The sequence below is a fragment of the Glycine soja genome, chromosome 14 (assembly GCF_004193775.1).
Source record: "Glycine soja cultivar W05 chromosome 14, ASM419377v2, whole genome shotgun sequence".
Lineage (NCBI taxonomy): Eukaryota > Viridiplantae > Streptophyta > Magnoliopsida > Fabales > Fabaceae > Glycine > Glycine soja.
The window spans coordinates 12,938,816-13,010,904 of record NC_041015.1 but is presented as its reverse complement, the minus strand read 5'-3'; the positions used below and the strand labels follow the sequence as shown (position 1 = coordinate 13,010,904).

Genomic DNA, 72,089 nt, shown 5'->3' with positions numbered 1-72,089 from the left:
TTATTTTTTTTTCTGAACTAACATACTGTGCAATCCATGCACATTCCATTTATCTTTCATGGTATTATAGTTCATTTAGAACAGGCCAAACTCAGATGGTAATGAGTTTAGAACAAACTGAACAAGAAATTTCTCATTCACAGCCATTATATTCCCAAGATCTTAAGTCTTGCTGCAATGTTTGTCATCTCAATGACATGTTCATACATAGTATGTGAACCATCAAACTTCATGGTGGTCAATGTACTCATTAATGTCCCAGCAACAGACTTATCAGCTGTTTGAGAGCACTCTCCCACTAATCACATAAACTTTTTAGCACTTTCGATTTTAGGGAGAGTTGTCTTAATACTGTTTGCAACAGTCATTCTCATCAACATTAGGCTGAGTCTGTTAGATCTTTCTCAAGTTTTATAATGGACTTTCTCTTCATTGCTATTAGCATCAATAAAAGTAACAAACTTCTCTTCCAACATAGCAAGATCATGATCCAAAACACTAAGGTGAAATTGGACTTGCTCATTTCAGTCAGAGAAGTTAAGCCCATTAAAATTGGCTCAGATGATACATAAGAATCCAATGAATTCAAAACATGTATTACATAATAAAGTTCACATAAGTGTTTTGAGACATAAAATACATGTCATACATATGATTCATTCAGATAACAGTCAATGTATATTGATGTTCTCCTTTGGGTGATACATCAACACACAACATACAAACATAATGATGCTAATAAAATTTTAACATTATTTGGCAATTAAATATGCACCAATTAGTAGTATCTATTTCCTTTGGGCATATAAATAAAACTAATGATACACACAAATCGCCTACAATTATATTCATTAATTATAAGAACAACTAATCAACCTTTGGGCGATCCATAAATGCCTTATAACAATGAATTTCAATTACCCATAAATCAATAACCATATAATTTAGCATCCATTATTCTATGAGTAATCAAAATAATCATTAATTTTGGAATTAAATAACCTTACAAATTTGGCCACTTTGGTGACTAACAAATTCAACATACATTTAATTCCAACCAAGTATAATTGAAATAATCATTAATTTGGAATTAAATAACCTTACAAATTTGGCCACTTTGGTGACTAACAAATTCAACATACATTTAACAATTCATAGCCATTCTATTAATTTCATTCCAGACCATAAAAAAATATTTGCATTTATTTGTGTTTTTACATTCCAACACGTTCAAGCAAATATGTAGCATATACATATATTTACTGCTACCAATAATTGCAAAACATTCACATTAATTTAATTACAGAACATAAATTTTCAATCCTTTAATCACATTCAACAATAATTTTTCGGAGAAAAAAAGAACCAAGTGGGATTGGAAATAGCAAACATAAGGTTGCAAATAGCAATTTCCAAAATTTCTTATAGGAACAAACATACCTGCGCAGCGCGCAGCTTTTCAAAATTCCTTCACTTACTAACCTACGTGTAGCAGCCATAGCTTTTCCATGAATTGGAATTGCAACTCACGACTTTCTTTTTCCATTATAAATAGATAGTGGCAGCCACAATGGTTTTCTCCAAATTTACATAATATTTATACTTTCTCCAAAAATTGGTATTCAACAATAATAAAATATTACCAATAAAAAATACATGCAGCGGAAAATAAAATTCCTAAATTTCATAATTAGGATTTATGCATAATAGGGAGAAATTAAATTATCCCTAAATTTCATAATTAGGGTTCATACATAATTGAGAGAAATTAAATTATCCCTAAATTTCATAATTAGGGTTCATGCATAATTAAGAGAAATTAAATCATTCTTGGAGAATCATAAATTTCATAACACATGCTCTGATACCACATGTAAAAATTCTTAAGGGGTTTCCTAGACTATCAATGATAGGAAACAACAGGATCTTGAAACCTATGGTTCTCACAAACAATCAATAAACAACAATAGATAATGATGTGTACCTTTCTCCATAGGAAAACTTGTACCTTTCTCCATAGGAACTTCTCTCCGGTGCACTTTGATTTCCTTGAAAGATGAAAGAAATAAGATTTCACTTCCTTTGGCCTTTCTTTTCTGCCTCTCTCCGTTAGTGATGACTATGAGTGAGAGAGAACACTTTTCTGGTCAGGAAGGGGACCTCATTTCATGTTAGTGGGTATTAAGCCCCTTTTATAACCACTACTCTCATCAAGTAGCAGTCAACCCTAGAAACTTTTCCTATTAAGCCCAATTACAATTTAGTCCTTAATTGTTAATTATTTACTTATTAGTCCCTACATAAGTCACATGCCTCTCACATGAGACATAAATTGTTGAATTCATATAATTGAAGGGCTGGTAAATGTAGATGACACACCTCATAGGATACCATTAGGGTCCATTGACCATACTTTTAATCGTGTACCTTTAACAGTCGCCATTGTCAAAACTTGTACCCCCAATGATTTTGGTGAGATGAGAGTTACGCTCAAGGTAGTCAAGCTTAATTCGACCTCTAATGATTACATTGTTATTTTTGGGATATCCATTCATATGAGTTTTAATTTCAGGGTTCTATAGACACCATTGATGCCGCTTTACAACGAATAATCATACAAGATGAAGATTTTGACCAATATATAATTGTTGGTTCTATCTTAGTTTTGTGAGAGGTAAGTTTCTTAATTTTGTTAGTTTTTTACTTTCGGTGTTACAGAGTTTATTTTTTTTATTGAACTAAATTGTGTACTTTACAAGCGGTTGTGTTTTGTCCCTTTCCTCCTCCCTTCAAATGTTATTTGAATATTACACTGCACAATGTTGCCAAGTTAATGTTTTTTGCATTTTAGGTTACCAATAAATTTGGTATTCACAAATTTGCATTGTATGCTCATGTGTTGTTAATATGTGTCACAGGTGTTTCAGAAGGAGAATTGACCACATGTTAAGAACTATGTATTTTGTGCACGCAACATGTCATCAAGTATGATAAATAATGCTCCAACAATACGCTCAAGCAATAATTTTCCCGTTTATGTTTGTTTTTTATGGTCTTGATTATGTTTCTTTTAGGAATTTCATGTGCAATCTTCTTTTTATTGTTGAACAATAAAATTGTTCATTGGTAAATCTAAATGAGTTTACGAAGTGAAAAAATTAATTTTTACAATTTTTGGACTTGATTTTCAAACCTTTCTAAACCAAATCAAGTCATCATAATTGTAATGTTGAATCCATCAATGTGAAAATAATGGGAGTGAACGATTGTTTGTATCAAATAACCTCATTTGCATAAGCAAAACAATGCAAATGATGCATTGTTCTAATGAAATAACCTCATATTCATAAGCAAAAATATGCAAAAAAAGGCCACCAAGAAATTATTCAAGTGCAAAAAATGTTTTTTTTTTTGCTTTTTTAGACACCTTTTTCAAGCCTTTTAAATCGAGTCAAGATGTGAAACTTATACCATTAGATTCATTTACATGAAAACTATTGAATTTAACTATTTTTTGAACCACAAAACATCATAAATAATAAAAAAAATTCAAGTCACCCACCAATAATTATTCTTACAATTAGTTACATTATATGTTAGTATTTAAAAACAATAATAAATAATTATATTATTTAAATAGAATAATTAAATATATTACTAATTATTTTTTATTTGTAAAACTGAAAAAATTTACAAAATAAAGAATCGAAAAGAAAAAACCGGTTTGGAATTCGCATTTGGGGTTCCAAATTCTAAACGGGATGTTCAAAAGAAAAAAAAACAAGGTGTGAATTTAGGACTAGATGGCTTGAATTTACACCATGAACAATGTTGGGGATAGTTTTGTTAATTATTTGGAGGAAGGGATAGTTGAGAAGATAAAAATATTAAAAGGATTTTTTGTGTAAAAAAATCTATGCATCAACTCCATAGTCCACATAGAGCTACAAAAGGTAGAGGAAAACATAGTCAGCTCCAAATTCTCGAGGTTTGTAATCCCAAAAAAGAAAAATTTTAATCCCAAATTTACAGTTATATACTTTTTATAAAGAAATTACAAAAATATAATAGAGAATAAAAAGAAAGAGTTACCTTGGTGACGATAATGGGTCCAAAAAAATTGGGAAGTGGGTAGGTGGAATCTAGAACCCCTGAGATGGAATCGAGAAGGGAGCGAACGAGACAAATGCTGGTGGTGGTGGTGGAGAGAGAAACCCTGTTATGATAAGCTTGAGCAGTGCATAAAAGGGTGCCACAAAGCAATATGACGAACATGATCTCCGATCCCCAAATTCTCAGTTCTAGACATGACAACGGAACGGGACATAGACAAGTATGTGATTCTCCACTTTCCCAAACTCATCCCAATTCTTGTCCCCATCCATGGCGGGTATGGATTTTTTTCCCATTCATGTCCCCATTAGGAATCGGGTATACTTGCCTCATACTCCTCTCATCCAATAATTTAAAAAATTACAAAAAAAACCATAAAAATTAATTTTAATTTAAAAAAACACTAAATATATTATTTATTCAAGGAGTCAAGCTTAGACGACCAACTTGTCGTAATCAATATAAAATTCTATCACAATAAAAATTTTCTCATAAAAATCATATTCATATCACCTAAAAACTATCCCGAAACATGAGACTTGAGAGAGAAACCATAATCCCTTATGACTTATGTTTGTCTTAGAGTTTTAGTTTTAGTTTAAAAAAACAAAATAGAAAAATAGACAATGATTACTAGGTATAAAAGTTTAATAAAATTAATTATGTAATATACATAATATAAATGAAGGGTAATTTAATAATTATATTGTCGAGTATAGGGACCGGAATGAGTATGGGTACTGGGCAAGTAGGTACATATCCATACCTACCCTCATCCCCATTTTTTTTAAAAAAAATTGAGTATTACTCATACGTGTATCTGTGTGCAGTCAAAGCGAGAATTCCCGTCAAAGTCAGGGTAGTATATGCAAGAATAAGTTTGTTTGTCATGTCTACTTAGTTCAAAATTAAACCCAGATCTAAAATCAAAATCAACCACCAAAAATTGTTATTCATTTCTTCAAAGCAATTTATGGTAGTTTCTAACTCCGAGAAAATGAGTCCACTATAAAATTAACATCATATTATCATATAATGTTATTTGATTGTAAGGACAAAAAACATTAATTGAATAAAAATTTAAGTGATAATATTGTTCAAAATTTTTTTCAATGACTAAAATTGAAAACTTGAAAATTTTAGGGACTAAAATTATAGCTAATCCTAAAAAATTAAGCAAAAGTTGTTTGTCCATATTATTTTTATTTTAGAAGTTCCTTTAAAGATAAAAATTGTTTGATAAAAGTACATTTGCAAAATAAATAAATAAAACTGTAGTGAGAAGTATATCTATAAATTAAATTATGGAAAATTAAATTTATTTATATGCAATTATTTTAACGATAATAAATATATTAAAATACAAATGTTTAAAATTTTAATTTTAATAATGTATAAAATACTTTAAATAATAAAAAAGTATTTTAATGAAGATTTGAAAATATTTTATTATATTAATATTGATTGAAGAAATCTAAATATTAAGTAGTACATATAAAATATTTAAAATTTGTCGTTATGTCATCAAATTAATTTTTTTAAGTTAAAACTTGTTTAGTAAAAATTTAAATTTATATAGAAATGGTCATCTCATCTAACAGAAGAGTATATTTAGTAAAATAAAATAATATATAAAATTAATTTAATTGACCTAAAATTATTTTAATGATAAAAAATAAATAGTATTGTAAATAGATATATTTTAAACTATATATAAGACGCGCATTAACAGAGGCCTTCAACATTTGTTTGTTGCAGACTTGAAGCCACCCGAACGTGCGTGAAGCAGCATGCAAGAAAAACAAACAAAAATGCTTGATGAATTTTCATATATTAGATTCGAAGCGTGATACCCAAAATAGGCTCTGCTTAAATTGAAAATAAGTTGATCTAAGTAGTTTTTCCAAAAGCTACTTATATTTTGTTTTTGGTAATTAAGGTTTTAGTCGTCGAGGGTTTTGAATTTTTTGTCTCTAAATTTTTTTTTAAAATTTGGTCCATAAAAAATTTGTCGTTATTAAAAATAGTCGGTGCCATTAATAATTTTTGTTAAATGTTATTTACTTAAGTGGACACAAATATCATCATAAATCATAGATGAGGAGGATGAATTGTTGTTTCACGTTGCATATCTCCTCCTGAATGGTTGTTGTATATTTATAGGTGTTTAGAGCGTTAGGGTTCAATAATGATTTTTCTCGTTAACTCATTGACAAGTGCATCAATTCCCAAGTAATAAAGTATTCGGAAATTCGAGTGTCGAATCCACAAGGATTTTGTTTGTACTTAAATTGATGCAAACTTAATCTACAAGCAAGAGATAATAAATTTAAAACAAAAGATAAAGAGAGGTAAAAGATAAGATAAATATTTAAAGATAAAGATGATGATAATGCTTAAAGGTAAATTCAAAAATTAAAAATATGTTGGAGCCTAGCATGTCTAACTACCATTGATGCAATGTTAAGGTGTTTCTTTTCCAATTTTCACCCACACCTATTAAGACACTCAACCTTGATCCCTCACGATGAAGAACCTAATTTATTTATTCTCTCCCAACTCGCTTTGTAGATATAAAACAGTAAATTGCATGAAGTTTGGAGATGTATGCATAGGCAAAACAAGATTATTCTATCCCTAGATGCCCTTTCCCAATCCTTTAGAAATTAAACATTTTCCAATGCCTAATCCCTAAACAGATGCATGGATGATCAGGTCACACAATAACAATAAAGCACAGGAAAGAAACAATAAAAATTGGCATTGCATTAAATAGATAGTAATGAAAGATTACATTACAAGGACATTTGATTACTAGGCTCCCAACAATGGGGGTTTAGTCTCTCATTGCCATGAAAGGCTTTACACTCTAAGGATTGATGTGGATAGAAGAAGAAGAGGGATGAATAAAGGAAGAGAAGAGGACAATGGACATAGAAAGTGAGTTTCCCCTATTAGAGATGCTTATGTATTCATTAGATAGTTGTCTCAGTGTGTTTTTTTTTCTTAGCTTCCTACTCCTTTTATAGGTCTAAAATATCTTAAAATTCACTTGACCTCGTGCTAAGCAGGCTTAGCTAGTATGGTGGTGATCACGTACTTAGCACGGGATTCTCGCTAAGCACGCCTTTGGCTTCTTCTTGGGTCTTATTCACGCTAAGCGTGAGCGGGCCACTAAGCAAGGAAACACGCTTCTCCTCACTCGAACTGTAAGCGAGCTATCCCAATCTCCAACTTTTCTTCAAGTTTTTGCATCAATTTTCCTCCAAAGCACTTGAAATTTTCTTCTTTTGAATCCTACTGCTCAAAAATTACAATGATATTAAATTTCTTATTATTTCATTTAAAACAACAGTAAAGTGAAGAAATTCTAATCATTCTTAGTCAAAATTGACTATCAATTAAACTCAAATTGTTATCACCTTTGCATTTTAATAACATAATATTTTAATTACTTACTTAAATATAACAAAACTTATGTAGCATATATGTGACATATACATAGCACTTAATCTATCTTATTTCATGACACTTCATCACTTGATAGAGAATATAAATGATAGAGACTATCTTGAAGAACCAAAAATTTTAAAAAAAAAATAATTTATGGACCAAATTTTTAAAACCTCATAATTTGAGGACTAAAAACTTAATTAATCCTTTTTTTTTCTTTCAAAATAAGTTGCTTATGATTGTAATTTGATGCTTTCTTTTTCATTTTTATCATTGAAAATTTTTTTTTTTAGTCCTTATAAAATATGTTTGTTTTCATTTTCATCTTTAAAACACTTTAGATAATACTTTGAACAGTAAAAAAAATTAACAGTGAAAAAATATCATCTAAAATACTTTAAGGATAAAAAATAAAACAAATACATTTGTAAGGACTAAAAAAAATACAAGAACAAAAATAAAAAAAAAACATTAAATTGTAGGAATGAAAAAGATATTTAACGCTTCACAAAATCATGATTTGATTTTTTTAACACGATTTTAAGTGCCAGGTCATTAGTTTTTATGTCAAACAATAATTTTAAGTATAAGTGAAAAAGAAAATATTTCTCTATTTGACCAAACAGCATTGCTTATCAGGAGAAGGATTTCAAGTCTGGAAAGTAGCGGATCATCGTGGCTTTGTTTTATTGATTAAACCAGTGTTTTTTAAAAAGAAGTATATATTTGATGGAAATCAGGCACGCTAACGCTATTGAGATAACCATTTTCGTCACAATTTGCCTCACACCAAAGAGTTAGAAAACCTTAGAATTCCCGTTGATATTGTGAGACTAATTTGGAAAAAAATATCCTCAATAGATTAGCAATCATCTAGATCTAACTTAATATTTTTTTTTTTCCAATAATTCAAGAGTTTAGATGAGTTGAGTCCTGGGTCCTGAGGGCTTACCAATATTAGAGTAGATCTCAAAGCTCAAAGAGATTATCCACCGAGAAGATTTTCACATCAGCAACGAAAATCAAACCCATGTACTTTGTGATATGAGTTTATTATATACCAACTACACCAACATTTGTTTGTGTAATATTTTTAATTCAACCGTAGTACCACGCGTTATATACTTGTATTGTTAATATTGATAATGTAATAGTTCTCCATAGTTGGATTCTTACTCCAAAACAGTTACAAAGTAATGAATAAGAAACGAACGCGGAAGGTGGGACATGCGAGGACATGATTTCAAAATCAAAAAGAAAGAAAAAAGTCTTGTTGGTTGTTATGCTTTTGTGCGAAGTTTAGTATCATGCATGTCCAAAGCATGAGAAAGCGAATAATAATGTGGTGCTTATCCTTTACACTACTGCCACGGGTCAAAATACAACGGAGCAAGGAAAGTGTTTCGAGGGAGACACATGCTAATGTCATCTACTCCAATAATGAACTACAGGTGGATTTTCAAATTTTGTCATTGGAAGAGTTAGATAATTTTTCCTCCTTATAGTCAAATTATTTCTTTATTATTTCCCTCCAATCTGGGGGAATGAGATGAAACAGGAATTTTGTTTTGTATTATCATAATCAAGGTTTTAAATTATAATTGTTTATGTTGTGGAAGATTGTTGACAAATATAGTCGATGGGATGACAATTACAGTCGCAAATACTTTAAAAACCTTAAATTCCAGCCAAAAATCACAGTTGCAATCCTTTTTTAAATCTGTGATCATAATGTATCCGAACAATGGAATAAAGGTTTTTATTCCATTATGATCTATTTCACTTTGTTCTTTTTAGATTCATTGAATTTCATCTTAAGTCCATCAATAAAAAAATAAGCAAAGTACTCAATAGTTGGAGAGAGGAGACAACACCCAAATGAGGGGATTACTGGTTAGAGGGAGGAATGAGGACTGATCGCGATAATATCCATCAGGATCGAATTATGTTGAGTAGAAAGATGTGACCACATTGAAAAAAGATACATTTTAAAAAAAAAATTAATGGACACCCCAAACTCCTATGGGACACCTACAAAGAGAGTAAAAAAAATATAAGTATCATAGGATTTTTAATGTGATAAGAAGAAAGAAATAAAGAAAAATGAGAAGTATTAATAGGATATTTAAAATAATGAAATGTTTGCGTATCATTATTCTTTTTCTTATCAAATATAATTAAGAGATCTCAGGATAAAAATACCATCTCTGAAACTTTAGTCTTTAGCTGAGTTGAATGATATCGTGTGATCTATATATAACCTATCTCATCTAATGGAATAAGGCTTTGTCTTATTTGTATAATTAGTGGATCCTACAACTAATCATGGCAAGTCCTTATCTGATAAAAATTACATCTTTTTTTCTCTAACATGATCATATCATGTTACGAAGCTATAGAAAGACCCAAACTCATGATATAATCAAGTAGGGATAAACTGCCCCAAATTATAGTTATTGGTAAGCCATTTATGTCATGCCAATTCATCTGTGATTACTCACAATTACTGAACATAAAAAACTAATAAACACAATGAGACCAACTTAAGGAGATTACATATACACGTCCTCCTCACAGATGGAAGGAAAATTACAGCTCAAATTCTACCTAATTGAGGTGGCAGCTAACTCTATTAGCTGCATTTTTCTCTACCTATAATATTGCTTTGCATTTAATAATACATTGGCAGCAGCAACAAATCCATGCCAACTCCACTGGGTGAAAAGATACTAACCTTGCATAATAATAGAAGGTCCAAGGCCAAATTTGGATTTGAATGTCCAGAAAGCAAAGTTAACTTAATTTCAAGCTAATTTGGTCTCTGAAACACAGCATCCCCAAATTTTCTGTTTCTTTTAATATTTCATACTTTGCATTTGTATATCAATGTTGACAAGGATGCTTCTTGATCAGATTGAGAACCCTGATTAGATTCAGCTAACTACTCTTTATTTCCCTCAAACACACCATCTCTCTTTTATTTCCCGTCTTGCATTATTTTGCACTTCAGCCAATATAACACTATCCTTACATATTGAACGCATTACTATATGCTCTACATCAGCAGTAGCAGATAAATCTCAATTCAGACCAAAAAATCTAGAAATGAAGACCCTTTCTGTTCACGGAAGAAAGCAGCCACTTAAAAAGAAGAGACAATGCAACCATTTCATTTTTTTTCCATTGCCACACAATTAAAGATATACGTACAATGAAAAACTTGCTTCTCTGCCCATCTTTGGTTGGTTACATGATTCTAACAGCCTATATATTTCGGACTTTGACTTCTGCCAAAGCTTTACTTTACGGTTAAGGTTGAGGATGGAGAGGCATTAATTACAGAAGAAGATGGAGGAAGGCAATGTCTTTGGCTACTAGACAATGCAGGATTGGGTGAAGCCTCATACCTGCTCGACTGGCTTCTCATTTTCTTCTTTTCTCCTCCCTCTTGAACCCTGTCTAATGTAACTTGGCGAACCTTTGTTTCATTTAGGCTGGGTGGAAGAACACAGTTGCAAAGAAAACCTTCATATTGAGAAACAAAACTTACCATTAGAAACCACGAAATGCTTAGTAGTTGTTTTCTTTTTCTTTTTCACAAGATGCAGTACAGGAACATGAGAAATTTGCATGTGCCATTTATGACATAACAAGCATATTAAATGGGAAAATTTGCAGCGTGGTAAAACAGCCAGAGATTTAAATGTTGAAGGCATTAAGCATTAAACCTACTGGCAAAACTGTCACTTAATGCATGTGGTGAAGAATTCTATTAAATATATGATTTTCATATTTGAAGTTACTGGTCATCATCATCAACCCAAAAACAAGTATTCAGCACTTTATTTATATCCAACAGAATAAACAATTAGAACCTAAAAACAGGAAATTTAAAAACAAAGATTAATCTGAATCATAACACTCAAAGTTTAACAGTCATGGCCACATATATAACTACATATTGCTTGGTTGTGGTTGACATGCAAAAATCAACAGCAAATTCACCTAGTCCAGAACTTGTATTACTTAAATTCTGAAAGAGGATGAAGAGGGTTTGTGTCATTCTAGAATCTAGAGGTCAGGTAGCACATTGATCCCTCAAAATAATTTTTTTCAGATAGCAAAGAGTTCATTATAAAATTTCCTTTCTCACAATTGCCATAGCTTCTTGCAAATCTCATAAACATCTGAGTGAAAAATCAACTCATACAAACATGATCAAGAAAGCAACTAATCACAACAAACTCTCCGGTATCCCTTATCCCTTACCAAGTCTAGCAAGCCGATTCACCCATCGAGGAATAGACTTTCCCGTTAATCTGAAACAAAGATCTTCGCAGAAGTGGTTGCAGTTTTTCTGGATAAGGTGGTAGGTGTTCCCAGAATACTCATCAGCCAGCCTCTCCATGAACACACGAACATCCTTCGGTCCCATGTCCGTCGATCCAATGAAAATCGATTTCCTGAAGGTGAATCCAGGGCAGTGTCCCGGCTCCACTTCAAAAATCCCAGTCGTGTCGCGTTCATGTGCTCCAAATCCATATTCAACCCCATGAACTACAACAACACAGAATCAAAGTCACTAAAACAGTTCCCAACTTACCAAAACCATCCCAACAAGAAATACACCACCCCATAATACATTAGAATAAACATAATGCAACACACATCATATCATACAACAAAAATCAGTATTTTCCCCAACTCAAAATCCGGCTCAATCAGAATTTTCAATAATTACATTAAAATTGAAATTAAATTAAAATTCAAGTAACCCAACAAACTATATAGCATTAAATTGATTTTAGAAATAAAATTAGATAATTTCATTTTATTCCAGTAGAGTTCGGTACAAGATCGTTAATGGCGTCATCATCATCATATTATTATTATTATTATTATTATTATTATTATTATTATTAACATTACACGGCCCATTTTAAATTTCACTAAAAAAATTAAACTTTATACACACTAATCAATTCCAAGGATATGAATTGAAATTGGGTATGCCCAATCACCGAAATTTTGTTTAATTCCTTTTAAAAAAAAAAAAAACAAAGGTTAACGGCGTTGGTTACCTTGAACACCAGAATGGTAAACTCCGAGGCCAAGCCAATAAGCGTAACCGTTAATTGGGGTTAGGTCGTAGACGTTAAGGTAAACCGGGTTCGAACCGGGTTTTTTCTTGCGCGGAACCAGTTTACACAACATTATGGAATAGAATACGATGTTGTTGTTGTTTTCTTTTTCTTTTTTGGTTTCGCAGGTTGTGGCCTTTGGGCTATGTGTGTGTGATATGTGAGGAGGGAAATGAGGAAAATCTAGAAAGAACTCAAGGGCAAAATGGGAAGAGAGATAAGAGAATGGCCATTGAAATTTTCTCTGATTTTGTTGTTGGTGATCCTAATTTGTTCTTGCCTCTTCTTGTTTCTTCTTCTTCTTCTCATTATATGATTGCTCCTTCGCTTTCGGAACACGGAGAAGAAGAGAATCTTGCAGTGTGCTATGCCTTTCTCCCTGCCTTAGCTTTTATTCATTTTTTCTTGGTGCTGCATTATTTATTGTTTCGGGAAGGAAAGCTAATCATCACGAGTAAAGATTTTAATACTACTACAGTAGTATTTGCTTTTTACTGAAGATTTTGTTTTGAAATTTATATAAGAAATGCTTTTAAGATGAGCTTAATCATCATTCATTAATAATATAAAATAATTTTATATTTTTATTTAATTATATATCATCTTTAATATTAAAATAATTATCATCAAAATTAATAAATTATTATATATGATAAATTATAATTAAATAATATTAATATAAAATTATTTTATGTTATTATTCGTAAATAATTCATTTTTAGTTTAGAGATACATATACTACTTTCATCTTTTGGGAGATATAGATACCTCTTTCTTAACCATGAAAAATAGGCTAAGCACTCATATTTTGCTTATAATTAATTTCTAATAAAAGATTTATCTTTTCATTTTTGGTAGAAATTTCTTTCTAAAAAGTGTAATTAAAAAAAAATCTCATAGTAAAGATCATTCGTCATATTTTCTTATGAAAATTAATAATGAGTTAAATCACTATATACTGTACACTTATAATAATATAATAAAAAAGACAAATGAATTATTAATTATTTTTTACTAAAATGTTCTTGGTTATCTTATAATATTTTAGGCAATAAATTTTTTTCTCTATATCATGTTAAGTCAAAAAAATATTGGTATCTTAAGATGAATCAAAACTCTTAATTATTTTTATTAGATGCAAATAAGTATAAATATTAAAAGTTATGTTTTATGTGATATTAGACTATATTTTACAATCCTACGTCTGGATCTCAGACGAAAGTAAGCTTAAAGTCATAATCTGATACAACATTAAAGATAACATAAAATACCTTATTTAATACTTTGTGTCTGAACTTTGTTTTGCAAGAATTATCTCATAAGACATTCTTCTAGGATCTATCAAATCGCATACAGAATAAATGAAAGTCAAGTTAAGTTACCAAACAACATCAAAAGATGTGTTTTTTAGTGACATATATGATTTAATGCAAAGGAAAGGATTTTTCGCTAAACTGTCCTACATGAAAGCTATCAAGAGTAGTTTTTCGGCACGAAGAAATATGTGCTCCGACAGTTATAAACTTCATACACAAGTTTTAGTGAAGAATTATACCCATCTAGAGACAACAAATACTTAAACTAGGAGCTTACATTCAAATTCTTTTTGTAAAAAGTTCTTTGTATATTCTCGTTAAGTTTAAAAAACTCTTAAAACACCTTGAAATAGTTGAGAGAAAAGACTAAATGTTTAGATTTTATATTTATCTATAAGACGAATAAGGATTAGTCAATAAGCAAAACAAATAACAAATCTTTTTATTTGTATAGAGCTAGCGGTAACTTGATAAGACACAATACTAATTTTGTTCGAACTTGGTAAAGAGCTCGTTTTTGTAAGTGTCAAAAGTGATAGTGACAACTACTTGTAAATTTTTGAAGTTAGTGGAATTTGATTATTAGCCAAGAATTAGACATAGTCTTGTGGTAGATACAAACTAGTGTATATCCTTGCGTCTTATGCTTTCAGTTTATCTTCTATTTTAAACTGACTAAGAATTTGAATCTGATTTAGTTTGAAAGCACTTATTATGTTTACATAATCTGTTTGTATCATCAAGACTTTCTTTTGTGAGAATTTGTTATGTGTTTTACAAAATTAATTTTAGACAATAACTTTATTTTCATAAAAAAACTTTAAAAATTCTAAAATTACAATTCAATCCTCCTTCTTATAATATTTGTTTTTACATCTCTTTAACCATTCTTCACTCTTTATATATTAATAAATGAGAAAATTAATACTACTAAATAATTAATTTTTTTAAATTTTTATAAATTAGTTAAAAGATTCGTATATATAAAAATAAATATAAAAACGAATATAGTACCCACTTAAATATAATAAATAATACAGATGTTATATTAACAATTTAATCATCAATTATCATATATAATTTTTTTAACAAATATCCTAAAAAAATATTTTAAACATGATTTTTTATTAATTGATGATATAAAAATAGTGTATGCCTATTAACCTGTTTAAAATAAATTTATTTGTTATTATTTTTGTTATTTTGATAATTACTATTACGATTGGCATTCTATATCACTATATGTCAATTATATTTCTAGAAAATTCAATTGTATATAGACTTGATTTATTTTGACCCGTAAAGAAAAGGCATAAATTATTTTGTTAAAATTTAAAGTGTTGTAGTGATTGCTATTGACTCCGACACGTTAGATTTTAAATTTTAAATTTTAATCAATTGTAAATTGTTCCTTTCTCTCTCTTACACATAATTACTCTTAAATTTTACTGTAATAAATTTTGCAATTTATTATTTAATAAATAAAGAAAAAAATGTGTACATAATATATATATATATATATATATATATATATATATATATATATATATATATTAATTTTGTTAGTTCAGCAATTATATTAAAACTTCTCGTAAATATAATTTAAAAACTAATTGAAAATATATTACACTACTATATTTTAGCATTTATATATTATTGTAAAATAATATTACAAACACGTAAAACACGGCAACACACACGCAAAACACGGCCATACCACTCCTCCATACAACAATTTGCCTCTTGATAAGATGACCATTGCTTGCTCTTAGGGGCAAATTTATGAAAGAGGGTTACTTTTAAAAACTATTTATTAATCAGGGTCTATTTTTAAACTTTTTACAAGGGGGGTCTGTTCCTCCATGGATGCTGCATGATGGGTTGGCAAGATAGATGTGCCGCCATCTGCAATGGCGAGAACATTGCTGAGCTGGAAGGTTGTCGTCATTGTTACGGGCAAGACGTAGTCCACGTAGGAACCACCAGCATCAATGGCCAGAACCATGCTGACTTGGCACACCCCGCAAGCAGGTCTCGCCTATCCCATTGGCGAGACAGCTTGTGCCCAATTGCAGGGGTGCAGGAGTGCAGTGTTGCAGGGATGCAGGGAGTAGGTTCCAGGCTAGGGCTTGCATGCAGTGTTTTTAAACGTTGCTTTTTTGAACGTTAGCTGTTGAACGTTGAACATTTTTTCCTATAAAAAAAATCTTCATCAACAACTTGAACTTACATTTCAAACTTACAAAGCTTCTCCTCCCCGAAATTCTTGAGCTTCTCCTCCAATGCTATCCTTTGCTTTCTTCTCCAATTTTTGTGTGCTCTTTCTCCTTCATAATTACTGGTAAGTATTTTTTAATTAAATAATATTTATGTATTATGTTCTTAATATTATAAAAAAATTAAGTTAGTTAGTATTAATAGGTATTTTAAGATTAGGTTAGTTAGTTTTAATATGTATTCTATTGTTAATTTTTATGTATTAATATGTATTCGAAGGTTAGGTTAATTAGCATGAAAATATTATTTGGTTAGTTGGTATGAAAATATTATTTGATTATTGTATATATTCTGAGATATTATATGTGTTGTATATGTATGATATTTTAGTTAAACATATTAGCTTTAATTAGACACATGTAATATTAGTTTTTGTAATATTAGACACAAGTTAATATTAGCTTTAGGTATATATATCTAAAATCTAGGCACACGTAAATCTTGAACTTTTGTAATATTAGGCTAAATAATTTTGAGCTTTTGTAATAATATTTGGCTAAACAATTTTGAGTTTTAAATAAATGAGTTGATAAGTTATATTATTTGATTTAGTTATTTTTGGTTTGAATTTTTTTAATATATATATATATATATATATATATATATATATATATATATATATATGATAGGGTAGTTTATGTTAGTATATGGTAGGTTTTATTTTTAGTTTGTAGGTTAATATTTTTTGTTTTATGAAATTTACGTTATTAAATATATATTATGATATATTATATGTTATATATGTGTGATATTTTAGTTAGACATATTAGCTTTAGTTAGGCACACGTGTGTGTATATATATATATATATATATATATATATATATGATAGGGTAATTTACGTTAGTACATGATAGGTTTTATTTTTAGTTTGTAGGTTAATATTCTTTGTTTTAGGAAATTTACGTTATTAAATATATGATATATTGTACATTATTATTATTTTTGTATATATATATTGTTTAAATAATTTTTGGCATTTTAATATTTGTTTGTATTTTAATTTATTTGTTAGTCCATATTTTATTTAATTATTTATTTGTTAATTGTAGAATATATTTAAATTTTATTATTTGTAGAATATATTTAAATTTTATTATTTATATAATATATTTTGTTATGAAATAATAATATTTTTTTATTTATTTAAATTTGTATAATATATATTTAATAACGTTTTTATAAATGTGCGTAGTTTAATTTATATTATCTACAAATAATGTATAAATTGATTTGTAAATTTATTGTATTATATTTTATTTTGCAATAGTAATGGAATCTTCATCGTCATGTCCATCACATATTAAAATTAAGTCTGCCTCCATCGATGGTGATGTATTATGGATGCAACCTAAGCATGTTTCAGAACATGTTTGAAATGGGAAAGAAAATCGGAAATTACATATCAGACGAGCTGTCCCCACATATCAAGGGGAAGAAGAAATTCCAGAGCAAATTTTTCATTTTCTTCGACAATCTGGTTTTTACTCGATTATGAAGATGGGATACTTAAAAATAAATGTCTCATTAATTAGTGCTCTGATAGAAAGATGGAGGCCGGAAACACATACGTTTCACATGAGATGCGAAGAGTGTACTATTACTCTCCAAGACGTCTGTGTATTGTTAGGTATACGTGTGGATGGTTTACCATTAATCGGTCCAACAAATCTTGATTGGGCTGATTTATGTGAGAAATTATTGGGAGTCAGACCACAAGAAGGTGAAATTAAAGGTAGTGTGGTTAAATTAAGTTGGCTGGCTCACCATTTTGCACAAATAAATAACGATGACGTCGAAGAACAAGTACGAAGGTTTGCCCGTGCATGAATACTGAGATTCATTGGAAGTGTCTTGTTCGTTGACAAAAACAGTAACAAAGTTTCGCTAAGGCACCTTCAATTTTTACGTGACTTTCAAGACTGCGGCACATATGCATGGGGACCTGCTGTACTTGCTTTTCTATACAGAGAGATGTGCAGTGCCACCGATTATAAAACTAAATCAATCGGATGTATGTGTATCTTACTACAAATGTGGGCATGGGAACGATGTCCAACCTTGGCTCCAAAGAGGACTCCTTCCCAAGTAGACCACTGGGGCACAGGTTAGTCATTTTTAAAAGCGTCTTTCATTTCAATAGAATAAATGATTTTAGGGTATATTAAATTTTAATCTTTGTAGGTGGCTGCGACGTGGAAACCAACATATCAGCAATGATGATATGAGATTTTTTCGTCGCAAGTTAGATATTATGAAACGTGATGAGGTAAGAACATGGTATTGTATTTGTAAAATAAAAAATGATATGTTATTTTACTAAAATGTTGACAACTATGTTGTTATATGCAGCTTGTGTGGGAGCCTTACACAACAATCGTTATATCATTGTTGCCTCCCATTTGTGTACTCGGAAGTGTCGCGTGGTGCGCGGTGGTGCTCGGAATCAGGTAAATATTTGTAACACTTGTAAATAATTAAACATAATTAAAATAACTTCAAAGTAAAAAACCTAATTACAAAAATTTATACACTTAAACTTCACGTATTAATTTTTTCTCAAAAAACAATTATTACTTCAATTAAATATTTTGTGAATCATAAAAATAAAAAAATCTATTTGCTTGCTCTATTAAACTTAAACTAGACATCGATACTTCATTGTAACAAAAAAATTATTAGTCCAATTAAATAATTCTAAAAAAATTCCTTAATTTACAAAACTGGAAGACTCACCTCTAAATATTTTTAAGTCAGAAATAGCATTAACAAAAGCTTATAACCCGAAGGATCACACGTCAAATTTCTAAGCCACAAAAATCATGAACAAAGACGCTTACAAATTATTACTCATAATAATTTAAAAATAAAAATTCTAATTCCAAAATTACTACACTTAAACTTTACCTTCAATTTTTAGTCTAACAAGAAAAATTATTACTTCAACTAATACTTTTGTCAATCATAAAAATAAAAATTATTTATTTGCTTGCTCTATTAAAATTAAACTAGACATTCATACTTTATTCTAAAAAAAATTATTACTCTAATTAAATAATTTATGAAAAATTCCTCAACTTCAAAATCTGCAAGTATCACATATAAATATTCTTAAGGCTAAAATACCTTCAACAAAGGCTTATAAATGGAAGAGTTACACTTAAAAAAATTTCAGACACAAAAACCTAATTCAAATAATTACTGGTAATAATTTCCAACTACAAAATCTAATTCAAAAATTTACTACACTTAAATTTCAGCTTCAAAATTGATTCTAACCACAAAATTTATTACTTCAAAATAAACAATTTGTAAATGATAAAAATTATTAACAAATTTAACTTCAAACCGAATGAAATAATGCTTCTAAAAATTTTACTGAAGAAAAATTTGTTCCTTAAAATGAATACAAAAAATTATTACTTTCAATAAATAAATAAAACTTTGAACATGGAATGAATAAACTTCAAACAAAAATAAATTTGAAAGAATTTAACAAACTTGAAAGAATTTCTGCCTTTCTTTCTCTCTTCAAACTATTTTTTTCTCGTTTTCTTTCTCTTGCTTATGCCTTTCTTTCTCTCTTCAAACCTGTTTTTCTGGCTTTCTTTCTGGCTTTAGAATGTGGAATTTGAAGTTATACCATCCTCCTATTTAAACAAAAACTACACAAGCCATTATTAAAGCATGCCCGTGAAGCCAATTTTCTCCAAAGTCTTCTGGCCACTGTATCCATGTGAACCTTGCACAGCTGCAATGCATGTGACCCTTACACAACTGCACAACTAGCCTGCAAATGGTTCAACTCTATTCTGCATGATTCAGCCCTAGCTGCATGCATGATTCAGCCCTAGCTACATGCAAATGGCTTACGAACAATGCCCTAAGCTGTCTCGCAGGAAGCAATGGCGGCACTGCTTGTCAATGGTTCTCGCAAGATGCACTGGCGAGTTTCATGCATACGTGGGAGGCTTCTCGCCAGTGGTGCTGGCGACACACCCACGTCACCATGCATCTCGCCAGTTGTGCTGGCGGCACACGTACCATGCAGCCACATCACGAAGCTTCTCGCCATTGATAATGGCGGCACACCTATCTCGCCAACCCTGCTGGCGGCATCAACGTAAGAAGAGACCCCCTTCGTAAATACTTAGAAAAGGGATCCCTTTACGTAAATAGTTTGTAAAGGGGACCCTCTATAGTAAATTTCCCGCTCTTAGTCTTAGATTCTCCGTGTCAACATAATATGAAACTCCAGCTAACTCCGTGATTAGTGATTAGATATTATATTTTGATTTATATTGTGTCTTTTCATAATATATATTTTATTGCTTCCCATACTATTTATAAAATTATTAAATTATAAATATAATATTATAAAAGTAAAATATTCATTATTTTTATTTTATAAAAGGGAAGTCAATAAAAAATATTTAAAATTATTATATTTTTTAGAAAACCAAAGAACAATGATTATGCATGTTCTCAATATATGCATAAGCAAGTTACTTTTGCCTACAACTGTTCAACCAAAAAAAAAAAAAACGCCTGCAAGTTGAAAAAAAAAACTACAACGTACAATTTAAGATTTTTCCTTTAATCAAATTATATGAAAGAATATTCGATTAACTTAGTACTTTAATTATAATTAAAATTTTAATTGGATTTCTCAATTATTATAAAATCCACCTAAGCCCTTCAATTATTTAAAATATTTCAATTAGATCCCTCAATTATTTAAAATACTACGATCATATCCTTTTGTATAATAAAATATATAAATTTTGATTGAACTTTTTAATAATTAGAGACCCAATAAAAGATCTTAATTAAACTTTTTGATAATTTAGAGACCTAATTGAACTTTATAAAAATAATTAAAGGATTTTTTTAGCAATTAAGAGATTCAATTGAACCTTTTTAAATAATTAAATTACCTTATTAAACTTTTTAATAATTAATGAACATTGAACTTTTAATTATAATTAAGGGATAATTATATAATTAAGCCAAGAATATTGTTACAAAATTAATGAGCAAATATTATATTTTACTGTGTTATATAAGGAATAAAAATTGGTAGGAGCCTAGGAGGGTAATATACTAACTTTACCGAACTAAAAACAGTTGATAACAAGTACGGGTAACAACTTGTACTCTTTAATTAAGTAGGTCATGGTTTAAATCCTGATTTAATTCTTGAATATAAAATAAATTATATTAAAAAGAGAATATTAATGTTATGTATGCTTACGATTCCTACAAAAATTTATCACTGTTTTCACATATATATATATCAACTCCATTGACATTATAAGCACCAAAACACATTAACTGATTTTGGATTCAGTGACTTTTTCTTGTTTTGAATCCTTATATTAATCTTTTTCTTTTATTAGTCAGAAAAATAAAGGACAACACTAACTCCTAACAAAGGAAACACCATGAGAATCAGCCAAAGGCAACAGTCTGATCTTAGGTGGATATACATTCCAAGTAACCCATGGATTCCCTTATGAAGAACCTTGTCTTGTCAACCAGTCCGCGCAGTGGTTAACTTCTCTAAAAGTATGGCTAAATGAGAGTTGCCAATATTCGTGTGTGAAAGCTTTGAACATGCGATTAAGGATGGTGGCATAAGGATGCCAATGAGACTGAGGTTCATTGAAGAATCTGACTCTCAAATAACTTTCTAAAACCTTCATTCCAAGCCGTTTTCAGTCCATGATAGATAGCTAACAGCTCTGCTTTCATGTTTGTAGTGAACCTGCAACAGCTTGAAAAACCTGCTTTCATTAGATTAATCTAATTGTATAGATTTCTCCACTTATTTTAAAAAATATTTTTAATAGTTTAGTTATTAAATTTATGTGAACACCCAATTTTGTTTATCCTTTTATTTCTTAAAAAAATAATAATATTGTTAATTTCAAATAAAGCAATTCTTTCATTATTTGCTTCCTTTTTATTAATATTTCAATTTGTTCCGAATTAGTTACGTTAATTTTATCTATCTTGCCCTTTTTCCCTATATTGAATCAATTTGATTCAAATTCCAAATCCAATTTGAGTTTCATTGTTTTTAATTAAAACCAATATATCTTGTGTTTAGTTTTATTTGCTTTGTTGATTCCTTTTCGAATTTAACCAAGTCAATTTGTGCAAGATCATCTTAACTATTCACTTTTAGAACTTGATTTGATTTAATTTCAAGCACAAAACAGACTTCGAATAAAAATGATGATAAAAAGAGAGAAAGAAAGATTTTTACTCCATTGAAGCCATTTAGGCCATTGAGCTCTTTTGGAACAATCTATTTCTAAACTCTGTTCAATTCAATCAATTTCAAATAATAGTCCAATGTAAATTACATTGATCAAGATAAAAATATACATTGATAATATCTTCAAAATCCAATAAAACAGTTTCTTAAATAAAAAAACATAAATGAAAAGCTTGGTTCCCTGTTCTGAGCCATGCTCCGCCACCCTACACCCTGGTTCAGCCGCACTGTCTTCCTTGGTTCAACTGCTTGTTTGTGCTGCATGGACTCCTAGTCACAAGTGGAAGCAATGGAAGTTGCGGTCATTACCATAAGAAGACAATTTAAAACGATTACAATTGACAATAAAAAAATGTTTCCAAGCCTCTATAAATAGAAGAAGAAACCCAGCAAGAAGGAGAACAGAGGAGAGAACTCTAAAGAGACCAGATACTCATAGACCATAGAAGAAAAAACAACTGCACACCAAATTACATACCAAAGATCTGACTACATTTTCGATATCCCCATGCCACTATTTTGTCGAAAGAGTGCCTCAATAGAATTTGGTAGGACCGTAGCAAAGTCAAGTTACTTCCATGAATAAACCTCCTTCCAAATTAAATTAACCACCATACAAGAAGAGAATAAATGTTGGGTTGATTCCTCCTCAAGAAGACAAAAAAGGACAAAACGTCTCACTTCAATTCAAAATGTTTTGCTTGCACAAATTATCTTTAGTCGGTAAACGATTCCTCAAAATCTTCCAAATGAGGAATGATGTTTTATGTGGAATCTTTAGTCTCCACAACACAACAAAAATATTTGTTGAATACTGCAAGGGAGAGTCACAAGAAAGTAGCAAATATGCTGATTTGGATGTGTATCTCCCCGTGGGACAAGGTTCCCACACCCAAGAATCAGCCAAAGAGTGATGAATGATCACACTGTTCAGCAAAAGAAAGAGTTGTTGAATGAGATAGTTTTCCCATTCAAAACCTTCTCTCTACGCCAAGCGATCTCCCACAACCAGCCCTCATGACTCCACCTTCTCATATCCCTCACCATGGCCTCTTTGTTAACCGACAAGAGAAAAAGCCTAAGGAACAAAGATGTCAAGCTTTGTCTGTCTACCCAATCATCGGTCCAAAACCTTGTTTTTTCCCCCAACACCCACCTTCCACTCAACCTTTGTCAAACCATCCCTCACCACTATGACTCCCACGCACACTCTTTATAACCTTCCACCACTAGGACACCCAATAATGATCATTCTCCCTCAAAAAACCTTTCCACCCCCATATTTTGATTCTAACACTCTAGCCCACAAAGCCTCCTCATGGTGGAAAAGATCCACCTCCACTTTCCCAACAAAGCCTCATTAAAAATACTAATTTTTTTTTTACACCTAACCCACCACTCTCCTTACTCCCACAAATGACAGCCCAGCTCACCCAAGCAATTTAATGTCTCAATTTTTTTTTTTTTTTATCTAAAATAAACATGTTGAAATCATGTTGACTTGGTGAAGGAAAACATATGAGTCGTAACAGTTCAAAAATCTTAAAATAATAAAAATAAAATAACTAAAGCACATGTCACAAAATCAAGAACTACGTGGATTCTGATTCTTCACTGTACCGAGAGATATGTAGGACTAGGGAACCGCCCCTGTCGAGCCCTATAAAATAAAACATAAAATTTCACCATACGTAAATATTGAAATAAATTAATTCTCATTTTCTATTATAAATAACTCTTAACTATGTTTTAGGGTGAGATAAATATTTTAAAAGTTATTAATAAATTACTTAGTTAATTATAGGTAATCGTCTTAGGACGAACATCATAGAGTGCTTACACATTCCCTACACATAATCGACTCCTTGACCCAAATCTCCTTTTTGAATACTATTTTTCTTTTAATTGGGTTTTCCAATGTTTTCTTAATAAAAAATATTGGTGGTGACTCTACTAGTTTTTCAAAACGGGTTGCTTTGAATTTTCATCATTTCGTTGCAACCCTGGTTGCGACAATTTAGCTTTTATATTTTAAAACTATAAGAAAAATATTATTGAGTGTGTAAATTAACTAATATAAAATTATCACTTTAATTGATGGTCTCGAGTATTGTTCAATAGTTATCTATTGTGACAAAAATTTATAGTGTGTAAAGATAAATATCACAAGAAGGGGAGTGAATTATGATTTATCGTAAAAGATCAATTCTTTTAGAAAAGGCAGGGTTTTTCGTTTGTATAGACAACTTTGAAAGAAAGACAATCTTTATCACAAGAAAACTTCATACAATGAGAAAAACAAATTTTTAAAAATGTAGTTTATCTTATAACTTTTGAAACACAATTCAAACCCAATGTCAGTTAATCAAACAGAAAGGAAGAGATAAAAAAAGTAGACACAAATTTATACTAGTTTGTCTATACCACTGAAACTACCTTCAGTTTTTTATAAATCACCAAGTTTCACTAACTTTTCACGAGTGACAAGTATTATGTCACGACCACTCATGGCTCTTACACATCAAACTCTACCCCATGTTTGATCAACACCCAATATTCTTTCTTCTACCAAGCCACTACTGGCTCTAAACAAATCAAACAAGATTTGGGATGAAAGATGGCTCGGAGATTAACATACAATTGTCTTACAGACACTTAAACAATCTAAGCACTTAGTCATTTTCTTTTAGGATGTTCAAGGTGTTTTGGGAGTTTTTCTAATCTTACAAGAAAATATTCAGAAAGTCTGGTTGAAGAAGAACAATAGGAGAAATTATGCACAGAAGGTGAACTACACCGGTGTTCAAAAAATTTTGGTTTATATAAGCATTCAACTTTAGATATCCATTGTCTCATAACAGGTAGATCTTGTTTTGATCTTTGTTTGATAGAAAAAGGGTCGTTAGGTGCATTTAATGCATGTCCTTTCCTAATGCAGAGAGATCTTTCTTTAAGGCTTGCGTGTATGAGAGATTGTAGCAAACAATTAGATCTTTGTGTCAAAGCAGGTTTTGTATAAGAAAGCTTGTCTTTTGATGGTATATTAGATCTTGACTTCATTTATTCTTCATAGGATTCAACAAATCCTAGGAGAATGTTTTGCCCACAATAATAAATGAAGTATCAAAATATCATACCATATGCAGTGTCACATCATGATCTTATCTTCTTATTGTCTGAAAATCATTAGATGCAGATATTATACAGATATCAAACACAAATCACGCACCATATTTTCTTTGTGTTTGTTTGCATCTAATCAAAATAATTAAGGATCTTGATCAGTCTTTCAAACACAAATGTCTTTGGACTCAACAGAGTGTGAAATTGTCAATTTTTTTTTACAATATTAAGCTACTGACATTTTTTTACAATTTTTTTGACAATTTTATATACAAACCATTGATATCTTTCATTTGACAGAAACTTACGAGAACTTATAGGATTGCTATGAATAGTAAAATTCTCCGTTGAGACCACTAGTTAAAGTGAAATGATTTTGTATTGATTAATCTACATGCTCAATAGTATTTTTTTTATGGTTTTAAAGTATTAAAAATATAAATAACTAAATTAGTATTAAAATTAAAAATATATTTTAAAACTAGTAAGAAAATCTAGGCCATTAAATTAATCTGGTGGTCTAAAAAAAAGTAAATATCACCATGGCCAATGTCACTTAATCCTTTCGCCAAAACAATCCTATCATCAATGGTATCATAACCAAATTGGGCAAAAGGTAAAGGTTTAAGAGTTAATATGATTTGTGTGTGGAAGTCATGGTATAATATGTGTGGATTGGAGGGTGTGGTCTTGTTAAGGTCTAAAGAATGATGGCACGAGGGTGGGAGTCTCATTGGATATATTAGTGTTAGGTCGTACATCTCTGCTAATGTTTTAATTACGTTAGGATTTATGTTGGTAAGTGTAACCGAATCCCAATTGTAATACTAAACCAAAGCTCAGTCGTCTCTCAAGGGAATAGTGCAAGGATGAATATTCAACTTAAAACCTTCGGATAAAGATATTTTTGTGTTTTTATATTTTAAACTACCTAAAAATAAAACTAATTAAAACAAAAAATAAAAGATATATCTTTCTAGAGAGATTAATGTGCTGAAAATTTAATAACAGAAATTAAAAGAAAATATAAGAAGTTATATGTTGACACAAAAATAATTGTAGACGAAAACAATAAAGTTGAAATACTAAGATTGTACTCAGAATCCTCCTATTTGATGCTATTCCTCACACTTCTACATTGTTATATTGTCAATCCCCAATTCACTAATGTATTTGATCCCTAATCCCTTATGTCATAGACCCTAAATCATTTGCTTTAATTCCCAATCCCTAGGCAAACCAACACAAGCAATCAACATTATCGTTTAGGAATTAGCGAGGTTTAACCAAGATTATTCTATCCCTCGAGATAACCTTAATTAAGTATCTGATTCAGTTCGAGTTTCAACAACACTCACGAAAGTGCACGTCAATTCCTGGAATCATCTATGAGGTGCGCGGACTCACAAAGCATTAAGTATAGAAGGCGAATAATGAACTTAAACAATAAATTAATGTGAGAAAATTACATAAAATAGGGTTCAATCCTTTCCACTTCTAGTTAAGAAAGAAACTAGTCACTCATGAAATACAAGAGAGAAAAGAAGAGGATTTTTCAGTGAAGGGTGGTGTGTAGAGGTGTTTTTTCTGTTGCAGCCCATGCCTCTTTATTTATAGAATCATAGATGTGTTTAATAGAGACAAATAATCTCTTTAATTTATAAAATAATATAATCTATACAAGGAAATTATCTCTTCAACTAATATAATCTATTTTAATTGTTGTAATTATCTCTCAAGTGATTTTCTTCATTTATCTTCGAACTATATCTCTATAATTATCTATGTTTTGAATTAATTTAGTTTTTGGACACACTGTCTAGTGCACTTCTCACTTAAGGGAGATGTCTTCTGTAAAATTTTATCTTCTCCTCTGTTTGAGCTAGCTTGAGCGGCATATACCTCGCTTGAGTGAGGTTACCTTGTAAAATTGCCTTGCTCCTCTATAAAAACACAAAATCATATTAAAAAAATTCTAAAATTGTAATTCCTAACTAAAATATATCAAAAACTGAAAGCATAACGAATTTGATTCAAAGTAAAGTCGAAAGCATACTAAAGTATCAAATAAACGTCTCAAATTACATATAAAAACACGGTAAATGTGACGTTTATCAATGTCAAATGCACCCGGCAATCCATGATTGGTGGAAGGTACACCTCTTATAGGGAAGGTTCTTAGTGGAATTTAGATGTAGGAGAGATAATTTTTCACACTCTACAAAAGTGTCGTTTACCAAATGGAATTAAAGGTATATTGAGTCCAAATTAGTTCCCGAAGGATGAATGATCAATGCAGGTATGGATCCATACATTGAGAAAAGGCATTATAGAATAACGTAGAATGAGTCAGTAGGTTCCTCGTATATTCTTATTATATCAACCTCTGTGTGTTGGAGTGAGAAAAAAATCTTTACACTCTTTGTATAAGTGATACGAGGAACCAAACACCTCATTCCATTCCTGTTGTTCTTTTGTATGTATGCTCATGATGTACGAAAATGAATTTCCTAGTTATATGGAACATCCAAGTGACGTACAATCCACACAGATTATGGGTCCATGATAAGGAGGCCTTCGTAGTTAGATTACAGTACAATGTCTATCATCGGTACTATAGGAGTCTTGATATTGCCCGTAGTTTTCTTTGTACTTATTTAGTTCTCAAGTCTAACACCTCCTAGGTGGGTTCACATAAATCACGACATTTCGGCTGTAGATAAGGACATAGATGTAGATGACGCATGCAGAGGACTTCTTATATCCACCTATGTCACCACTCCCAGAGGACCCAGAGGAGATCGACGACAACAAATCTACATAATTCCAATCTTCATTACTAGTAGCTGATACTTCTAAACCTTAGTACTCACCTGTGTCAGAGGATTATGATCGCTCGCCTGGATACTAACCAATGTTAGATACCCCTCATACTCACACACGGTTTGAGCAATAGGAGACCTACATCTTCGAGGATTCATTTGGCGAGGAAGTTGGATACTTATGCAACGATGGGCTATATAGATATGCTAGAAGACAGTCTAGGCTTAGGAAATGCTCTGTTAGGATTCATATTTTGTATCTATGACTGGGAGGATAGTTAGAATTCATCTTTTGTTTGTATTGGTGAGATTGACTTATGATGACCACAATATAACTCTTTTATGGATGTATTTTCTATTATTATGTATTCGACCAATTTTAGCATGGACTACCTCGGTAGGTCATCCACCATGCACCACATTTAATAGCCCTTGAATTCTTTCAGTTGCATACTATTATCATACATATTCCTTTATATTTCTTTTCTCTCATTCCTTCACGCTTCAGCCGTTACTTTTAGGTCACCGCTGACACCTATGAGGAGGTCTACAACCCCAACCTTTCAGATGTCGATAGAAGTGAAAAGATCCTCAACTTAAGGGTGTTTCTATTCTTACTACACTCTTTGTTATTCTCACTACACACATTGTATGAAATGTGTTTTTTGCCCACTCACCAAATCCTTACACGCCCTTCTTTTCCCTTGCCGAGTGAACAAATCCTGAAAATCCATGTGATTGAGGTTTGTCAAGGGAGGGAGAAAGGAAGGTTGAGGAAGGTCACGAAAACTATCTCTGACAAAAAAAAAAAAAAGGAAAACAAGGAAGAGATGGAAAAGAAAATGAAGAAAGAAAATAGGGAGTGGCACCACCACCGAAAATTGCCTTTAGTGGTGATGAACAGTTGTTGCAACAACAAAGGGATTTCTCTAATTCCCTTTTTGTTCCCTTTTCTTTTAATTTTTTTCATTTCTATTTGGCCCTATTTGGTGGTTTCTGGCGAGATTTCAATGTCGTTGATGCAGGTGGAGGCCATTGTTGTTGTGCAAGATGGATCATGCAGCTGTTGTGGTTGTGAGAGTGGAATGAATATTGTGTATATTGCTGAACAATGGTCTCAACGAAAATGCAATTTTATTTATTGAATATACATAAAATCACCTTTTTGTTGTTGCAATATACAAGTGTAAAACATATGTAAGAAAAACACCATTATGTGTATATTGAATAAAATAAAATCATGTTTATTTTGCTTGTTTTTACACCCCTTTATTACAACAAGGAAAACATAATTCTAGGTATATTGAATAATGTTATGAATCATTGTATTTTTATGGCTTATTTAATTTAATGACATCTAAAATTAACATTAAATTTAAAATTAGTAGACAATTATAGCAACATGACAAATATATTCAACTTCGAATGAAGATGGGGTGAGTACAAAATTTACCCGACAGAGAGTAAGGGTAAGATCGAGAGTGGGGATGAAAAAAAGGATGAAGAATATATCCATCCTTGCTCGCCTCATTATCATGCTTATTCATAATTATCATTTATATATTTTTTTCCGTTTTAAATAATTATAGATTTAGATTAAATTAAAATACTTTTTAGTGTTTTAATTATTTTATTTTTTGGTTTTAATTTTATTTTCTAAATTAAAAAATACTTTGATTCATTTACATGTCTTTATCACATCAATTTATCATATAACATTATATTATTATATATAAAATAATTTATTTTATTTGTCTTTTGATATTGCTTGTAATATACTAAATTTGAACTCTATGGTTACTCATATTTTATATGGTATCATGTTTTTTATATACAATTTCATATCATATTTAATCTTACTAAAAAGTTTTTATCTTATTGTCATGTTCATCCTGACCACATAATAATATAATTTAAACTTTTGTAAACTATATACTCACCACATAAATATTGATTCCATTAGAAAATGATTCTTTTAACATCAACAACCTTAGTAAATTGAATATGTATTACATTATTTTATCGCCTATAAAATATGTGAAAGCAACAAGTCACCCTGTGGAGGCATGGATATCGTGCGTTTTTATATACATAAAAGGATGTTTTGGGTAATAAAGATTATAAAAGAGGAATGGGGGTATGTTTTCTAATTAAGGGGTAAAAGTGACAATTCCCTCTTCAAAACATCAGAACAATGTCCAAAAGGCCGAAACAAAAAAACCGAAATACTTCGCCAAAAACAGAAGACGAAACGCACGTCGTATAGCAGACTACTCACACTACACAGTTCCCTTGACGCCGTTTAGTTCATCTTAGGAATTGAAGAAGCCGAAGCTTCAAAGTTTAAAACCTTTCCGCAATTTTCCAGCTATTCCGAAATCCGAATCACAATGACTTCTTCTCTCATTCGAACGCTCCAAAGAGCTTCTGCATCGCTCATTCGAACCTCGAGACCGTTAAGCCCACACGCTGCCACCACGCGTGTCGGAGCCAGAACCTACGCAGCAGAACCAAAACCAGAACCCGCGACCAAATCGCCCTTCGATTCCAACATCATACGAATTCTCCGAAACGAAATCGAGTACCAAGAAGAATACGCTCCTCCACACCAGGTTAACACTAATCTTATTTCATTCTATTACATCTAATCCATGTTTTCATTAGAATTAAAGTTTTAATTTTTATTGGTAATGTTTGCAGCCTGAGACTAAATTCAATTCGTTTACGGTTGAAGAGCTACGTGGGGAGCAAGTGGTCACGATTAAAGGGAAATTTGGTGAATGTGAGGATATTAAAATTGAGGCTACCATGTTTGATGGGTGTGAGCATGTTCCGGCGTGTGGAGATGATAGTTCTGGGGTGAATTTGCGTCTTCACCTTAGTTTAATTGTAGATATAGCAAAAGGGGAAGAAGGTGACAGTGAGTTGGAGTTTGTGTGCTCGGCGTGGCCGGATTGTTTGAATGTTGAGAAAGTTTACATGTTAAGACGCAGCCGGATGGCGGCTAGGCCTTACGTTGGACCTGATTTCAGGTTTGGAAAATGGCATTAACTGTTTTGATTTTGTTTATTGGTTCACTGGCCAAAGTTTTTGTGTTTAGTGTGTCATGTGTCCGTTACTGAGGTTTTAAATTGCGGTCATTGTTTTGTGGTGATTCTCGACATTTCAGACAAATGGGGCGTGGTTGACGTTGCAATGTGGTCGTGGAAGCCAAGGCTTTAAATTAAATTGTGGTTGCAGTTGTGGTTTTTTTGTGATCCGTAATATTGCGGGAAATTGTAGACAAATGGGGTGGCCACAATTGTGGTTGTGATGTGGTTGGCGAGAGCAAAAAATCCTTGTCTTTGTAGCCAAAATCGTGGTCACAAACTGTTGTTTAAAAACCTTGGTGGAGGCACATAAGCCTTGATGTTGCAGCCACAGTTGCGGTTGGGAACCGTATTTTAAAACCTCTGTCTGTTATGTGACTTTGAATTAATGAGGAGAACTTGTGTGAAAGACCTAGATGCTTTGAAGTTATTTGGTTACTTGAAGTTGGTTTGCTAGTGATTCTTGTGTTTTGGTTTTTGATTTCAGGGACTTGAAGGCTAAGGTTCAGGAGACGTTTTACGAGTACTTGGATGTGAGGGGAGTGAATAATGAGCTTGCAATTTTCTTGCATGAATACATGATGAACAAGGATAGAATTGAACTTCTGCGGTGGATGGATAGTCTCAAGTCTTTTATGGAAAGATAGATTGGTATGCTTGGCATTTGACTACTAGGAATTGATGTGAACACTAAGTTTTGACATTAGCATTTGGTATGAATTAATATATTTGATTGGAATGCACCTTAAGAATGCTGTGCATTAGGAGGCAAGGGTAGGAAATAATAGAGGCTCTATTTCCTTTTGAGGTTATATGATGAATGAATGATGAACAATGATAAGTCTTTTCAAAAGTTGACAGGTAAATCTTGAAACTAAGAATTGATGTAAACACTTCCAAGTTTTGCTAATGTAGGAATTCATTGGATTTGTAATGTTTGCATCAGTTTCCTTTGTTACAATCATGTAAAATAAACTAAGATTGTACATATTTTTGGAGCTTTTAGTGGACAAAATTTAGAAAATTATCAGAAAATTTAGCAACAAGAATTAAATTGTGAATTTGTATTTTAGGTTTAGAAGTGGTTGTACTAGTGATGCTAAATACACTGTAAATTAGTGTCATAATTGAAGAGCTTTCATTTGACATGTTGTTATGAGTAAGGTAAGACCTAAGCTTAATGTCTCCTATCCTCAGGAGTGATAACCTATTTGTTTATGCCCTTGCATTTATGTTCTGTATTCATAATCTGTTTTGCATTCTTTATTGTGCTTTATTTGGTGATTGACAAGCATATAATGTGTTGTTATTGGTTATAACATATCTTTTAGGTTTTGTGCCAGTCTTTGTGCACGTGTGAGGCCTAAAATAAGCGATGCTTTTTCTAAGTTTGCTAATTTGTGGAATGAAGGATGATTTGTGATGGAAGTGGTTGCTAACTTCAGATTGGGCTGTGTCCACTTGACATTATTTAAATTCTTGGCATTTTCTGCATCTTGTAGCATCCCATTTTGGTAGGACATGTAATTGCTTGATGTATTGGTGTTAGGTTAGGTCGAAATTTTTATACATAAAACAGTGAGAACATTTATCATTAGGTGTGATTTATAGTTTGAAGCTGAATCCTGTGATATGTTGGGATATTGTTTAACATGTGTTTTCATAACTCTTCATTTTCCATATAAAGCACTGTTTGAAGGAGAGGTCAGGTAGCACTTTCCTATCATAACGTTATGTTAATAAAGAAACTAGATAGCGCTTTTTTAAGCAAGTGTCGTGCATTGGTGCCTATTTGTGTAACTTTTTTTTTTAAATGACAACAATTCAAGCAGAGCACTTTCCAAAGAAAGCATATGTAATGCTTAAACTTGGATAATGCTTTTCTAAAGCAGCTCTGTCTAGAAGACCAGTGTTTTAATTTTTCCAATAACACTTTCTTTCAGAAGCACTATCTTGAGTGCGATACCTGAATGCATTACTGGTGTAGTGATTTCCCTTTTGCCTTACATCTTGTTTAAGCTTCTGGTTATGATGGAAAGTTCATCAATTTCACCACCTTCATTTTTAAAATCATCTGGTGATTCTTTAGCTTTTAGGGCAATAGATGAGAGATGTGTGCTTTGTATGATGAAATCTCCTGAAAGCATACCCCAAGATGTTCTGTCGAGAACATCTACTTTAGAGTTTGAAAAATTTACAATGTGCTTTGTATGAGAGAGACTCCAATGTCTTCATTTTGGAAAATGCAGAGCATTTCACCGTACACACCTCTTGCCATATTGGATGGATCCCTTCTAAGCAATATAGACTAACTATTAACTAATGTTGAGTGTAACAACTAATGGTAAAACACCAATGGTCAGACTATTTGATCAACCAAGCTTCACCATAACTCGTAATTAAGCTGTTGAAGAACCAATTGTCAAGGTTCATCACTCATTGTATCCTTTCTAAATGGAAATAGGAAATTCCTAGCTAAAATTGAGATTCTTCTCACGAACCAGAATTTCAAATGTGTAGCCATTTCACTTAAAAGACCTGAAAAGCTTTGGATAGGTGTTTGACAAGGCAAAAGGGTTTGGAGCAGAGTGGTTTTGGAGAGTGGTGGTGAGAAAAGACAGCAACTCATTTGACCATGGTTTGAAATTGATGAGATTAGCCATTGTTTAAGCTTTTAATTTTTTGGCATCTTTTTATCTGTGCTTGTTATGTTGGTGGTGCTCTTCAATGACATTATGGTTCTGTGCTATCAGAACATAAATACCTGAACTTTCAAATTCTATTATATGAGAAAAACAACAAAATGTTACATAAGGAAAAATTTAGGGAAGTCAGGAGGGTCTAACTCAGTTAGTTGAGCAGGGTGCGTGAATTATTGTAAACTCCCTGATACTGTCTTTGATTCTTATGAATAAAAATAACTTTTAGGAAAGGTGAAGCAGTGACCTCATTTTGTAGTGTTTATGGTAGCAGACTAACAGTGAAATTAAAAATGCTTTTATGGCTTTCCACAACTTGAGTGGAAACAATAGTTTCAAGGGAAGAAAGAAGAGTAAGAAACTTGATCAAGAGGAAAAACCTTGACCAAGTAAGAACCTTGATTGATGATGATTCCAAAACTAGTTGTTTCTTTCTCACTTTCTCCTATGTGAAAGGTAGCAATGTCTTTGAAATCTAAACGCTATGCAAAAGTTGTTTTCTCCACTGGTAAGTCTTGGACAAACATCTATTTTGTTTAGAAGAGTGCTAGCAACACACATTCTACTAAAAGGCTTTTTAATGATCCAGAAAATAATAGATTTTTTTTTATTGGTTTTGAGTGAGTGATGATTTGATTGGTTTTATTTTACTACCAGTTGATTTTCACAGAATTTTGGATTTTACACTTATTTTACTACCGGTTTGTACCTGGCTATGATGTGTGAGCATGAATTGAGGGAGACAAAGATCATTATACATATATTTATGTTGCAAATGGAAGCATATTTTCTCACAAGCCGTTATATGGTGTACCCCCTCAAAACGATAAGATACATGCTGCTTACCAATGCGTGGCATGCATATTGATGCTTAAAAGTGTTCAGAATACTTCTGTATCAGCAAGTTTCAACTGTTAATTTGTCATACCAACCATGTACAGATTCAATTTTGAAGTACAACAATAAATGCTCCCATCCATGACTTCCTAACAATAGTAGCCTTTTAGGATTTGTTTGGGTAAGTTTATTTAGAAGAATTTTTCAGAGAAGAAAATAAGAAGAAAAATAAAATGAGTTTTTCTATAAGTTAAAATTGATATTTCATTAGCTAACATTAATTAATTTATAGAATTTTTTTTCATATAATTTCTCTAAAAGATGTAAGGACATTTACAAATTAGTTAGCTAATGGAAAATTAATTTTATCTTAGGGAGAAACTTTTTTTTTCTTATTTTATTTTGTTACAAGTGTTTCTAGATAAATTTATCCAAACATGTCAATACATTAATAATCTGAAATATTTTCTATGCTTTTCAAGAAAATGTCTTTCAATCCATAAAGAGAAAAGGGTCTTCAAACTGAAAAGAGAAAAGCTAACAAACACATTGAAGAGTGACGTAGTCATTAGTGCCTAATGGTTACCTCAAAATTATGGATCAAGTTGTTTATCACTTGGATTCTTACGTTGAAGACCCAAATGTCAACCCTATGCAACACAATCAACACAAGTCTTTATTGGAGGCCGAGGCTGATGCTTTTTGAGATAATAATGTGCATCATTTGCAAATTATATGTAATTTACTATGATGGTATTGTAGCAGTGCTTTAGAGAACTACTTTTATTAATAGCAGTCCTTTTGTTTCTATATGGTTTCATAACAATGGCTTGTTTGTAGTGCCACAGGCCCACAACTATCAATATTTAGCATACGAGGAAGTAACACACACAAGAATAATTTATGTTCTGTTCAAACAAAGAATGCCATTTCCTATGTGGTGGTTATAACTTGTAAGAGTCTATCTTGGAACACTTGACAATTGAGAGAAAAGATTTCCACTTTTAAATATATTAAAGACAACAGTCCTTGATCTATTAAGCCTTGAACGTTGTATTTCTTACTCAAGCAAGTATGGAAGGAAGAGTGGAGAGTGTGTGGCTAGTAGCTCACGGCAGTAAAAGAAAATGAAGGAGAAATTGAGTTTTTATTTTACTTGTAAATTTTGATTTTGATTTTTTTATGCATAAATATAGATTTAGATAAGCTAACATTCAACTCATAAGATTGTCGTAATGGTGTGAGATTCTACTATGTTCACATGTGGAAGAACGATTTATTTAATAAAAGAATCCGTGATTTTTATCGTGTGTAAAATTTTCTTTAAACTAATGATAATAATAAATTGTGAGTGAGATAAGTTTATGAGACATACAAGACCTACTTTCTATTAAGCTATATAACTTATCCTACATCAATTATTTTATATTTTTTTAAAATATTATTGCTTAAATTAGTCAATTTAAATGTGAAATTTTAATTAATTGTATTGGATTAATAGACATAGAAGTTATATGTTTCCATTTAAATAATTATTTTTATAATTTTTCTTTCATTTTAGAATTTTTATTTCTTTATTTTATTTTTATCTAATAATGAAAACATTTTATTATATTTCATTCCTTTTTAAAAATATGTATTATATTATCATATATCAACAATAATGTTTAGTCATTTTTAAAAAAAATTAGGATGACTTATAACGAGCTTCCTCATATACCTACAAACGAGAAAAGTTAAATTCACATTCCTGTAGAATTAGCTTCATTATACTTACCATCCTTTATAAGGGAGTGAATAAAACATTAATATCCTCTCCATGAATGCGAACGCAGCTTCTATAACAAAAAGATACTGAGTGTGCATGTCAAACTTGAAGAGAAATTAATATAAACCAATGTTATTAAAATCGGATTGGTCATCAAACTAATAAAGGCATTGGTTTAAGAATTAATGACTCAATAGGGTAAAACTGGGATCAAAAATTGGTTTTAATAAAAAATATTTTTTAATATTTTAATATAATATTATAATAATATTGAATAAAAAAAAGATAATGTATATAAATTGGTAATAATAAAAAGTAAAAATTAGTGTCATAAGTTATAATATTTTTTTAAAACCAAAACATAGTTGTTTTGAATTTTTTTTTTAATTAAGCGAAACCTATTAACCCACCGGTTGAATGGCTGTGTGTCAATTTAAGGACACACTGATTTTTAGGAAGTATTAATATCAGATATATAACCAGTTCTCAATCGAATAATATATATATATATATATATATATATATATATATATATATATATATATATATATATAACTAAAATGATATTATTATACTTTTAGTGAATCAAATTAATGTAAAAATAACATTTAATTTGCTTTAAATATAATAATGATAATAACACAATAATATTTCTTAAATTTAATACAAGATATTATTTAAGTTAAATTTAATGGTAATAACATGTTGATATTGTAAATTCTTAAAAGAGCTAATTTCGTTCTTATTTTCTTACAAGTTGTGTGTGAAAATTACTATCAACCAATCAATGTGTTTGGTTCCACATTCTTGTAGACGTGAGTAAAGGTGAAGTTATTGAGAGCAGCTTCACATTTTTTTGTAATTTAATTTGACATGGATTTTAACCGGAACGTGGGTAATGGATGAGAGTCCAAACATAATATGTAACAAAGAGAGGTAAATAATATAAAAAGTAAGTAAATTCATAAAATAAATAAACTGAGAATCTTATTCCTCAAAATAAGTACTCAAAGCTAGGAGCAAGTTGTAATGCATCATGTTTGGAAAACTCAAGTTCCATATCAATTAAAAATAAAGTTAAATTAGAATATAAATGAGGAGCAATCCTCACCTCTTGAACTAGCTATTGGAGTTGAGTTAGGCCTAAACTCACATTCTAAGATCTCATCAAGTCTCACATAGCCTATATAGTGCATCATTTTATATATTTTAGATCCTTCACACTAGATTATTCCTCACCTTATTCTCTCCCAACAACCCTAGTCGTTGCCCACCGTGTGTGGTCATCATCAGAGACAATGGACCTCCCATGCACATGATCAAGCAGTGCCTTGTGTAGTACAAAAATGATCAGTTTGATGATAGAGGAGTAAAGTATCTGTCTTTGAAAACAACCATTGAAGAAGCACATACATGGCATTACAAGCATGGAAGCAAGTGATTCTCTGTGGTTCAAAGAACGTCATGCAAAACTGAGAGGAACTGAATGTCGGCAACTACTATGTTTTTTGCACTCCAGCACCTAACAACCCTAAGATCTACACTATCGCAATACCTATTGGAGGAGCTAGGTTTACTCACTGATAACCGGTTCGTCTTCGATTTACTAGGTAATTTCTGAAACTCCCTAATGTCAGTGATTATTCTTCGCTTATGAGTTTAATGTGAAGTTTTAGAGAAAAGAGTCTTTGCGCTCCAAAATAGAAGACACACTCTTCCCATTGAAGAGCAACTTTAGGCGACCTTGTGTAGTGAATTGTGCCATAATACCCTTCAATTACCTTCTCCTTTTAACTTGGAGAGCTTGTACCTTTCTTCTTATCTTGTTCTTCAAAATTTATTGGTTGACCATTCAACAAGACCCCATGATAGGTTGGAGAGAAACTAATGTTTGAAAGAATACAAAAGTAAAATAAAATTGATACAATGTCTAAAATTATATTGCCTTCGATGGAGGCATATAGTGGTGGACAACAAAGGTTACTGGAGAGAGAGAGTTAGGTGAGAAATAATCTAGTCTAAGATAAAATGTGGCGCACCATAGATAATGGTGTAAAACTTTTATACAGTCAATTGTAATCCTATTTTCTTAACTATAAACTTATAATATAGATTTTAATATTTACACACCCTTAGTGTAAATTTTTTACGCATGCAGTCAACCAATTAAAAATAATCGTTAGTATAATTTTTTAAATAATTATTAATCATAAAAATTAAAAAAATTATCTTATATACTAACTGATAAAATAAAACTATTTTATTGATAATATGTAATATATTTTGTCAATATTATCTTGTTGAGAACAAAAAAAAATATAAATGGTACAAACGAAAAGGCATCTGTATGAATCCATGACAAAACCAAGTGTTTTCATTTAATTGGTTAGACATTAAATTAAAAAAAATGAAAGAATGTAATAACATGTGCACTTGTAAATTGAACTAAAAACACCAAAAGTTAGTTTCGTGTGTGGACAGGAGCAGATAAAATAAAGAGTATCTGGTTCATGCATCTGCACTCAATGTTTTAAGAACAGAATCGGTAATCGAATTGATATTGATATTTCTTTTGTCTCAAATTACAAGATTTTTTTTAATTAATTTATGTTTTTTTAAGAAAAAATTAATTTAATCAATCACATTAAATTAAATTTGTCAATTATTTATGTTATCATTAATAAATTACTTTTTTTTATTAGCTATTTGATTCTCATTAATATTTAGAGAAAGAATAATTAAGTAAGAGTATGTAGAAAAAAAATATTAATACATCTAAAAATTAGGAAATAATTTTATAAAACGGAATAATCAAATTTTTGAAAAGATTTTTATAATTAGAGACAAAAGGAATACTTGGTCAAATTGGAGTCTTTCTGTTTGAATTGGTTTGATCCGATATATATATATATATATATATATATATATATATATATATATATATATATATATATATATATATATATATATATATATATATATATATATATATATATAATATAAAAATAATAAAACTAAGTAATTAACATAATTTAATCATTCAATACTCTAAATTTAAAATTATTGTCATTGTAAAATACCTAATATCCCAAATAACAACTAATATTCATGTTAATACAAGTCCATAAATAAGTTTCAAACACAAACAAATATCCAATGTTTTAAAAATAATCATAAGTTTACAAAAAATAGCACAAAAAAGTTCATAATTTTTTGTAAAAAAATAGTGTCATGTGGTTTAATCAAAGATCCACATTGGTTCAACCAAAGATCTATCTCGGTTCAACTCAAGTCACACTAATTCTGACACATTTTTACTACTGCAAATAGCCTTTTTTAAGTCGGCTCTAGACGACATTTTAAGACGATTTTGAACCGTCTTAGAACGTAGTGTCGTAATATGGTACTATGCTTACAAAGACGGTTGTCGAACTGTCGTAAATAATGATATTTTCTAAGATGGTTATTGAATAACCATATAAGAATGTTCCTTTTTCAAAGGCGGTTTTTGTTGTACACATGTCTTAGTAAGTATTAGTTTTTGCGACGATTATGTCAACAACCGTCTTAAAATGTCATTCGCAACATGCAAAATCTAAGACGGTTATTCAATAATCGTCTTAGAAAGTGTAACATTCTAAATCGGTTAAATATGAACCGTCGTAGTAAGTTTGTTCCAATAATCGTCTTGGAATGACTATTTTGAGTTTGACTTTCTACAACGTGTTCTTTTATCCTTTAAAAGCTCTTGTTTTAATTACAACACACAGTTTTAACAATTATAAAATGATTTAATTATATACTAAACATAATTTAAACAATTATAAAATCATTTAATTACATAATACTCATAGGACCATTATACAATTTTTAAGGTTCATGGCATGTATATAATAAGTAATGGTTGAAACACTATACAAAACATCAACATGTACAATAAAAATCATAATTTTAATCTATGATTAATGCTAATATTTATAACTTTTTAGAATGGAAAGAATGGGATAAAAATAAGAATTTTATAACTTTATTTATGGATTTTTTATATATCATAATTTTTTGTAGAGACTAGAGAGAATACCAATCAACACCTAATATCTCAATTTAGAAGGTCACCTTAAAGTGTTCAAGTGTTCATCAGATATCACAGCATGGCTCCAAGCATAATCAACCAGACCCATCCAGTCCTCAGCATTAGATGTTTCAGGGTTACCCAACTGTACAATAATTAAAAATTAATAATAATACTTAATTTGTCCTTCATATTTTTGTAACTAATTATTTGCATCCTACTAACTTTACATGGTTGATTGATTCGTTTGAGTCACTTTTACAAACTAATTCTAGTATTATAGGTTTGTTCTAAAAATATGTACTGGCTAGCTTAGATCTATTTTGACCTTTAAACTAACTAACTACAACAGTAGTTAAGCTAAAAAAATAAAAGATCAAGTAAACCGAGTAAGTTTACTCCTATGCTACTAATTATATTTCCTTGAACTAATTTCATGGAGCAATTAAAGTAGTAATGGTTTATCTCTAGTTGACTAAAACAAAATTGAATGACTCAAAATATAAAGAAAAACTGAAAAGAAAATTAGATATTCTCTCTGAAAATAACTATTTTGTTGATAAAACTCTCTCATGAGAGTAGCCCTGCATTGATGGCTATTTTAGACATACCTGAGTTGGATGTTGCCGCATAACAATTATATCAGAGTAACCCTCAATTGTTCTGATTGTATCTGCAAGCAAACTATAATGAGAAACCTTCTTGGAAAAATATGAATATTAATATCCTCAAATTTAATAAGATGACTAAAAATATGAATATTAAATATTTTTATTATAAAATAAGATGACTAAAATTATGAATTTTAAAAAATAGAAAACCAAAATTATATTTAATTCTAAATTTTAAAAAACGAGATATTAGTTTAAAATATAATACCACATGCTTGCCTCTGAAACTGATACGTACACGTCATATATGCCTAAATATGTATTTAGAATATTAATATCCTCGAATTTAATTTGTTCAATACATTTGGAATTGGAATACATTGCTGATAACGTAAAATAATTTATACTATAAACTAATTTAAAAACATAATGTACTAATCTATTTATAAATATGTACTAATCATTTAAGAACATAATGTAAAATAATTTATATTATAAACTATTTATAAATCATATTAAATGTATTTTTAAAGTAATTATAATACAAGTTATTAATAAAATAATTTTATAATATCATTTAATTATAAATTTTAATGTATGATAAATTTATTAATCTTTGAATGAGAACTATGATTCTTTTTATACCTGGCAGAGTCATCCGAGCAAGAATCATCCTGCAAATAATTTGCCTCTGATCATTGAATGAAACTATGATAATTCCCCTTAAATAATATTACGTGGCTTTCATTGCAGCTACAAGCTCTTGGCTACAAAAAAATAATTCCAAGGGGGGCACGAGAATTAGCAATGTTTCTTGATCTCATGCATTTCTCATCTTCCACTGCAGCTACAAGCTCTTGGCTACAAAAGAATAAGCAATTGATGAAAATTGAAAATTGCTAATGATACCCATAAATGGCTAGCTTGTAACAAGTATTTGAAAGGGAGTGAGAAAAGGTGTTGCAAGTGAACATATACCTAACAGGATCTTTCAAAGCAAGTGATTGCCAACAGATTGGGCACTCTTTGCTTCTTTGTGACCTAAAGAATAAAAGAGTTGTGTGAGAAGTAGGCATCATAACTCACACTATTGTCCATATTTGCAAATAAAAAAAATGAAAGTCAAAATTGTAATGGTTCTTGAACTCACCAAATGTTGAAATTTGACCAAAATATCATAAGAAAATAATTTAATAAAATAAATAAATAAAAGTATGAAAAATTAAAAATCAAACCAAAATAATAAATTTTTAAAATAAGAAAATCAAAATTATAAAAATAAAAAATAAAATAATCAAGCTCACATATTATAAAAAAATCTTAATTATAATTTAGTCTAAACTAACTAGTGTCTACTCCCTAGCTTAAGTAATTAAAGTAGATAAAATATTATATATATATATATATATATATATATATATATATATATATATATATATATGTCCACTTTAAAATAAGTTATCATTCACTACTAGAAAAATGGCTTTTTACGACGGTTATTAAGTGCTTTTAACGATGGTTGTAAACCGTCGTTGTAACATCGTTGAAACGCAATTGCTTTTTACGACGATTTTTATAATAACTGTCTTTGAAAGTTAGAACAATTCAAAGACGGTTATTTAATAACCGTCTTTGAATGCAGCGTCTGGTTTTACATTCCAAGACGATTATTATGTAATAACCATCTTTGAATGCTCTGTCTGCTTTGACATTCAAAGACGATTATTATCTAATAACCGTCTTTGAATGTAGTGTCTGATTCGACATTCAAAGACGGTTATTACATAATAACCGTCTTTGAATGCAGTGTCTGGTTCTACATTTCAAGACAGTTATTATGTAATAACCGTCTTTGAATGCTCTGTCTACTTTGACATTCAAAGAGGGTTATTATGTAATAACCGTCTTTGAATGCAGTGTCTGATTCGACTTTCAAAGACGGTTATTAGATAATAACCGTCTTTGAATGCAGTGTCTGGTTCGAACTTCAAAGTCGGTTAGTACATTATAACCATCTTTGAATGTTACATTTGGTTCGACATTCAAATACGGTTATTACATAATAATCGTGTTTGATTGTTACATCTGGTTCGACATTCAAAGATGGTTATTATGTAATAACCGTCTTTGAATGCAATGTCTTGTTCGACATTCAAAGACGGTTATTATGTAATAACCGTTTTTTAATACAGTGTCTGGTTTGACATTTAAATACGATTTTTGGATAATTCTGAATTCCCCACATAATCACTAAAATAATCTTCCAATATGTGTTATGACCCATATTTAGAGAGATCCTCAAATCCCATGTATTCATGATTATCGATCTTGTGTACTAATCTTATTTTATTACTAACTTGAATTGTTAACGATGAAGTATATATAATGATTTGAAATTAAAAATTGAGAAAATTGTTGATTGAGAAAAGAGAGAAAGCAAGTTGCATGGTACCTGTGTAACCATAGGGGCCCATAAGCCGCGTAACCATAGGGGCCCATAAGCTGCGTAACCATAAGGACCCATAAGCCGCGTGCTTACGTGAGATATTCCATCGACGGGCCAATTACAATTGTTTGCAGCTGAAAAATGGGTGATATTTAGATTAAATAACAACAAAATTCCATAATCAGAAGTTAAAAAAAGTAATGAAAATTAAAAAAGTACCATTCCTATTTTATTAGAAAGCAAGTAATGAAAATCAAATTTCAAAAGACAACACATAACAATAAGACAAAAATAAAAAAAGTACCTACTAGTATAAGTGAACCAATAACTCCAGAATTACATTCAAGATTTGTAATTTTAATTGTAAGTAAATTGAAGATTTTTTATATGCATTTTTACTCTTATTGCAAAATTACATTCAAGATTTTTAAAAGTAATTTTTTTCAAAGATTTAATTTATTTTCCCATATTCCTTAAATATAATTTTCATTCAAATATACTACATTAGTAACAAAGCAAAATTGAAGATGTACCATGAAGCACCTCCATTTTGATTTGGGCCTTCTATAAGGATCCAAATCACTCGTTCCAATCAACATCCCACTACAACACCTACAAGATAGGAAGATGGTATTATGACAAGCAATTACTGGATTCCATGTCATAATCTCTTGGAAACTATTCCAATCCAACCTGAGCACAAAAACAATTGCAATTAATAAAAGCTCTGAGTAAAAAAAAATAGAACAACATGAAGAGATATTGATGGCTGTATGCAGTACTTTTTATTTTTATTTTTTTACACTAGATATAAATTAAATTTTAGTCACATACTTATAACAATATTCCAAAATGTTATTAGTCTCTTTTTGTCCTGATTTGCTTCACTTTAAGCTTCAAAGAAAGGTTTGGGATACATAAATAATACATCCCTACATTTGTAATCTAGGAAATTTATACAAACCAGTAATATTTTAGATTTATAGCCTTACACATAAACACAGGAACCAATTGCCTTCATAGCCATACAATCAATATACTGTTTTGTGGAACTAACAACAAAATAGGATTTGAAATGAGTATGCCAGCCAAACAACTAAGAATAGTTATATCTACTAAATGTCTAGTTACTACTTTTGGAGGTAAAATCCAAATTCAACTTTAAAAGACTAGTCTTCACTACAAAACAAAAATGAGAAAATGTTAGAATTTAATATACCTGAAAACTATATCTGCTGTGCCTGGTTGCACTGGTAAATCATTCTTTTTCAGAAGCCTCATTACTTCCACCAGCAGTTTAGTATCATTGTGGTTCTTAGCATACGCCTGCAGCAAATTGATAGAAACTTACCAATTAAAAATTGGAATAGTATCTCAGTGTGCAATTACATGACATAATTCTCTTTTAGAAAGTTATCTTTGAGCATCGGTTAGCTTCCCAACATATCTCCATATGTTCTCACCTACATAGCAAGTTTATAGAAGGAAAATAACTATTCCAGGCCAAGAGGTATGAAGAAAAGTAACCAAAATTTAGCACACAAATTCCTCTAGTGGTCACTTCATCCTATAATAAGTAATGCACGACAACATTAGAAGCAATAGCACAATAATATACTTCCTCAAATACTGAAAGCTCAAAGCAACATTAAATACAAATTGCTAGCTCTTATCAACCAAACCTTATCCACCAGTAACAGCAGTTGAAGATGAGTCTTTTGCCCTGACAGTCCTCTTGGTAACTGCAGATGCTCCCTGAAGCAGGGGAAAACAAAATAAAATAAAATGATAGCATTAGGAAATCATGATACTACATAGAACCAATGTTTTAAATCTCTGATAGCAGAGTGGAGCCGCTGGCTCAAAAAACACAATAACGAGATTGCATATAGCGGGATAGTTGCTATTTTGAAATTTTTATAGTTTATATAATGTATAATATATACATATAAATTCTCAAAAATAATAAAAATTTACTAAAAACTAATGACATTCATAATTAACAAAAAAAAGTCTAGACGTCTTACACAAAACATACAAGTAAGTTAAATTGTGAAGTACAGGATTGGAAGTCTACTGCTGAAACCCTTAAAGTATCCTATGAACCAAGTTATCATTATCATTATCATATATCTAACAGACAGAAGACTTCTGGTGCTGAGGGGGAGCGTTTAAAAGAAGCAGCTAACATCAATAAATCATTATCTACCTTGGGGTATTTACATTTTAGCTTAATACATTAAGATTTTGAATTGTCTTATTTCTGTTTTCTCATTGAGTAACTAGTATTCTCTAATCATTCTTGCAGTCATGTTATTATGATACTAGTGGATGTGACAAATGGGAAGCAGAGGCATATCCCTTATAGAGACTCTAGACTAACTTTTCTTCTTCAGGCTGATTTATGTGCTGGTTTAGTTTGACTCTTTAGTCTCAGGGTTCTTTTGTTCATCACTATTTGGCATAAAATGCAGGACTCTCTTGGCGGAAACTCGAAAACAATGATCATTGCCAATGTCAGCCCTTCTATCTGGTTTGTTTATTTATCAGGAACTATATTTCCTTTATCGAAACTTTTCAGGTTACCATAGAAGCTTGATGGAGCTTTACCCGTTTCACTTTTGCAGCTGCGCTGCTAAAACATTGAATACACTTAAATTTGCTCAGAGAGCAAAACTTATTCAAAATAATGTGAGTGTCATTCTATGATTAGTCTGAATTTCTTTCAAAGGAATGAATCTCATCAACCTATCACTATACATTCCATATATTGTTCTTGTAGGCTGTGGTGAACAAAGATTCTACTGGGGATGTAATTGCTTTACAACATCAAATTCGACTTTTGAAGGTGGTATCAGTTATTTCTTGTAGTATAAGTTTTATGTGAGTTGCTAATTTAACTAAAATGATAAATTTTTGGGCCAGGAAGAGCTTTCTATCCTCAAACGACGTCAGAATGTCTCTAGGTCTTTGTCATTTTCTTTGTCATCGATAAGAGATATAAAACAATCACTAGAACTCGAAGACTGTTGCCTAGAAAATGCAACTGACATGGTTGACCAACATGAAGATAACATGCCGGATAATGAATCCAAGGGCATCAGAATGTCCCACAAACAGGTATACATGGGTAGGCTTGGCTATGTTAATGAAGGCCAGTGTAATGACAATTTATGTATGAAGGATGAACCAATGTTTCTATTGTTTTCATGCCTTGTTGCTTCAAGATATATTGAATTAAGGACTTCTCCTTTGTAATTATTCATTTGTTTTATAAGAGATCACTGTCCTAAGTAAAATAAGAAGTTGTGATTATGCTTTTAGTTTCTATGGGAGGGTAAGCCTTAGTGGAATGGTAATGCAATGCCTTTTGATTTGTTCCAAGTTTTAGCTGTGGAAGAAAACCTCTCTTATAGCGATGCAATGTAAATTTGGCCCTCCCAATATCCCATGATGGTGAATTCTTGTGCACTGGTATGCTTGTGGCTAAACTAACATAATCTACCACTAGTCTCCTAAAAGCAACTTATATAATTGTTAGCATCTCCATGAAGTGACCATATAGTTTTTTTCCTTCAAATATTTATATATTCAAAATCATTTGTGTCTCAGTTGCATTCATTGGAGACAACTCTAGCGGGTGCTTTGAGAAGGGAACAAATGGCAGAAATTTCTATTAAGCAACTAGAAGCTGAAATTGAACAATTAAATCATTTGGTATTTCTCTTATGAGCTCTTCTTGCTATTGGAGTTTTATATGTCAACTCTCTTCACTCTTTATCCATAAATTTGCTGTCACTCAGGTTCGTCAAAGAGAGGAGGACACTAGGAGTTGCAAAATGATGCTTAGGTTTCGCGAAGATAAAATTCATAGATTGGAGTCCCAACTTACTGGTTCGATTCCTATGAACACATTTTTGCAGGAAGAGAATAAAACACTTTCTGATGAGATTCAAATACTTCAGAGCAGACTTGACTGAAATCCTGAAGTCACTCGGTTTGCTGTAGAGAATATCAGGCTTCTAGACCAACTTAGAAAGTGATATATCGTTTGTTACCAAGACAGTGACTATGAAATATTATCTCTTTTTTGCAGTTCCTTACAATTACTTGTAGAGATATCAAGATTTTTATGAAGAAGGGGAGAAAGAGATTTTATTGACTGAAGTGTCTTCTTTGAGGGATCAGGTACTTGTGTTTCTAGAATTAATACAGAAATAATTTCCCTTTAAGATTCCTTGTTTTTTAAGATTCTATGATTTACCTTCATTCTGTAGTTGCTTCAATATCATGGAAGAAACTCCATGCAGGGTAATTCAAATCATGATATTCAACCTCAGGTTAGTCTATAATTACTTGAAGCAATTTATGATTTCCATTCCATTGAACATTTCATTCCCTTTTGCCTATTAAAACAAAATGTATGCTGAAATTGTGTTTCAAAACCAGACTTACAGAGGGATATATTTGTACAAGTATGGTATGAAATTCAGTCATTGTTAGAATAGTAATCTTTAATCAACTGCTTAAATAGCCCCTTAATTGAAGCAGTAATCAACTTTCATGCTTACGTTCAAATCCAATATATTTCTAACAATTTCCATTTACTACTGGTGCAGAAAGCTCAGTGCTGCAATAAAGAAAATAACCTTGTTGATCTAGAGGTTTTATTCCTTCATAATAATTTAACCTTTTTTTTCCCATCTCAAAATAGTGATGTGTGATTGCTTCTGTTCATGGATTGCAGCTAAGAAACACCCTTGATGAGTTACAGGAATGCAGGCGCAATTTAAATTATTGCTTAGAGGAGAATGCAAAACTCAATAGGTATTATTTTTGTACTCCTTTTGAAGTCCATTTGGTTGTATGCAAGCAAATTGGAGCTCTAAATTTTGGCTATAAAAATTCTAATGTTTTTATTGCATATTTATACAGGGAAGTAGACTCTCTTCACTCAATGTTAAGCAGCACAAATAGTACAAAGGTAGTCTTGTTATTCTGGTTTAACATCTGTACATTTTGTCCTTTACTATATTGTACAAATAAATAGGAGGAGGAGCATGTGAATGTTTGTGTGGAAAGGCTTATGATGAACTCAATCATGTGAATTCTTTTGGAGATGGACCTTATTTCATACACATTATGGTCTTTATCTTCAAATTTATTGTTTCTTTACCCCTTATTATGTATGATAGTTCTGTGTCATGCGAAATAATATTTATTTTTTTCCGTTAATGTTTTCAGGTTTCTACCAAAGAACCATTTATTGAAGCTCAGGCAGTTCCAAGGATGGGGGTCAAGCATGAAACTCATCTATCACAACACACAAATGATATTTTAAATCTGCAGTTGGAATTAGATATAATAAATGTAATTCTGAAGGAAGAGAGGTCTTTCCGTGGCATATTGGAAGAGAAAAAAACATGCTTAAATCAGGATTTTATGATGGCAAAAGACAAGCTTGAGCAGACAAGCAAACAATTAGAAGATGCAAAGGACCAGCTTGGAGAGGCAAAATCTGTCATTGAAGCCTTAGAATTGCAGCAAATATTATCTATCAAAGAGATAGAAGAGATGAGGACCAAGAACAACCATTTTATGGAGCTTATGGGGAAACAAGAGCATGAAATCATGACCTTGAAGAACCAACTTGCATCTAAAGAGTTCAGAGATAATTTGCTTTCAAATAATCCAGAGTTTGAAAACAAGTCCCCCTTACAGGTAAAACTCAGAAGGATGCACGATTCTCTTGAAAAAGCGAAGCAACTGAACATGTCGTACCAAAGTGATCATGCATTCCAGATATCCAATGAGGAAGAGAGGGATGAAATCCATCGGCAGGCCGAGGCTGAAACTGTTGAGGTAATTATCAGTATGCAAGAAGAACTTGCCCAGCTCCAACATCAAGTAAATGATAGTCATTTGAAGGAAACAGAAATGAAAGAGAGTATGCTGCATCTGGAAACTGAATTGAAGGAGTTGCAGAAAAAAATGCTTACTACTATTGATGATAATAGAAGTTTAAAGGAGGAGCTTGGCCAAAAAGATATAGAACTCACATCACTGGCAGAAGAATGGGAACTGTTAACCTATGAGATTGAAGAGGTTCTTCTTTATGGATGTGAGGCAATAGTTGATGCCTCTGAAGAACTTGGGAATATAAGGAATTCATTTCCACAGAAAAGGATCTGGATTTCTGAACAAGTTGGCATGATAGTTAGAAAAATTTCTGAGAATGAATTATTAATTGATGAACTTAGAAGATGTTTGGAAGATGCAAGCAATAAAAGAAGTGATATGGAGTGTATGCTAAAGTCCTTAAGAAGTGCAGCGTTAGTCATTACTGAATCCCACCAGAAGGAGTGTGCTGAATATGAAAAAGAAATTCTCCTATTGACCTCACAATTGAGTGAAAAAACATCTACTATGGCACAATTAAAGGAGCATTTGGTAATGGCAGAAGATCATATCAGAAAAGCATCAAATTGTTCAACAGTGGCTTTTGTAGTTGTGAATAGATTGTCAGAAGTGAATCTTGGTTACCTGGATGATCTAAAGCATAAGGATATTCTGCTTAGTGAATTAGCAGAAACTAATAATAAGAAGGATGTCCTTCTCAGTGACCAATCCACTTCATTTGTTCAAGCAGAGAGACAAATAACAGAGTTGCACGAAAAATGTAATGATTTATGGCAGAAGTTGTCTGAGGAGCAAGAGCATTCTCGTGCTTTGGAACAAAAGCTTGAAGATATTGAAAAGAATGCCATTTCAAAGACAAGGGAGCAGCTAGTGACATTACAAGATGGTGTCTCTTCAATCAGATCATGCATGGCCTCTTTTGCAGACCATCCAGGAAGTCTTGATAATAGAAATTCATTGGATGCATGCACATCAGACTATGATGATATTGGTGAACAAAGGGTAAGCTAATGCTGCTTTCTGATAGGTTACTTTAGGTAATGTCACATTTATTTGATTTATGCCAGTGGTCTGTGAATTGTTTTTATTCAGTATTTGCTATTTTGACATTGTAGCATACAAGTTTGGAAACACATCAAAACAGTGATTTAGATCCGCTTTCTGTTGAAGAACATATAGTTGACCTGACTGACTTACAGTTGGTCAAAAGTGGATATGATATGAAATACCTGAAATCAAGAAAAGTTGGCAAGAATGTGCTTGAAAGAGATGCTACTATTAGGCTTTTGAGAAAAGAAATCGAATGTGCTCTTGAAAGCTTAAAAGAAGTGCAATATGAGATGGCCAGATTACATGATGAAAAAAAAGAGATGCCAGTGTCTGAAAAGAAGAGTCGGCAAAGCATAGAGTGCCTCACAAATCAGATACTTTTCCTGCAAGAAGCTATGTATCACTTTGAGGAGAAATCTAAAGTCAAGATTGATGTACTCAGTCATAAACTTAGAGGCCTGGAGAAACCTCTGAAGGAAGCCAGCTCCCATTGGTACCAAAGGAAAGAGGTACAGCGTTGAACCTCTGTTTTCATTTTTCCTCTATTCCATTCTCTAAAATAAGAAATTTTTGTTTGCTTTATGTCATTCTTAGTGTTGATTGTGCATTTACTTGTTTTTTTTTGTTGTCATTAACTTTCCCCATTCCCCATTGATGTCGATAGACACTTGTTGACTGAATAATGTTAAGACAATGCTTCTAGGAATATGGCTAGAATACTTTTGGGGGTTGAATTAGGCACGGTTCATTTATAACAATAGTGTTAAGACATGCTGATAGACACTTGTTGACTGAATAATGTTAAGACAATGCTTTTTTCTTTGCAGTCACTTGAACTTGAAGTTGGAGAGGCAAAGATCATTCAAGCTCAGAAAGCTCAAGAGGCATCTTGTATTCTTGCTAAATTTGAAGAAGCACAAGATACAATGAGAGAAGCAAATACTATGATCAATGGATTGGTGAAAACTAATGAGTCAATGAAGATAGATATAGAAAGACTAAAAGACAGGACTTTACTCAATGAGAAGGGTACATTAGTCAGCAATATTGAAAGCTTACAAATTGTTGTTGATTTGAAGCATCAGGAGATAGAGAACCTTGTTGAATCAAGTCTAGTAGAAACAAGGGATCTAATTGTTACGTTGGATGATGTCATTAAAGACGTCCAATTGACGATGGCAGAAAATTTCAAGTCTTTAGCTTGTGATTTAGAGTGCTTGAAGTCTCAATGTTTATATTCCACTAAATTGATACAGCCATGGCTTGAGAAGATATGGTCTGAGATAGTTTTTAAAGATTGTGCTATGTCTGTGCTACATCTCTGTCACATGGGTATTTAACTGGAAACAGTAACAGGGATGCATGCAGAAAATGGTTTGCTTTCACACGGCTTGTGTGAATCGAACTCTGTCATAAGTGATTTGAAGGAACATAATTATAGGACAAAGCAAGAGCTTGATATGTGCAGAATCTTGAAAGGGAAACTGCTGGCTGACATCAAGAAAAATTTTGATCGTATTAATAAGAAATAAGTTGAAGCTGGAGAAATCACCATCAAGCTAAATAATTTTGCTAAAAACATATCAGACCTACAACTTCAGGAGGAGATAATGCTGCAAAGGTCGAATGAAATGGGATCCCAACTTGCTAAACTGATGAGGGAATTGGATGTGAGTAATACAGATATTGTGACATCCCTTTTAGATCAAGAGAAACTACTGAAACAGAAAGTAGTGGCCATTGAATGTGAGGTCGAATTTTTTATGGCAGATTGGTATGCCAAAGACTTTGAATCACTTATCCATGCATCTGAATTGAAAAATATGTCATGTAATATAGCTAATATGGAGGAGCATTTTGTCAAGTACTCCATATTAATTGAGCAACTGAAGAAAGAAACAATCTTTTCCCAAGTAGAAACTGAGTTAGCAAAACAAATTTTGATGGATAAGGAAGTTGAAGTTTCCCTATTAGAAAGAGAAGTTCAGCAGGGAAAAGTGGAAAGGAAGGACCTAGTAACAAAATTAAACCGGAATGTCTTAAGGATTACAGAGATGGGTGAAGTGAACAAGGTCCTTGAACAAAATATTGAGTTTCTAAAGGATGTTACTTGTTCTAATCATGCATTGAAGGGTGAACTTGTTGAAGCTAACAAGGCAAAGAAAAGACTGCTGGATAGGATTCTTGATCTAGAAGCTGATTATGATAAAGTAATTGGTGATGTCATTGGGAAGGATGTGGCTTCTGAATTTTCTTTCCAACAGGTTTATTTTCTCGAACATCAAAACACAGAGTTAAAGAAAGTAAACTATATGTTGGAAAATTCATCTTGCAGACTTAAGAATGAGTTGAACCTAAAGGATTCGGACTTAACCAGAATGCAGAACTTACTGGAGGTTGAGTTATCCAGAAAGGATGATGTAGTAAAAGGACTGTTGTATGATCTGAGCTTACTACAGGAATCTGCATCAAACAATAAAGACCAAAAAGATGAAGTTGAAAAAATTGTGGCTACAATGGAGGCATTAGAAGTGGAGCTAGCTGTTAAATCAGGTGAACTTGCTGATGTTGCTGCAAACTGTCAATTGCTTGAAGCTCAGTTGCAGGACAAATCAGACATAATTAGAGCTCTTGAGTTGGATCTCTCAAAAGAACGTGAGGCTCTAGCATTGCAAGTCAGTGAAAATCAAGAACTTAGAACTCATATTGAAGGCACCTTGACAGCGAGAAAACTGGCTGACAATGAGCTAACAGAAAGAATGAAGATAACAAAGAGCTTAGAAGATGAAATTCTGGAAATGAACAGTGTTTTTAGCCAAATGAATGATTCATTTAAAAATCTGAGTAGTGATTTGGATGATGTCACTAATGAGAGGGATCAGCTTCAGGGTCAAGGAATTTGCCTCAAAAACAAGCTTGAAAAAGCTGAAGCACAAGCTAAAGCTAATGAAGCAATTGTTCAAGAAGCTCAGAAGGTAATGCTTTTATCTATTAAAAATGTATCATGTTTTCCTTCCATGACATTATTATTGAATAATCCATGACTCAACATGAAGAACTTTGTTATGTAGTATCTTCAACATAAGACACAAGGAGTTGTATCTTCAAGACTTCAACAATTCTAACTTGTCAATATATATATATATATATATATATATATATATATATATATATATATATATATATATATATATATATATATATATATATATATATATATATATATATATATATATATATATTTATTTATTTATTTATTTATTTATTTATTTATTTTAATGTCAAGTAACATAGAAAGCCATATCAATTTGGGATTTGAACTTTGTACAGTTTTGTAGAGATACAAAATTTTGCACATTTCTCAACTCTGGCATCTACACAATTTAGTTAAACTGTGGGAATCAGAATTCTATAAAGAGATTCATGTGCCAAGGGAAGCAAAATATATAGTACAATTATGATTTTGATAACCTATCATTAAAAGTTTGATCTTTGAAAAAGAATTTCATTTATTTTCATTCAAGAAGCCAAAGGAAAAGAATGGTGAACTAGCTGGATGATTGTTTTCTTCCTTGTTCCTGTCTGATATCTATTACATAATTACAGGTGGCAGAATCGAGAAAAATTTATGCTGAAGACAGGGAAGAAGAGGTGAAACTTCTAGCGAGATCAGTTGAAGAGTTGGAAAGTACAGTAAATGTACTAGAAAACCAAGTGAGTTGTCTTTTTTTATGGTGATATTTGACAAGACGCTTGTCTATCTTCATAGGTATAACACTTCCTTAATTATTTTGTCCAGGTTGACATCCTTAAAGGAGATGCAGAACGACAGAGGCTACAACGAGAAGATCTAGAGTTGGAGCTACATGCATTAAAAGATCAGATGCAAAATGTTAGAAATTTCGATGGTGACATGAGAAGGTTTTGGACATTTATTCCCAACTATATGCCTTTTTTTTTTGTGTATATATGGATTCTTTATCGTAGGCATATGCAAATCTACCATGCTAATATATAAATATAAAATATTTTTCTGTTTCTATTTCAATTCCTGTAGATTTTTGGATGAAAAAGAGAAAAGCCTCAATGAAGCCCTAAATCACATACAGGTTCTTAAGAGGGAGTTAGCAGGAAAGGATGCAGAGGTAGGATTTTTGAAACATTACTAATCATGTCTCTTGGATTGAAGTTTCTCGTAACAGATAAAGATTCATCTTTTTTGTTGGCTGTATGACAGATTCGACAAATAAAGGCTCATATTTCAGAGCTAAATTTGCACGCTGAAGCACAGGCCATGGAGTACAAGCAGAAAGTTAGTAACTATGTGGAATAAAATAAAATGATCTTGGTTGCTATTAGTTATAATTTATATATAGTTCAGCAGTACCAAGAACATGAGTCTTTTTTTTTTAAACAGACAGACCAAGAACATGAGTCCTTTTTTTTTAATTGACAAATATTAGTTCTTAGTATTATTAGTTTTTTGACCAACATTAGGTTTTTTAATTTAAATTTCACTAAAATTAGGCTTCTACACTAACTTCTGGAAGGGATTAAAGACCAGCAACTTTATTATCATCATAACAATTACCATGTCAAGCTAACATTCAGTTGTATATGAACAAACTTTAACATATGAACAAAATATAAAATTAATAAAAGATCATATGAACATGAACCAGAGCTTCAATAAAAAAAAGCCACTGACCCGTTTGTAGCCCAATCAAAAACGCATTAGCTTCTTCACCAACAACTCATCGCTGACATGCACGCTTCTTCCCTGCAACCACGATTAGCAAACATCACCATTAACAGAAATTATATGGAACCTGCAAACTTAGATAATAACAGTACACGAACCCCTTAACCAAAAACAAGCTTCAAATAACCTTAACCTAACAAAGTTTGTAAGTCACTAGCAAATCTCTTTCTTCATGAAACTTCAACCTGAGAAGTTGGAGCGATGAAGTCGACCTCGTCCATTTCAATGGAAGAAGGCTACAATGTCGAAGAGCAGAGGTTCAATGTTGAATGTCAAAGAAAGGACCAAGCAGAAAGGGGAAGAAACATGCGCTAGGGTTCAAATAAAGGACAAGCAGAAACACAGGCTAGGGTTCAAAGAAAGGAGTTCGTAGCAGAGAGGTGAACAAGCTAGGACGAGGTTGCGCGGTTTTGTTTTTTTTTTTTTTGAAAATTACGACGGTTTTTTACTAAAAATCGGCGTAAATTATAAGAAACATAACATTCTAAGGCGGTTTTCAATAACCGCCTTAGAATGTGCGTCCTAAAATGCCATTTGTAACACAATAATTTCAAAAATGCCACCGCACCACTTATTAAAGCGGTTCCTTGTACAATCGACGTAAAGCACGTGTCTTAAAAAAGGCTTTTTGTAGTAGTGATTGATTTCCATGTGAAAGATAATTACCTAGAATTCATATTATGGTAACGAGATTTATGTGAAACATAATTACCTAGAGGCACAAAAGTTTACCCTACCTACCTAAAAAGCAAAGCACAGAAGTTTATGTTGATACAAAAAGATAAAATACAAAAAGGGTATTAATAAATAGTGGATTTCTTTTTCCTTAGGAATGAATAATATTATCCAGTAAATAAAATTATAAAACTAAAAAGAGTGAAAGGCATACACAGAGCAATGCTCTTTCCTGCATTCATTCAAATAGAAAGCTCATCGGCTTCATTCGGTCATATTGATTCACACTGCATAATAGTTAAATGTATGTCAATCGTGTAAGCATATAAACCCTACATAGTCGTGAATACATCCCTTTACTAGGTCCACCAGCTGAGAATGATCCACCACCTCCCAATAGCATCTACAGTAAAATGAGGAAATACAATTAAATACAAACTTAATGAATCATATTGTAAAGTGTAAACATACTTTAAGAAACCAACTAGACATACAGTCCATACTCTGATATATTTTAAGCCACCTTAAAAGAAGGAAAGGTGATTTCAAGTGCAGAAAAGCAAGAAAATGTAAGACATTATCAAAACCAAGAATAGTCAAAACCATAACATCCTTCAACTTATGCCAGTCACCAGGAAGTTCAACTGCTAGAGCAAAATGGGTCCTCTGGTCATTCAAGGAATGTTAGACTTGACAAATTTCATCCCAAAAAGTAAAAACCTGATGTGTGAACAGAAGCTATATTTTTCTATTGCATACCCCTGATTCACTTTGACATCTATAATCACCACCAGTATACACTGATTTTGGCTCCTCTAGACGTGGAACACTGGGTAGATCAGACAAGAGAGGTTCTGCAGCAAATAACAATTCCTCATGTTCAACACCAGATGTTGCAAGTACTATCCGAGGTGCTGTATAGTTCTCCTGATGTTTCATAAAAGATCAAGTCTTATAAGAAAGGTAAAGAACATATAAAAAATCTTCAAATTTTGAGAGACAAATGAACACGTATTAAGTAATTAAGTAATATATAAAGATTAATCTTGAAGACTTACAGTAACAAACTCCTCCAAAATTGTACCATTTAGTCTATTTAGAGCTGATTCTGAAGCTAAAAGAGGATTTGCCAAGGCACCAGAAAAACCAGCAGAATGAATTGCTTCCAAAAGTAAGTCTTGGAGATTTTTGGAAGCTTCACCAATCTCAGCCTTCACTTTCAGAAGCTGCTCGTTAACCTCTCAATCAAGGAAAACAGGGTTCCTGACACAATAAAAAAATGTGGTTATTATAATAATATTTAAATTTTAAACTTTTTGCAAACATAAGCAACAATTCATTCATACTGGTGATGTTTCAGAGGCCACTTTGAGTCCATTTGGGAGTGTAGTAATAATAGTTTTTCCGGGCGCAACAAAATTAGGCAATGAAGGGGGAAGTGTAACGCCCAGAAGCGGGAAATCCAGAGATGGTAAAGAACTGGATCGGTCTCCAGTGAGCCATCCAAATAAACCACCCAAACCAGAAGAGGATTGTTGTGTGGCAACGGAACTTGCAAATCTGGCACTGGCAGGTATCCTGCTGCTGCTGCACGAACGGGCCTATCCAAAATCCAAAACTATTAGACAATCAAGCTCAAAATCTAAAACAGGGATTAAAATAATTTTCTAGGCACAGTAAATTAAGTGATAACATTTGAACAAAAAAAAAATAAGCAGAAGCACAGAATCATAGAATATAAATTGTTTTAGACTTTCAGCCTGAGGTACTACACTAGCTAAAGTGGTTAACAAGAATTTCGAATCGTAATGCAGTAGTTGTTAAACACAACTCCGAGAATACAAGAAAGAGTAGCAGTGGAATTTGCATTGGGACTAACCAATTGAATAAAAACCAGTGAGGCATTGGCGAGAGCAAGATCGAGGGTGTTAGGGTGTAGTAAGAGTGGACTAAGGGAAGGAAAATGAAGGCTCTAGATTTGAAGGTGGAGAGAGAGGAATAGAGGGGGAGAACGTGTGAGAAAGTGTAGAGAAACCTCTGCGGTGCCAACATTGAAGTGAGGAAAAAGGCATACTGACGCGCAAAAACCCCAATATTGTTGTTGTGTGGGTTCTCTTCCTTCCTCAGATGAAGCAAAATCTCGGCTTCAAAATCGGAATTGCACGACACCGTATAAAGCACGACCTCTCCTCGATGATCAGCTTCTTCGAGCCACTAGGTGTATGGGAGGAGGTAGAGAGTGATGCAAGCTCCATTGGAGCTTGTAGGCCTAGGATCTTCTTCATCAATGGATTCCTTTGCTTCTTGGAAGATAAATGGCAGCGGAATGGAGAAGGAAGAGAGAGAGGAGACGCCACTTCAAGGAGAAGATAAGTCTAGAAGAAGCTCACCACCATAGGAGGCCATGGATAAGAGCTTGGAGGAAGAAGGAGATGAATGAAGGGAGGGGGAGAGAAGAGCACGAAATTTTGTGCTCAAAAAGAGCTCTGAAATCTGAAGTTAATATTCAAATGATCAAAGTTGAAAAAAAATGCACACACATGACCTCTATTTATAGCCTAAGTGTCACACAAAATTGGAGGGAAATTCAAATTTCACTTGAATTTGAAATTGAATTTGTGGAGCCAAACTTTGTAGCCAAAATTTCACTAATTATGATTAGTGAATTTTAGTTATGGTTCAGCCCACTAATCCAAGATCAATTCCAAGATTCTCCACTAAGTGTGTTTAGGTGTCATGAGGCATGAAAAACATGAAGGACATGCACAAAGTGTGACTATATGATGTGGCAATGGGGTGTAGTAAGCAAATGCTCACCTCCCCCTCTAAAATTTAATTGGATTGGGCTTCTACCAATTCAATTAAATTTATTTCCAACCACACACATCAAATATCCACTTAGTGCATGTGAAATTGCAAAACTACCCCTAATACAAAAACTAGTCTAGGTGCCCTAAAATACAAGGGCTGAAAAATCCTATATTTCTAGGGTACCCTACCTACATTATGGAGCCCTAAATACAAGGCCCAAAAATAATGAAACCTTAATCTAATATTTACAAAGATAAGTGGGCTCGTACTTAGCCCATGGGCCCGAAATCTACCCTGAGGCTCATAAGAACCCTAGGGCCTTCTCTTGCATATCTGGCCCAATCTACTTGCAGTTTTCTATCCAATGCCCTTGCGGGGTAGGATTGCATCAGAGAGGCTTGAGGGCGATGAAATCGCAGTGGTGGTCGTGGTCGTGGTCACGGCGATGGGGACGGTAGGGGAGGAATCGAGGTCGTCGGAGAAGTAATGGGAGAAGAGGTTGTTACTGTCCATGGTGGCGGGTAGGGTTTGTGAGGGTAGGAAGCGGCGAGAGATTGCAGAGATGATGGAGAGTGGAGAGCAAAAGAGTCTCTTCAGATTTCTCCTTTTTATCTTTTCCAAAACAAAAACATAACTAGTATCTTCAGATTTCTCCTAATCTTTATATAATTTTTTATTTTTTTATTTTCAAATTATGACGGTTGTTCAGTAAACCGGTGTAAAATTTAATTCATACAACATTCTAAAGCGGTTTTCAATACCCGTCTTAGAATATGCGTCGTAAAATATATTTTTAATCATAATAATTACAAAAATGCCACAGGGCCACTTTCTAAATCGGTTATAAACAACCGTCGTAGAACTGTTGTCGTAAAAATAAAATGAGTTTTTCTATAAGTTAAAATTGATATTTCATTAGCTAACATTAATTAATTTATAGAATTTTTTTCATATAATTTCTCTAAAAGATGTAAGGACATTTATAAATTAGTTAGCTAATGGAAAATTAATTTTATCTTAGGGAGAAACTTTTTTTTTTCTTATTTTATTTCGTTACAAGTGTTTCTAGATAAATTTATCCAAACATGTCAATACATTAATAATCTGAAATATTTTCTATGCTTTTCAAGAAAATGTCTTTCAATCCATAAAGAGAAAAGGGTCTTCAAACTGAAAAGAGAAAAGCTAACAAACACATTGAAGAGTGACGTAGTCATTAATTAGTGCCTAATGGTTACCTCAAAATTATGGATCAAGTTGTTTATCACTTGGATTCTTACGTTGAAGACCCAAATGCCAACCCTATGCAACACAATCAACACAAGTCTTTATTGGAGGCCGAGGCTGATGCTTTTTGAGATAACAATGTGCATCATTTGCAAATTATATGTAATTTACTATGATGGTACTGTAGCAGTGCTTTAGAGAACTACTTTTATTAATAGCAGTCCTTTTGTTTCTATATGGTTTCATAACAATGGCTTGTTTGTAGTGCCACAGGCCCACAACTATCAATATTTAGCATACGAGGAAGTAACACACACAAGAATAATTTATGTTCTGTTCAAACAAAGAATGCCATTTCCTATGTGGTGGTTATAACTTGTAAGAGTCTAGATCTTGGAACACTTGACAATTGAGAGAAAAGATTTCCACTTTTAAATATATTAAAGACAACAGTCCTTGATCTATTAAGCCTTGAACGTTGTATTTCTTACTCAAGCAAGTATGGAAGGAAGAGTGGAGAGTGTGTGGCTAGTAGCTCACGGCAGTAAAAGAAAATGAAGGAGAAATTGAGTTTTTATTTTACTTGTAAATTTTGATTTTGATTTTTTTATGCATAAATATAGATTTAGATAAGCTAACATTCAACTCATAAGATTGTCGTAATGGTGTGAGATTCTACTATGTTCACATGTGGAAGAATGATTTATTTAATAAAAGAATCCATGATTTTTATTGTGTGTAAAATTTTCTTTAAACTAATGACAATAATAAATTGTGAGTGAGATAAGTTTATGAGACATTTAAGACCTACTTTCTATTAAGCTATATAACTTATCCTACATCAATTATTTTATATATTTTTAAAATATTATTGCTTAAATTAGTCAATTTAAATGTGAAATTTTAATTAATTGTATTGGATTAATAGACATAGAAGTTATATGTTTCCATTTAAATAATTATTTTTATAATTTTTCTTTCATTTTAGAATTTTTATTTCTTTATTTTATTTTTATCTAATAATGAAAACATTTTATTATATTTCATTCCTTTTTAAAAATATGTATTATATTATCATATATCAACAATAATGTTTAGTCATTTTTAAAAAAAATTAGGATGACTTATAACGAGCTTCCTCATATACCTACAAACGAGAAAAGTTAAATTCACATTCCTGTAGAATTAGCTTCATTATACTTACCATCCTTTATAAGGGGGTGAATAAAACACTAATATCCTCTCCATGAATGTGAACGCAGCTTTTATAACAAAAAGATACTGAGTGTGTATGTCAAACTTGAAGAGAAACTAATATAAACCAATGTTATTAAAATCGGATTGGTCATCAAACTATTAAAGGCATTGGTTTAAGAATTAATGACTCAATAGGGTAAAACTGGGATCAAAAATTGGTTTTAATAAAAAATATTTTTTTTATTTTAATATAATATTGAATAAAAAAAAGATAATGTATATAAATTGGTAATAATAAAAAGTAAAAATTAGTGTCATAAGTTATAATATTTTTTTAAAACCAAAACATAGTTGTTTTGAATTTTTTTTTTTTTAATTAAGCGAAACCTATTAACCCACCGGTTGAATGGCTTTGTGTCAATTTAAGGACACACTGATTTTTAGGAAGTATTAATATCAGATATATAACCAGTTCTCAATCGAATATAATATATATATATATATATATATATATATATATATATATATATATATATATATATATATATATATATATATATAACTAAAATGATATTATTATACTTTTAGTGAATCAAATTAATGTAAAAATAACATTTAATTTGCTTTAAATATAATAATGATAATAACACAATAATATTTCTTAAATTTAATTCAAGATATTATTTAAGTTAAATTTAATGGTAATAACATGTTGATATTGCAAATTCTTAAAAGAGCTAATTTCGTTCTTATTTTCTTACAAGTTGTGTGTGAAAATTACTATCAACCAATCAATGTGTTTGGTTCCGCATTCTTGTAGACGTGAGTAAAGGTGAAGTTATTGAGAGCAGCTTCACATTTTTTTGTAATTTAATTTGACATGGATTTTAACCGGAACGTGGGTAATGGATGAGAGTCCAAACATAATATGTAACAAAGAGAGGTAAATAATATAAAAAGTAAGTAAATTCATAAAATAAATAAACTGAGAATCTTCTTCCTCAAAATAAGTATTCAAAGCTAGGAGCAATTTGCAATGCACCATGTTTGGAAAACCCAAGTTCCATATCAATTAAAAATAAAGTTAAATTAGAATATAAATGAGGAGTAACTCTCACCTCTTGAACTAGCTATTGGAGTTGAGTTAGGCCTAAACTCACATTCTAAGATCTCATCAAGTCTCACATAGCCTATATAGTGCATCATTTTATATATTTTAGATCCTTCACACTAGATTATTCCTCACCTTATTCTCTCCCAACAACCCTAATCGTTGCCCACCGTGCGCGGTCATCATCAAAGACAATGGACCTCCCATGCACATGATCAAGCAGTGCATTGTCTAGTACATAAATGATCAGTTTGATGATAGAGGAGTAAAGTATCTGTCTTTGAAAACAACCATTTGAGAAGCACATACATGGCATTACAAGCATGGAAGCAAGTGATTCTCTGTGGTTCAAAGAACGTCATGCAAAACTAAGAGGAACTGAATGTCGGCAACTACTATGTTTTGTGCACTCCAACACCTAACAACCCTAAGATCTACACTATCGCAATACCTATTGGAGGAGCTAGGTTTACTCACTGATAACCGGTTCGTCTTCGATTTACTAGGTAATTTCTGAAACTCCCTAATGTCAATGATTATTCTTCGCTTATGAGTTTAATGTGAAGTTTTAGAGAAAAGAGTCTTTGTGCTCCAAAATAGAAGACACACTCTTCCCATTGAAGAGCAACTTTAGGCGACCTTGCGTAGTGAATTGTGCCATAATACCCTTCAATTACCTTCTCCTTCAAACTTGGAAAGCTTGTACCTTTCTTCTGATCTTTTTCTTCAAAATTTATTGGTCGACCATTCAACAAGACCCCATGATAGGTTGGAGAGAAACTAATGTTTGAAAGAATACAAAAGTAAAATAAGATTGATACACCGTCTAAAATTATATTGCCTTCGATGGAGGCATATAGTGGTGGACGACAAAGGTTACTGGAGAGAGAGAGTTAAGCGAGAAATAATCTAGTCTAAGATAAAATGTGGCGCACCATAGATAATGATGTAAAACTTTTATACAGTCAATTGTAATCCTATTTTCTTAACTATAAACTTATAATATAGATTTTAATATTTACACACCTTAGTGTAAATTTTTTAGGCATGCAGCCAACCAATTAAAAATAATCGTTAGTATAATTTTTTAAATAATTATTAATCATAAAAATTAACAAAATTATCTTATATACTAACTGATAAAATAAAACTGTTTTATTGATAATATGTAATATATTTTGTCAATATTATCTTGTTGAGTACAAAAAAAAAATATAAATGGTACAAACGAAAAGGCATCAGTACGAATCCATGACAAAACCAAGTGTTTTCATTTAATTGGTTAGACATTAAATTAAAAAAAAATGAAAGAAGGTAATAACATGCGCACTTGTAAATCGAACTAAAAACACCAAAAGTTAGTTTCGTGTGTGGACAGAAGCAGATAAAATAAAGAGTATCTGGTTCATGCATCTGCACTCAATGTTTTAAGAACAGAATCGGTAATCGAATTGATATTGATGTTTCTTTTGTTTCTAATTACAAGATTTTTTTTAATTAATTTATGTTTTTTTAAGAAAAATAATTAATTTAATCAATCACATTAAATTAAATTTGTCAATTATTTATGTTATCATTCACAAATTACTCTTTTTTTATTTTTTTATTCGCTCAATTGATTCTCATTAATATTTAGAGAAAAAATAATTAAGTAAGAGTACATTGAAAAAAATTATTAATACATCTAAAAATTAGAAAATAATTTTATAAAACGGAATAAACAAATTTTTGAAAAGATTTTTATAATTAGAGACAAAAGGAATACTTGGTCAATGAATTATTGGTCAAATTGGAGTCTTTCTATTTGAATTGGTTTGATCTGATATATATATATATATATATATATATATATATACTAAGTAATTAACATAATTTAATCATTCAATACTCTAAATTTAAAATTATTGTCATTGTAAAATACCTAATATCCCAAATAACATCTAATATTCATGTTAATACAAGTCCATAAATAAGTTTCAAACACAAACAAATATCCACTGTTTTAAAAATAACCATAAGTTTACAAAAAAAATAGCATAAAAATGTTCATAATTTTTTTGTAAAAAAATAGTGTTATGTGGTTCAATCAAAGATCCACATTGGTTCAACCAAAGATCTATCTTGGTTCAACTCGAGTCACACTAATTCTGACACATTTTCGATCCTTTTAACAAATTAAACTAATGTACCCATCGGATTTCGATTAGATCGGCTGATCCAATTTTTACAACATTGTTTTAGTATATAACATTTTAAATTTTCATCTAAGTACATATGTGTTAAATTTATTAATATTAATGATAATTATCTTTAAAATCTTATTCACCATAATTTTAATTAATGGCATAAAATTAAATTCTAAAATAAAATCCTCAACACCATCGTATCTTATGTTATTTTAACTTAACAAGTAATTTTGATTTCTTTTTTTTATTTAAGTCACAAGTATTTTTTATTGAAGACAATTATGTTTGATTCAGATAGGAATACTATTGGCAACAAAACTTTTCTTCATGTATTTAAAACAAAATCTTAGATATATAATTATATTAAATATTTTAAAAATCATTATTTATAATAATGTTAATTATTTAATTTAAACAATATTGTTCTAAACAAATATTAATTGTCACTAAAAACAACCTAGGGGATGTAGAATAAATGCTCTTGGAAATGAGCACCTGAAAACAAGTTTGTACTAACTGCTTCGCACACAACTGTTCGAATGGGACCGCAGGGGGAGGGTTTTGATGACTAACAGCCTCGTCTGCTAATTATTATTTAAATCCAAAGCCTTTGTCCTTCCTACGTTGGGGTCACTAGCTAGACATGTTATTTATACTTTAAAATATAAAACACACGAATCTTTCCTAGATTTGAGGCCACTATTGATGATAGAGACCTAGTACATGAACCCCATGTAGGACAAAAATGCCTTCGTATGCTAAAACCAATATATTATAGCAAGTCTTATTCTACTGCTCCATGTATGGACAAACGAACCGTGTGATTTATTTTATGCAGATATTTTATGTTCATAATGTTATCCAGTACGGAAACCCACCAGTTAGGTCTTTGTTGTAATGAGAGAATTTAAGTATTTATTAATGTGTACCTCACTTTGTCATTAGTCCTTAATTGCATTGTTGCCCTTCTAATAAATACTGTACATTAGATCGGAATCTTATATTGTCCGACTCCGTGAAGAGGAATAAACCCATCTTAAAGAATTTTTATATTTTTTAATTATTTTTTGAAGATATTGTAATACCCACTTGAAATGCATTATGAAAGAATAATTCTGCATTATGAAATTGTAAAACTATGGATTGTGCTTTAGAAATTAATGATCAGAAATGCTAATTCTTGGATCAGAACCTTGTGAAAACAACATATAGTAATATATATGTAACAGATTTGTACACATATGCATGGAACATGGAGTATATTTACACTCAAAAGGGTATTAATCCATTCTATTTTTCAATTATTTACAGATTAAATTTCAAATTGTACTATATATTAAAATAGAAATTGCCGTGACACATATTCTAGTTCAGTCTTGAGATTGGTAGACAAGAGCTTGAAAAGAAAAACCCTTCATTAGATTTACTTAATCTATGGACAGAATAGCTAGGGGAAAAGGACTCATCAACAAACTTTAAGATTTCAACTCAATAAAGCACCCGACCTAACTGGAGTTGAATGATTCTGCAGAAGTCATTTACAAGAAAATTAAAGAACTTTTGATCCTCCCATAATCAAATTTACACAAATGTTACTTCACACTGTGGGAAAAATAAGTTTGGCAAAATCTTAACTATACTAATTAATCTACAATTACTCATATCATCGATGCAAAGACTATATATATAAATAAGCCAAGACCATATAATGTTCAGAGTTGCTGTTGCAGTTTCATCACGATCCTTGACAACGTGGGAAATTGCAGACAGACACAACTGATGCAGTCACAATTGTGGTCGTGACATGGTGAGTCCAAAAACCTTGACTTTGCAGCCGAAAAATGATGTCGCGGCGGATTTGGTTCGGACTTCAGAGCTTTAGGGACAAATCAAGGTGCTTCATTTCTTCTTGATTAGTAGTACTCTTCAAACGAGTTCCACCAATAGCCACACATCCACCGATTTCGTTATTAGTGGCTGCAGAATTCAACATGGTATTACTACTATTAACCATTTCAAACCTACCAACGCTGCTTTGTGATGATGATAATGCTGATTTTGTTCTGTGATGAAAATCTGGCGCAGCAAGCTTTGCTATTCCGGGTTGTTGATCAATGATTGGTCTTGACCAACCATGATGATGTGCATAAGAGCCTCCAAAGCCATTCACATGAAGATGAGAAGAAGAAGGCTTCTGGATCATGGAGTGTGCCTGAATTCCAAGAGTTCCTCTATTGCTATGATAAAGGGGTAGAGAAGCCATGCTTGCAAAACGGATGTTGTTGTTATGGTGCAAAAGGGGAAGGCCGAAGGCCATTATCTGTGATCCAAACCTGTGCCCTCTCTTTGCAATTGATCTCTCCCTCTTGTGTGCATTTTGGTGGCCACCTAGTGCTTGTGAACTGTAGAACTTTCTGTGGCAGTAGTTGCAAGAGAACACTCTAGGCTCAGTATGATCAGAAGAACCACCAAGAGGTGTTGTTGTTTCTGATGAAGAATTAGCATTATTGGATGATGACCCCACATCCAAACAAGTGATGAGGTTGAGTTCTGGTCCTTCTGGAGTGCATGAATTATCATCTTCACCTGAGATAATATTCAGATCCAAAAGGGTAACACTAACATGTTGCTTTGGCTCCTTTTCTAATTCCTCTTCTTCCTCAACACATAGCTGTTTCTTCTTTTCATGCGAATGCTGAAGTGGGGTACTTGGGCTTGGGGGAGCCTCTGGAGGATCAGAAGAAGAGAAGATGCGTGTTGAACTTGGTCTGTCACAAAAGTATGGCTCCTTCATGCTTAGTCCTTCCATTGCGGAGTACTTTCTTGTTTGGTAGGTTAAGGAATTTTAATTTGTTGATTCTTCACGCCTTAAATGGATAAAAGTAGGATATATTGGAGAGAGACACTTGTTTTTTGCTTTTATTTTTTTTATGTCTACACTATCATGCACACTAGGTAACCCTATTCGGGTTAGAAATACTTGTAGAATAATGTGATAATTAATTCTATCAATGATGAATTTTTATTTTTTTACAAAACTTAACATTGGAAACTTTATTTAAAGAAAATCAACTATGTATTACTTAAAATCAAATAATGTCTAAAAATAGGCAAATACTTCATTTTGATTATTAATTATCCAATATATGAATGTGGAATAAGCATTACAACAAACAATGATGTTTCTACATCTATATAGTATTTCCATATCTCTTTTATTCTATTTTTCTCTCTAGTTCTTTTATTATATCATGTTACTTAATTCATCTTGCTTCTTTGTATTTTTGTTTTAAATACGATTTTTCTAAACATATTGTTAAAAGAGTATATATATATGAGAATACAAATTAATATACTTTTCTGAGCATAGTTCTTTTTATTAATTGAAATTTATTAAATTTTATAAAATTATGAATAAGATTAATTACATTATTTTGTAAATTTAGTAGTTATAGCTAGAACCGTTTTCATGAGGAAAATTGATGAGATTTATGGGTTATTGTATTTGACTTTGTTAGAAAGATTTATACCAATTAATTATGATATTTAAACTTTTCATTCTTATATTATGTGATATTTCATCACACCCTTATACTTAAACCATTCTTATATTATGTGATATTTCATCACACCCTTATACTTAAACCTTCTGTATAGACAGACATTGTGGGAACATTGCTTTGTATTGTAGGTATTGGAAACCAGCCATAAGGTACCATTTGGACTTGGCCTTGGGGCACAAGTGCACACAACAAGGACAAAGAAGAAGAAAAATTATCGAGTGATACGATCACGCGCGCCTTAAAAGTACCTTAATCATATCATATCATAATACTCGATATCATATTCACGTTCACATAGGGGACAAAGCCAAGTATTGTCCATGTATACCAAAGTCACCAAACAGACTTTCGTTAGTACTTGAAAGTCCATCAACAAAGTCACCGTGTCTGTTGTTGCAAGATTGTCCCTTTTCATCTCTGATTTTCAATACTGCTTCTTATTCCTCCTTTTTCTTTTGGCCGAGACTGTTCTTTTCATTTATAGTATACAAGCAATTCGTATAGAGTAAATAGTTTATCCAATTGATAGTATAATTTTTTTATATTGTTATCTAATAATAAATTATTGAGTCTAGTAGTGATACACTGAAAATAATTTTACACAATTATATAATTATTATAAAAGTTCATATATTTATCATATTTAATTATTTATGATTGAATGACAATTTAAAATAATTTTACATTATTAATATAAAATCTTTTTTCTCAATTGTTATACATAATTGATTTATTGATATTTAATAATAATTATCTTAAAAATCATAACAATAATTTTTCTTACATTGATAATGTATAAAAATTAAACTTTATAATTTTATTTTAAACGGAGAATTAGATAAAAACATTACCTGTGATTAAGTTGTGAAATACATATATTCCCCTCTTGCTCAAAATCATTGTTACTTATATATATATATATATATATATATATATATATATATATATATATATATATATATATATATATATATATATATATATATATATATATGTATAAAAGATGAACTCATGCATTCAAGTTTTTCCACGAAATTGATTCTAAAATATTTTATTTCTGCCATGTTTATTTTTTTTTATCCTTGTGAACTATTGACTAGCTACTTATTATGAGAACTAGCATTCTAATACTAATTATAAAGGAGTAGTAAATAAATTTGAACACAATCTAGTACTCTCTTTAATTTGCTTTCCTTCCAACGTCGTTGCTCTCTTTGCAACCAATGCTAGCTGCAGAAACTATAAATTAAAATGGTCCACAAATAAAATATTGAAGGCGGTGTAAAAGAAAGTATAAGGGGAAAAATCCTATGTGATGTGCCTATAGTGGCAGAAGAGACAAATGGCCGACAATTAAAAGAGGAAGTTGATGTGGAGTCCCTCTAATGCCCTTGATAGTGGAATTTCGTATCAAGTTACATTATTATAGTGGATCATATCTCCAAGTTAAACTATTGGATTAGGTATACAACTTTGGATTTTGCACATATATAATACTAATTATTGTTACCATATTCGCAAGTCATTTTTGGCAACTTTGATTAGCAAAAGTCCTAACCCCACCTTAAAGAGCCATGAGTGAGTTTTGGAATTTAGAAGTTATTAATCCCATTGGGCAAACAACTCAATGACTTCATGTTAGTATATTGTTAGTTGTCTAATCAATACATAGAACCAAATCTCTTTAAGAGATCTCTCTGTCTCTCTAAACAGGTCCACATTTGAAAGCCCCCCAAAAAAGAAAATCACAAAGTTCCAATCCATCAATAAAAAAATATCTTTAGGATCCACGTGAAAGTACCGGAAAGAAGACAACTATAATGCCTTTTTCTCTTCTCCAATCTTCTCTTATTTATCATGAATTGGATTCGATAGATTTTTGGTTAGAAAGGTCACTTGACTAAATTTAATCATTCTTTTGATTTAATTTTAAATTCAAATATGTGAATGGATTCTATCAACATTTGATTTTCATTTTCTTATTTTGCTTTGCTATATATATATATATATATATATATATATATATATATATATATATATATATATATATAAAATCAACCTGAAATTTATAAAATATTAAATACAAATGATTTAAAGTATCCAATATCTCATAACGTAAATTAATTGTTGAAATATATTATTTATTTCATATACTGCTAAAAGAGGACCCACACACATAACAAGGGTAGTTCTAAATAATCAATTAACTAATTTGCTTTGTTCTATTTTATTTAGTATCTTTAATGTGTGCCTATGGACACTTGCTAAGAGTCAATTTTTTTATTATATTATAAGTATTTAGTATTTTTTAAGTAAGTAATACTATTTAGTAAAAAATATTTTTTAACACGTGCCTACGAACACACATTAAAAAAAAAGAATACTTATTTCTTTATGGCTTTAATAAGAATATCCTTTTGTATATATTTTATTTCTTCCATACATTCTCTATATGTTTAGTATAAAACTCCAAATTTTATAACAAAGAGAACGTGAGAGATAAAATAAAATTAAAAATTAATTTAATCTTAATTAAATTTATAATTTGAAATTTAAAAAATAAAATTACAGAGGAAATAAAAATATATAAGTTTAATTTATTTTAAATTAGATTGTTTTTAAAATCAAATCCAAAGTTGAAGTCCCTCTTAAAAAAACCTTTTTATTCAATTTTTATAATTTATATTAAATTCAATGAGTTTATACAAATTGTCATATTTTTACCAACCTTATGTTTGTCTAAGTGAAATTCGGTTTGGATTGTTAGAATAAAATGTTGAATACGAATAATGTGAATGAAAATAAAATAAAATTGAGAAGTGGTAAATCAAATTTTTTAATAAAAATTAATTATCAATAAAATTGATTGATGCATACTTCCCACATATAATATGATAAATTAACAGTAAAACACATTCATATTTGTACTAATTAAGTACTTAATAAAATCAAACAATGAATGATGTTTTAAATGTTTTTTTTCCTCTTTCTCTCGACACAAACATAATGCTGATAATGACAAATCGAAATATGGTTGGCTGGGCCTTGATTGTCACGTACACGAGTTATAGATATAACCCTAAGATGGTGTTCACTTTGTCAGTATGAGTTGCTTTGTTTTCTTTCTTTCTAAACCTTAATTTGTTCAATTTCGTGCATCATCGCATCTGATACACAGGTCTCTTTCACACGCATCCAAAAAGTCGTTTTCCCAAAGCCCAGTTTGCTTTTCTATGCATGCAAGTTGTGTGCTACTTATGACCATATGAATGGATCTAAAGTAATTAAGTTTTCTAAAATGAATCAAGCTTGGAGACAAATGTTGAAATAAGGAACCAGATTTGGTGTATCATTTTTTTAGCATATTTTCATAATTAACACATTTGTAACTGTAGATGAAAATTAAATAATTCATGTTTTAAATGTGTGTTTCAAATTTGATTTATTAAAATAAAATATAAATTGTCTCAATATTCTTATTTTTTTTATCCATAAAAATGAACTCAAAATTTTTTTTATAATAATAGAAGCACATTATT

General features: G+C 31.2%; 3 protein-coding genes, 3 long non-coding RNA genes and 1 pseudogene across 8 annotated transcripts; 4 read left to right on the top strand and 3 right to left on the bottom strand.

Moving 5' to 3' along the window:
• Positions 1-9,427: 9,427 nt before the first annotated feature.
• On the bottom strand, positions 9,428-13,179 carry LOC114383114 (deSI-like protein At4g17486). 2 transcript variants are annotated; one of them, XM_028342707.1, is made up of 4 exons: positions 12,648-13,179; positions 11,836-12,123; positions 10,974-11,091; positions 9,428-9,597 (listed from the first exon to the last, which is right to left on the bottom strand). In XM_028342707.1, exons 1-4 carry the CDS (start codon positions 12,778-12,780, stop codon positions 9,567-9,569), a joined length of 570 nt encoding a protein of 189 aa, XP_028198508.1. In that variant the 5' UTR covers positions 12,781-13,179; the 3' UTR covers positions 9,428-9,566. The 2 variants fall into 2 exon arrangements, with proteins under 2 accessions (XP_028198508.1, XP_028198507.1); XM_028342706.1 differs by lacking the exon at positions 9,428-9,597 and having other exon boundaries at positions 10,049-11,091; positions 12,648-13,177.
• Positions 13,180-18,490: 5,311 nt separating this feature from the next.
• LOC114383759 lies at positions 18,491-20,552 on the top strand. Its single transcript, XR_003660598.1, has 3 exons — positions 18,491-18,568; positions 18,652-18,749; positions 19,921-20,552. It is a non-coding gene; the product is annotated as an uncharacterized LOC114383759 (long non-coding RNA).
• A 2,048-nt stretch (positions 20,553-22,600) lies between these two features.
• LOC114384532 lies at positions 22,601-23,980 on the bottom strand. Its single transcript, XR_003660714.1, has 2 exons — positions 23,061-23,980; positions 22,601-22,852 (listed from the first exon to the last, which is right to left on the bottom strand). It is a non-coding gene; the product is annotated as an uncharacterized LOC114384532 (long non-coding RNA).
• Positions 23,981-30,757: 6,777 nt separating this feature from the next.
• LOC114383727 (uncharacterized protein At2g39795, mitochondrial-like) lies at positions 30,758-35,315 on the top strand. 2 transcript variants are annotated; one of them, XM_028343461.1, is made up of 4 exons: positions 30,758-31,139; positions 31,228-31,559; positions 32,104-32,267; positions 32,948-35,315. In XM_028343461.1, exons 1-3 carry the CDS (start codon positions 30,918-30,920, stop codon positions 32,261-32,263), a joined length of 714 nt encoding a protein of 237 aa, XP_028199262.1. In that variant the 5' UTR covers positions 30,758-30,917; the 3' UTR covers positions 32,264-32,267; positions 32,948-35,315. The 2 variants fall into 2 exon arrangements, with proteins under 2 accessions (XP_028199262.1, XP_028199261.1); XM_028343460.1 differs by lacking the exon at positions 32,948-35,315 and having other exon boundaries at positions 30,822-31,139; positions 32,104-32,764.
• Positions 35,316-44,814: 9,499 nt separating this feature from the next.
• LOC114383831 lies at positions 44,815-53,370 on the top strand (annotated as a pseudogene).
• Positions 53,371-54,917: 1,547 nt separating this feature from the next.
• LOC114384329 lies at positions 54,918-55,269 on the top strand. Its single transcript, XR_003660649.1, has 3 exons — positions 54,918-54,939; positions 55,076-55,163; positions 55,256-55,269. It is a non-coding gene; the product is annotated as an uncharacterized LOC114384329 (long non-coding RNA).
• Positions 55,270-66,384: 11,115 nt separating this feature from the next.
• Positions 66,385-67,888, bottom strand: LOC114383648 (zinc finger protein 3-like). The gene has a single exon (XM_028343365.1). The coding sequence runs from the start codon at positions 67,794-67,796 to the stop codon at positions 66,858-66,860; it is 939 nt and encodes a 312-aa protein (XP_028199166.1). The 5' UTR covers positions 67,797-67,888; the 3' UTR covers positions 66,385-66,857.
• Positions 67,889-72,089: the final 4,201 nt, after the last annotated feature.

Bases quoted from the DNA above. Each gene is read 5' to 3' on its own strand.
- LOC114383114 (XM_028342706.1), bottom strand. From the start codon at position 12,780: ATGTTGTGTAAACTGGTTCCGCGCAAGAAAAAACCCGGTTCGAACCCG. The intron at 12,124-12,647 runs GTAACCAACGCC...GTGTTGTTGTAG, and splicing joins TTACCATTCTGGTGTTCAAG to TTCATGGGGTTGAATATGGA. The intron at 11,092-11,835 runs GTAAGGGATAAG...CTCAATATGAAG, and splicing joins GAATCGGCTTGCTAGACTTG to GTTTTCTTTGCAACTGTGTT.
- LOC114383727 (XM_028343461.1), top strand. From the start codon at position 30,918: ATGACTTCTTCTCTCATTCGAACGCTCCAAAGAGCTTCTGCATCGCTC. The intron at 31,140-31,227 runs GTTAACACTAAT...TAATGTTTGCAG, and splicing joins AATACGCTCCTCCACACCAG to CCTGAGACTAAATTCAATTC. The intron at 31,560-32,103 runs GTTTGGAAAATG...TTTTGATTTCAG, and splicing joins TACGTTGGACCTGATTTCAG to GGACTTGAAGGCTAAGGTTC.
- LOC114383648 (XM_028343365.1), bottom strand. From the start codon at position 67,796: ATGGAAGGACTAAGCATGAAGGAGCCATACTTTTGTGACAGACCAAGT.